This window comes from Oncorhynchus gorbuscha, linkage group LG20 (assembly GCF_021184085.1).
Source record: "Oncorhynchus gorbuscha isolate QuinsamMale2020 ecotype Even-year linkage group LG20, OgorEven_v1.0, whole genome shotgun sequence".
NCBI lineage: Eukaryota > Metazoa > Chordata > Actinopteri > Salmoniformes > Salmonidae > Oncorhynchus > Oncorhynchus gorbuscha.
In genome coordinates this window covers 30,255,650-30,326,798 of record NC_060192.1, presented here as the reverse complement: position 1 = coordinate 30,326,798, position 71,149 = coordinate 30,255,650, and the positions used below count along the sequence as shown (strand labels likewise).

At 42.9% G+C, this 71,149-nt stretch overlaps 5 protein-coding genes and 1 non-coding gene across 8 annotated transcripts in view; 2 read left to right on the top strand and 4 right to left on the bottom strand.

Moving 5' to 3' along the window:
- LOC124006720 (cationic amino acid transporter 3-like) overlaps positions 1-2,989 on the bottom strand; it is a 14,111-nt gene extending 11,122 nt beyond the window's left edge. The window contains exon 1 of the mRNA XM_046316834.1: positions 2,834-2,989. The gene's annotated coding sequence lies outside the window, so the exon portion shown is untranslated. The remainder of the gene's footprint in view (positions 1-2,833) is intronic.
- A 6,215-nt stretch (positions 2,990-9,204) lies between these two features.
- Positions 9,205-14,608, bottom strand: LOC124006724 (sorting nexin-12-like). 3 transcript variants are annotated; one of them, XM_046316838.1, is made up of 6 exons: positions 14,238-14,604; positions 13,811-13,906; positions 13,433-13,557; positions 13,070-13,160; positions 10,799-10,805; positions 9,205-10,560 (listed from the first exon to the last, which is right to left on the bottom strand). In XM_046316838.1, the coding sequence occupies exons 1-5, from the start codon at positions 14,400-14,402 to the stop codon at positions 10,800-10,802; spliced, it is 483 nt and encodes a 160-aa protein (XP_046172794.1). In that variant the 5' UTR covers positions 14,403-14,604; the 3' UTR covers positions 9,205-10,560; position 10,799. The 3 variants fall into 3 exon arrangements, with proteins under 3 accessions (XP_046172794.1, XP_046172796.1, XP_046172795.1); XM_046316840.1 differs by lacking the exon at positions 10,799-10,805 and having other exon boundaries at positions 14,238-14,608; XM_046316839.1 differs by lacking the exon at positions 9,205-10,560 and having other exon boundaries at positions 10,638-10,805; positions 14,238-14,607.
- Positions 14,609-17,890: 3,282 nt separating this feature from the next.
- Positions 17,891-22,745, bottom strand: LOC124006721 (cytokine receptor common subunit gamma-like). Its single transcript, XM_046316835.1, has 8 exons — positions 22,587-22,745; positions 21,557-21,650; positions 20,467-20,633; positions 20,171-20,307; positions 19,865-20,036; positions 19,667-19,766; positions 19,439-19,508; positions 17,891-19,314 (listed from the first exon to the last, which is right to left on the bottom strand). Exons 1-8 carry the CDS (start codon positions 22,654-22,656, stop codon positions 19,093-19,095), a joined length of 1,032 nt encoding a protein of 343 aa, XP_046172791.1. The 5' UTR covers positions 22,657-22,745; the 3' UTR covers positions 17,891-19,092.
- Positions 22,746-26,818: 4,073 nt separating this feature from the next.
- hif1al2 (hypoxia inducible factor 1 subunit alpha, like 2) lies at positions 26,819-44,797 on the top strand. Its single transcript, XM_046316832.1, has 12 exons — positions 26,819-27,103; positions 37,188-37,438; positions 37,536-37,675; positions 41,257-41,341; positions 41,429-41,526; positions 42,041-42,216; positions 42,328-42,434; positions 42,535-42,682; positions 42,907-43,064; positions 43,161-43,240; positions 43,365-43,624; positions 44,099-44,797. Exons 1-12 carry the CDS (start codon positions 27,003-27,005, stop codon positions 44,667-44,669), a joined length of 2,175 nt encoding a protein of 724 aa, XP_046172788.1. The 5' UTR covers positions 26,819-27,002; the 3' UTR covers positions 44,670-44,797.
- A 432-nt stretch (positions 44,798-45,229) lies between these two features.
- Positions 45,230-45,311, top strand: trnas-gcu. Its single transcript has one exon. It is a non-coding gene; the product is annotated as a tRNA-Ser (tRNA).
- Positions 45,312-52,301: 6,990 nt separating this feature from the next.
- Positions 52,302-55,394, bottom strand: LOC124006719 (endosialin-like). Its single transcript, XM_046316833.1, has one exon. It carries the CDS (start codon positions 55,200-55,202, stop codon positions 53,118-53,120), a length of 2,085 nt encoding a protein of 694 aa, XP_046172789.1. The 5' UTR covers positions 55,203-55,394; the 3' UTR covers positions 52,302-53,117.
- Positions 55,395-71,149: the final 15,755 nt, after the last annotated feature.

Sequence of the window (71,149 nt, the reverse complement as noted above, 5' to 3'; positions counted from 1 at the left end):
AGTGTCCTGCCATGGCCAACGAAGAGCCTGGATCTCAATCCCATTGAGCACGTCTGGGACCTGTTGGATCGGAGGATGAGGGCTAGGGCCATTCCCCCCAGAAATGTCCTGGAACTTGCAGGTGCCTTGGTGGAAGAGTGGGGTAACATCTCACAGCAAGAACTGGCAAATCTGGTACAGTCCATGAGGAGGAGATGCACTGCAGTACTTAATGCACCTGGTGGCCACACCAGATACTGACTTACTTTTGACCTCTCCTTTGTTCAGGGACACATTATTCAATTTATGTTTCTGTCACAGGTCTGTGGAACTTGTTCAGTTTATGTCTCAGTTGTTGAATCTTTTTATGTTCATACAAATATTTACACATGTTAAGTTTGCTGAAAATAAACACAGTTGATGGTGAGGACGTTTCTTCTTTTGGTGAGTTTATTACACTAACCTGTGAAAGTTGTCTATGATCGGTTTGCTAGTTAGCTACCTTAGCATGTGTTTGTAAATTCACTCTGGCTATCTACTCAGATTTCAGAGCACTCTCGTTTGAGTGTGCCAGAGCGCAGAATAACTGATGACTAACGCCCAACACCCGTTGAATATGGGTGGTGCCAGTAAACATTGGCAAAAAAAAATCATTAAATTGTTGCCAGCAACACAGTTAAATACACCAACACTCTGGATAACATGAAAACAGACTAACCAGCTCTGCTAGGTCAAGTAAAATGGTCAGTGAGGTGTTCTCTCATTGTTGTCTCGAAGTAACGTAAACTCACCCCATTCCGTACAAATGTGCACAACCACAACATTCAAACAAGGCTACAAAGAAAACTAATGGGATTGTAGCGACTTTGCCGACTTCAAAATCGAGGGTGTGAACTAGGTTTCTATTAAAGCGTTGATCGACATGGTAATGGCTCTATAGTATTGGAGAAAAGTTGAACAAAAACTGACCCTCCGTTACATCGTGACGCGTCATGTCGTAACGTACAGTACGCATAAAGCAACTATTTCTGTCTTACAATCTCTCTCCACCAGGTGTAGCACTTCTCTCATCGTTTAAAAACAAGAAATGGACAGTGGGGGCCTCCCGGGTGGTGCAGTGGTCAAGGGCACTGTACTGCAGCGCCAGCTGTGCCACCAGAGACTCTGGGTTCGCGCCCAGGATCTGTCGTAACCGGCCGCGACCGGGAGGTCCGTGGGGCGACGCACAATTGGCCTAGCGTCGTCCGGGTTAGGGAGGGCTTGGCCAGTAGGAATATCCTTGTCTCATCATGCACCAGCGACTCCTGTGGCGGGCCGGGCGCAGTGCGCGCTAACCAAGGTTGCCAGGTGCACAGTGTTTCCTCCAACACATTGGTGCGCCTGGCTTCCGGGTTGGATGTGCGCTATGTTAAGAAACAATGCGGCTTGGTTTGGTTGTGTATCGGAGGACGCATGACTTTCAACCTTAGTCTCTCCCGAGGCCATACGGGAGTTGTAGCGATGAGACAAGATAGTAGCTACTAACAATTGGATACCACGAAAATGGGGAGAAAAAGTGATCAAATTTTTTTAAAGGGAGAAAAAAGAAGAAATGGACAGTGACGGGGGTAAGGGGGGGATACCTAGTCATTTTTTTACGTCATCACTGCATGCGATCATTCTCAAAGTCGCTGTTTACTTCTAAGATCACTTTAGCGCCGCCCTAAAAACGCAATTCAAATTCTACACAAACCTTCAAATAGGTATGTAACGACACATTATATAAACTCTTTATAGTGTTTAATTTACATTTTAGAGGCGATAAGGTGCTAAGTTGGACAGATCGAGTGAAAAAAAAGCTATTTGCCCCACCCTCTCACTATCACGCATTAGTTTCGCTTCCCCACCCGCCATTTTCAAAAAGAGCCGACGGGGCTCCATTGCCTGCTTGAATTATGCAGAAACAGGCAGCGTTTAGGTCATGTAATTGATTCTGTTGGAAAGGGGAGAAATTGTGCTTTACAATGGTATTGACATTACAGTTGATCTGGAAGTATTGCGTTTTGGGGGGCGCTAAAATAAGGGCAATTGTACGGACCAAGGCGATGAACGAGTTTACGGTAATTTACGTTAGCTAACAAGCTGGCCAACCTTGGCTTGGGTGCTTGACTGTCGCTGTGGTCAGGACGCTCGGATCAACGCTACTCCCTGGCCAGAGCGGCCAATTGAACGCTCCGAGAGCGAAACGCTCTGAATTTACCAACGCCCAGAATGCACTCCAGAGCGAATTTACGAACGCATCCATATTTATGCTACACACATCCACACAGTTCGTTGATGTGTTGTTTCCTAGCTAGCTAGTTAAATATATAAATTACATGTTAGTTAGATAACGTTTGCTAGTTGACTCAAGACTGTTTGTTTGTTAGCTAGCACGAACTGGCTAAACAATGAATTGACACTTTTTTTCACACGGCAGACAGTTGCAGTAATGTAAATTTAAACTGCACGTATTTAATTAAATTGATCATTACAATACTAGCAATATGCTAGTTAGCTCTCGTCTAAAACAATCGCGTAGCTAGCAATGCTGGTAACGTTCGTTGTAAGATGTTAGGTTTGGTAAACATTATTTGTTTCACACAAATAAATACCACTGGTCATTCTAACACCGAAACAGTAACCTTAAATGTATTGTTTCAAAATTGAGTAACAGGAGTACATCTGACAGCACACGAGAAATAATTGCGTCAGAGTTATAATAAAAGACTACGGAGCCTCGTGCAGTTCATGCAAACACATGGACCGCGATATCAAAAGGTATAAAGCAGACCTACTTTTCAGTAAAATGTGTGATGTTTTCAAGCTACTTTACCGTTACTCTTCACTCTGAAGTGTTCGGAGGATCTAGCCACACCGCACGACAAAATACTGCTGACTTCCATAGGCTGATGAAACATCCCGATTTCCTCGGTGAAATTTCCTTGTGGACTTTTTGATTTTTAGAGGGCGGAGCCAGTGACGTGTAAATCATAGTATAAACAAGCTCTTCTTTATGGGGCAGTGCTATCAGGGATTCTTTGGACCTCCACACCCTTAAACCCCACCTTCACCATTTTACATTTCAACTTCAAAGGGGGGTATGGACGTCCCAAGGATTCTAGATAGCAGGGACCCTTCTTTGAGGGGTGGAGCAAACCATTCATGAATTCCAGGGCGTTTCTTAATGTTCTAATTTAAAGTGGCTTCCTCTGTGTGTGTGTGTGTGTGTGTGTGTGTGTGTGTGTGTGTGTGTGTGTGTGTGTGTGTGTGTGTGTGTGTGTGTGTGTGTGTGTGTGTGTGTGTGTGTGTGTGTGTGAGAGAGATTACACAGACCCACAAATCATTTGAAAATAAATCAAATTTTGATAAACTATCTTTTGGGTGAAATACCAGTGTGCAATCACAGCAGCAAAATGTGTGACCTGTTGCCACACGATAAGGGCAATCAGTGAAGAACAAACACCATTGTAAATACAACCTACATCTATGTTTATTTATTTTCCCTTTCGTACTTTAACAATTTGTACATCATTACAACACTGTATGTATACAAAACATGACACTTGAAATGTCTTTATTATTTTGGAACTTTTCTAAATGTAATGTTTACTGTTCGTTTTTAATTGTTTATTTCACTTTTGTTTATTGGCTATTTCACTTGCTTTGGTAATGTAAACATATGTTTCCCATGCCAATAAAACCCTTTCAATTGAATTGAGAGATGAGAAGTCATCATGTTCATGTCTCCTTCGCCCAGATACTGGTTCAGGCAGCAGCCTGCCTTCCCCAAAAACAGCTTACCCAAGTATGGAAAGAGAGGGTCATTCTCTTTTCAAGATCTTTCACTCCAGCCACTGACCTGGCACCAAGGACTTTCCACGATATCCTCTGTAGCTTTATCACCCAGATTAATAGAATAAAAAATGTTATTCCTCTCCGCCCCCAATGCTCTTGTGTGGAGTGTTAGAGGTGCAATGACCATGTTAAATGAGGAAATACTGATGGTGTCACCAAATATCTTTAGAACTAAACCAAATAGAAACAAATGAGTCATGTGGGCAGAACAAGCAAGGCGGTGGGCAGAGCCAAGCACAAGTTTATGAGATCCTATTGGCGAATTTGAGCATATATTTGCATATTTATGTTAGGGAATGCCTACTCTGTGAAGTGTGCGGTTGCAATAACTCAATTCGCCTTTGCACTCCTTAGAAACAATAAAAAATTTAAAACTTTAGCAAAAGGTAAAGTCTAATTATCTTAGTCCACTAATGGTCATAACAGATTCTAGTTTTGGGAACAGAAAACGGTATTGAGGTCAAATGTTTCATCGATGAGAAAATGTGCAGAATGTCAGCCAAAATGAATCTCGTTCCAGCTTCTCCCACTGCCGGACACATGGCTTCCATATTTGGTAGTGAGTGGAAACGCCAAGCGGATGCTTCACACTGATACATCCGGTGAAATATCTGTCTCATTGTTCTGTGGTGTCACTATATGTATGACATATGGCCTCCCAAGTCCTCATATCTCATTGGGCATGCAAACTCTCAATAACAGACCATAATAAGAATAAAACAGAAATTAAAATATGAGAGCGTCTGGTCAGCGGGGTGGTGGCACCGGGATCCTCATCTCTCCCAAGTGGTCATTCTCTCTTTCTCCCCTTACCCATCTGTCTATCGCCTCCTTTGAATTCCATGCTGTCACAGTTACTAGCCCTTTCAAGCTTAACATCCTTATCATTTATCGCCCTCCAGGTGCCCTCGGAGAGTTCATCAATGAGCTTGATGCCTTGATAAGCTCCTTTCCTGAGGACGGCTCACCTCTCACAGTTCTGGGCGACTTTAACCTCCCCACGTCTACCTTTGACTCTTTCCTCTCTACCTCCTTCCTTCCACTCCTCTCCTCTTTTGACCTCACCCTCTCACCTTCCCCCCCTACTCACAAGGCAGGCAATACGCTCGACCTCATCTTTACTAGATGCTGTTCTTCCACTAACCTCATTGCAACTCCCCTCCAAGTCTCCGACCACTGCCTTGTATCCTTTTCCCTCTCGCTCTCATCCAACACCTCCCACACTGCCCCTACTCGGATGGTATCGCGCCGTCCCAACCTTCGCTCTCTCTCCCCCGCTACTCTCTCCTCTTCCATCCTATCATCTCTTCCCTCCGCTCAAACCTTCTCCCACCTATCTCCTGATTCTGCCTCCTCAACCCTCCTCTCCTCCCTCTCTGCATCCCTTGACTCTCTATGTCCCCTATCCTCCAGGCCGGCTCGGTCCTCCCCTCCCGCTCCGTGGCTCGATGACTCATTGCGAGCTCACAGAACAGGGCTCCGGGCAGCCGAGCGGAAATGGAGGAAAACTCGCCTCCCTGCGGACCTGGCATCCTTTCACTCCCTCCTCTCTACATTTTCCTCCTCTGTCTCTGCTGCTAAAGCCACTTTCTACCACGCTAAATTCCAAGCATCTGCCTCTAACCCTAGGAAGCTCTTTGCCACCTTCTCCTCCCTCCTGAATCCTCCGCCCCCTCCCCCCTCCTCCCTCTCTGCAGATGACTTCGTCAACCATTTTGAAAAGAAGGTCGACGACATCCGATCCTCGTTTGCTAAGTCAAACGACACCGCTGGTTCTGCTCACACTGCCCTACCCTGTGCTCTGACCTCTTTCTCCCTCTCTCTCCAGATGAAATCTCGCGTCTTGTGACGGCCGGCCGCCCAACAACCTGCCCGCTTGACCCTATCCCCTCCTCTCTTCTCCAGACCATTTCCGGAGACCTTCTCCCTTACCTCACCTCGCTCATCAACTCATCCCTGACCGCTGGCTACGTCCCTTCCGTCTTCAAGAGAGCGAGAGTTGCACCCCTTCTGAAAAAACCTACACTCGATCCCTCCGATGTCAACAATTACAGACCAGTATCCCTTCTTTCTTTTCTCTCCAAAACTCTTGAACGTGCCGTCCTTGGCCAGCTCTCCCGCTATCTCTCTCTGAATGACCTTCTTGATCCAAATCAGTCAGGTTTCAAGACTAGTCATTCAACTGAGACTGCTCTCCTCTGTATCACGGAGGCGCTCCGCACTGCTAAAGCTAACTCTCTCTCCTCTGCTCTCATCCTTCTAGATCTATCGGCTGCCTTCGATACTGTGAACCATCAGATCCTCCTCTCCACCCTCTCTGAGTTGGGCATCTCCGGCGCGGCCCACGCTTGGATTGCGTCCTACCTGACAGGTCGCTCCTACCAGGTGGCGTGGCGAGAATCTGTCTCCTCACCACGCGCTCTCACCACTGGTGTCCCCCAGGGCTCTGTTCTTGGCCCTCTCCTATTCTCGCTATACACCAAGTCACTTGGCTCTGTCATAACCTCACATGGTCTCTCTTATCATTGCTATGCAGACGACACACAATTAATCTTCTCCTTTCCCCCTTCTGATGACCAGGTGGCGAATCGCATCTCTGCATGTCTGGCAGACATATCAGTGTGGATGACGGATCACCACCTCAAGCTGAACCTCGGCAAGACGGAGCTGCTCTTCCTCCCGGGGAAGGACTGCCCGTTCCATGATCTCGCCATCACGGTTGACAACTCCATTGTGTCCTCCTCCCAGAGCGCCAAGAACCTTGGCGTGATCCTGGACAACACCCTGTCGTTCTCAACCAACATCAAGGCGGTGGCCCGTTCCTGTAGGTTCATGCTCTACAACATCCGCAGAGTACGACCCTGCCTCACACAGGAAGCGGCGCAGGTCCTCATCCAGGCACTTGTCATCTCCCGTCTGGATTACTGCAACTCGCTGTTGGCTGGGCTCCCTGCCTGTGCCATTAAACCCCTTCAACTCATCCAGAACGCCGCAGCCCGTCTGGTGTTCAACCTTCCCAAGTTCTCTCACGTCACCCCGCTCCTCCGCTCTCTCCACTGGCTTCCAGTTGAAGCTCGCATCCGCTACAAGACCATGGTGCTTGCCTACGGAGCTGTGAGGGGAACGGCACCTCAGTACCTCCAGGCTCTGATCAGGCCCTACACCCAAACAAGGGCACTGCGTTCATCCACCTCTGGCCTGCTCGCCTCCCTACCACTGAGGAAGTACAGCTCCCGCTCAGCCCAGTCAAAACTGTTCGCTGCCCTGGCCCCCCAATGGTGGAACAAACTCCCTCACGACGCCAGGACAGCGGAGTCAATCACCACCTTCCGGAGACACCTGAAACCCCACCTCTTTAAGGAATACCTAGGATAGGATAAGTAATCCCTCTCACCCCACCCCCCCTAAGTTTTAGATGCACTATTGTTAAGTGACTGTCCCACTGGATGTCATAAGGTGAATGCACCAATTTGTAAGTCGCTCTGGATAAGAGCGTCTGCTAAATGACTTAAATGTAATGTAATGTAAATGTAATATCCCACAATGCTTCATTTGGTTAGTCTTTCTATTTGACTATTTTTAGTTTAACTTTGGTTAATACCCAACCTATTGTCCTTGCTCAGTGACGTCTGCCTCCCTCAAGGCCGGCATCGAGTTGCTCTTTCAATTAACTACCACTTCATCAAGCTAACAAAACTGTGTGTTTCCCTAAATAAAACAAGCATCGTCACCACTAGCCTTATGCTCTGGGATGGTATCGCCGTCTGCACCATTAACATAACACTGCTAATCTCACTACTGTCCCATGCAGTTCAACCATTCTGCCCCCTTTCATTGCACAGGACAAGGCCTGTAGATCAAATCAAATCAAATCAAATTTATTTATATAGCCCTTCGTACATCAGCTGATATCTCAAAGTGCTGTACAGAAACCCAGCCTAAAACCCCAAACAGCAAACAATGCAGGTGTAAAAGCACGGTGGCTAGGAAAAACTCCCTAGAAAGGCCAAAACCTAGGAAGAAACCTAGAGAGGAACCGGGCTATGTGGGGTGGCCAGTCCTCTTCTGGCTGTGCCGGGTAGAGATTATAACAGAACATGACCAAGATGTTCAAATGTTCATAAATGACCAGCATGGTCAAATAATAATAAGGCAGAACAGTTGAAACTGGAGCAGCAGCACAGTCAGATGGACTGGGGACAGCAAGGAGCCATCATGTCAGGTAGTCCTGGGGCACGGTCCTAGGGCTCAGGTCCTCCGAGAGAGAGAAAGAAAGAGAGAATTAGAGAGAGCATATGTGGGGTCAAAAGAGAGATCAAAAATCCTAGATCAAAAGAGAGGCCTGTTTTTTTGCCATCAGTAGATATTCTCAGTCTCGATTGACATCAAACATAAGCTCTGCAGTTTTGGTAATGGGTTCTCCAAAAACTCAACTCTTTTTTGTTTAGCACTATATTCTAAGAAATATCACATGGGGACGTGATCTAAAGCACGTTTAACTGAAAAAATATGCAGTGTTTGTACTCAAGCATTATTTTATAGCATGAACAGCCCATTGTGAATAATTTCATCCCCTGCTTTAGTAACTAACTTGACCACACCTGCACAATGTATGTGGGGTGGCTACAAAGGAGCAGAAAATCCCATTATTTTAGTACTACTTTCAATTAAATCTTAACATATGGTTATTTGGGACAATTGTGTTATTTGGGACAATTGTGTTGTATTACAGTCAACTTTAATTAGATTTTTGAGCCATGAACCATACAGGTCAGGTATTTTGGGGAGAAGTTAAATCCCCTTGACTACACTTTCCTTCCCCCTGTTAATCCCGCAGAGTATGCTACTAAGAAATTAAAGTTAAAGTTTAACAGAGCAAGTAACCCCATTCATCCATCCACCAAACTACAGCACTCAGTACTTTGGTTGTCCATGGAGTGTAATCTTATATAACCATGCTGACCTATTTTTGAAGTTATTAGTTATACCAAGAGTTTACATTTTAACACGGATTATGATTGCTGGAAAATGCTTATAAAGGGAAAATAGCTGGTTTATTAGAATATGACTTGCTCTCGACTAAGAACTATGTTTCCATAAACTAATCTCTTGGAGCAACAGGGACTATTCTACTTCCGGAATCAGCTGGACACATACGAGGCCACCTAAGAAATGACATTCTAGTTAAAAATCAAATTCAGGAAATAAACAGTATGGTCCTGTACAAGGAAATAAACAGTATGGTCCTGTACAAGGAAATAAACAGTATGGTCCTGTACAAGATGCAGGAAACACGTATCCCGACATGTAATTGAACAGACCATTTAAAAGAGACAACTGGACATAGCCTTACAGGTAGAGGGAATTTTATTTATGGTACAAACAAGGCAGCTCTTCTGAAAACGGAGATTAAATGTACATGATAATAATGAAGACAAAATACATACGACAAAAAAGGCATTCAAGAAATACTTTAGGTCAATAAACTTCATGCCAAAAGCTTCTTTATCAATAAAAATGTGTGGATTATTCATCAGCCCCTTGTTTTCACAGTGGTTTGATTACCTGACATTACATTCCCATAAACAGACTGAAGACGATGCAAAGACTGAGAATGAACAATTCAAGGCAAACCAAGTCAGAAAAAAAATCGGATAATAAAAAGTTAAATCATAATAGAAAAATCTAACTGCATGAGCATGTTGGAAAGCCACAAATTCTTATTTCAATGGAAAATGCAAAGAAACATGAAATGTCATGTTAGAGGAAAAGTATGGGAAGATCTCCCTTTAAATTTTTTTTTCCAATGATGCTACATTTTGCTTAACTTTGGAAGGTACCATTGTTTACTGACATCCATCAGAGATTTTAATCATACAATTGGAGAAACAACTTTGGTTACGGTGGGTACAAAGGGACGGAGATACCTTTAAGTTTTCAATCATAATGTAAGAAATCAGACTATTACAAAAGTGAAACGTCTCCAGAAGGAATGACAGAAATAGGTATTTTTTCATTATTGATGCGTGAAAAAAAATGGGTAACCCATTAACTGGAATGACAGAACCATGAACATATAATCCTTTAGGCTATGCTGGGCAGAGAGAGTATAACAATTTCCTCTCAAACAGCTATCATATATACTTTACACGTAGACACAGCCAGTCTTCTATGGATGAAGATCATTAGAGCGAGAGATTGTGATTTGTAGATTAAATCATTCAAGAAAATAATTTATTGAGGGAGGGACAAAGACAAGTGAAACAAATGTAGCTGGGAGGTTGGGCAGATTATGAGGCATAGCTGGAATTGATACATAGAGGTGGACTCAACTACAGTGTCAAATGCAATGCTTTTTTTTTAGGGGGAAAATTCAGTCAGATACAGATTTTTTAAAAGAAAATCTAATTTCAGTTTATTTGTAAATCTGCAACAATGTACTAACTTCCCTGTAACACACCCCATTTAGTGTACTTGGCTACACACACATTATAGGGCTGCGGAGGGCCGTGAACCGGTGTAGCTGGGGTATCTAGAAGAATATACATGTATATACAGTACAAGGCATTAGAGAGACAGAGGCAGCTGTCAGAGGTGGTTGCGGCTGCGACGGGGACAGGGCTCTGTATGCTTTATCGGGACGAGGTGATAAATCAGACGTGTTCTGGCCGGTGCTATGCACATCTCGCCTCTGGATCACTGGATCTGGATCCCAAACAATTGTGCCACATATGATCATATATCGTCTTTCCATTAGTGAAAGAGATGTTCCACACATTGTGTAAAGTCAGGTCAGATTTATTTTATTTTATACTAATTAAGCAGCACAGATATATTAGCCATGTGAACTGTCACTAACATCACAAGATTGTGGCCATGCATGCTATCATCTGACTTCCAAAAGATTTTAGTGTTTAAAAAGTAAATAAACAGTCAAACTTACTTCATACCTGTATAAAAAGAGAATAAATAGAATCAGTAAACACACCACTCAATTCACCATACACAGTAGTATTTACAACATATGAAATAAAACAAGTACCGTAATTTCCGGACTATAAGCAGCTACTTTATTCCCACACTTTGAACCTCGCGGTTTATACAATGACGCGGCTAATTTATGGATTTTTCCCGCTTTCACAAGATTCATGCCGCCAAAAAACTGAGCACCGTCACATAATGTGACGTAAATCGAGCGTGCTCAAACTTCCCATCATTCTGATTACGGGAGTCATTTTGTCACCCTCATCATGGCAAAGACACGGAGAAATGCATATGATGCAGCTTTCAAGTTGAAGGCGATCGATCTGGGTGTTGGAAAAGGAAATAGAGCTACTGCACGGGAGCTTGGCCTTAATGAGTCGATGATAAGACGTTGGAAACAGCAGTGTGAGGAACTGACTCAGTGCAAAAATACAACAAAAGCTTTCAGAGGGAAGAAAAGCAGATGGCCCAAACTAGAACATGAGCTTGAAGACTGGGTCAACACACAGAGAGCAGACGGCCGAGGTGTTTCAACTGAGGCTATTCAATTCCGACACCGAAGGAGATGACTTCAGTGGTTTCAGTGCACAGGAGGAAGATAGTGACCAATGACTTTCTTGGTAGGCTACTGTTTACTGCATTTAAAAAAAAAATTGTTACAAGCCGTGTTTCGTTTAAAAGCCTATTTATTTTTGTTACAAGCTGTGTTTCGTTAAAAAGCCTACAGGGAGGAGGTGAGGGCCCTCGGAGTGTGGTGTCAGGAAAATAACCTCACACTCAACGTCAACAAAACTAAGGAGATGATTGTGGACTTCAGGAAACAGCAGAGGGAACACCCCCCTATCCACATCGATGGAACAGTAGTGGAGAGGGTAGCTAGTTTTAAGTTCCTCGGCATACACATCACAGACAATCTGAATTGGTCCACTCACACTGACAGCGTCGTGAAGAAGGCGCAGCAGCGCCTATTCAACCTCAGGAGGCTGAAGAAATTCGGCTTGTCACCAAAAGCACTCACAAACTTCTACAGATGCACAATCGAGAGCATCCTGGCAGGCTGTATCACCGCCTGGTACGGCAACTGCTCCGCCCTCAACCGTAAGGCTCTCCAGAGGGTAGTGAGGACTGCACAACGCATCACCGGGGGCAAACTACCTGCCCTCCAGGACACCTACACCACCCGTTGTTACAGGTAGGCCATAAAGATCATCAAGGACATCAACCACCCGAACCACTGCCTGTTCACCCCGCTATCATCCAGAAGGCGAGGTCAGTACAGGTGCATCAAAGCTGGGACCGAGAGACTGAAAAACAGCTTCTATCTCAAGGCCATCAGACTGTTAAACAGCCACCACTAACACTGAGTGGCTGCTGCCAACACACTGTCATTGACACTGACCCAACTCCAGCCATTTTAATAATGGGAATTGATGGGAAATGATGTAAATATATCACTAGCCACTTTAAACAATGCTACCTTATATAATGTTACTTACCCTACATTATTCATCTCATATGCATATGTATATACTGTACTCTACATCATCGACTGCATCCTTATGTAACACATGTATCACTAGCCACTTTAACTATGCCACTTTGTTTACTTTGTCTACACACTCATCTCATATGTATATACTGTACTCGATACCATCTACTGTATGCTGCTCTGTACCATCACTCATTCATATATCCTTATGTACATGTTCCTTATCCCCTTACACTGTGTATAAGACAGTAGTTTTGGAATTGTTAGTTAGATTACTTGTTGGTTATCACTGCATTGTCGGAACTAGAAGCACAAGCATTTCGCTACACTCGCATTAACATCTGCTAACCATGTGTATGTGACAAATAAAATTTGATTTGATTTGATTTTTTTATTTTTGTTACAAGCCGTGTTTCGTTAAAAAGCCTATTTATTTTTGTTGCAAGCTGTGTTTTGTTTAAAGGCTGTGTAAAGTTAATTTGTTTCAATGTACAGGTAGGCACCTGCGGCTTATAGACATGTGCGGCTTATTTATGTATAAAATACATTTTTATTTATTTTATTCAGTGGGTGCGGCTTATATTCAGGTGCGCTTAATAGTCCAGAAATTACAGTACTGCACTACTTTGAATGGCAAAGAGCTCAGTGGAAAAATAACAAATGAGAGAAGGGGAACAGAGCTAGGGTAAAGAGCAGAAAGCAGTCATTTCCACAGCCCATTGTCAAACCCAACGGCCGTACCTTTCCGGGAATGTAGTTACGGTCAAGGCTCTCGTCCTGCAAAAACATGTGAAGACAGCGCTCGTTTTGAGCGAGAGGATGACCCGCAATTCTAGAAAAAAAGAGAAAGACATTAATTTATTTTTAAAAAGATATGCATTTAAACATCTTGCCGACTGTGCATTTAAAAAATGGTGTCTAAAAATATGACTTTTAGTTATCCACACCAGCAGAAGCCAATTCCAAATCTGTCACCACAACATTGTTTCAGCTTACTTCACATTATTACAAAAAGGTTGATCTTGGTTAGCTCAAAATGTATGTTTTCTCCTGGCATCGGTTGTCTCAAGATGATCCTCTAATGTTTAATAAGTTAAGACCCACCTGTTGATGAACTGCTCAAGACCCACACGTCGCTCTTCGATGAAAGCCTCTTCAAAAATGCCTTCATCCCCGCGGAAAGGTAGCTGTCTCTTCAGTGCCTTCCCAGGCAAGGGCGGTACTACAATCTGGAATAAATCAATAGCAATGTACTTAGTCCTTAGCCGTTAAAATAGCTGATTAATTTAACCATGACTAATTACATTATTATTTCTCTAACTAATGACATTAGTAATGTAATAAGCAACTTGTGTAGACGTCACCATTGAGAAAAACCCTACTGTAATGATATGTAGATACAGTATTTATTATAGTCCATCAATATAGGTCCTACCCAAAATACATTCGAACCCAAAACAAATAGATAAATCTGTCACTCACCTTGCTGTCTCGCTCCAACTCATTCTTCAACCACTCAAAGTCACTGTATCTTCTTCGCACAATGGAATCCTTTAACTTAAAAATCGGCAGGTTTGTCTGCATTTAATGAAAACAGAAACAAGAATATTCTCGTCAAGAGACAGCCACCAAGTATATAACTAACGTTAGCTAACCCTGTTGGCCTAAAAGGGCTAGAAAGTTAACGTTACCTCAAAGGGTATTTTAATAACTTCCCTAGCTGACAGTGCTAGGTTAGCTATCTAGTAGGCCCGTTCTTCTTAAGACCTCAGTGAGAAGGCCGGACTAAATCCTGGGCCTCGATTTTCATCCACCTAACGTCCGTAAGCTATAACTAATTAGCTAGCTGAAAATGTTTGTAGGTTTAGCTAGATATGTAACGACAGATATCTAGCTTCAGCAAACCTACCCGCATACGGACTTCGTAAGTTGTGAAACGGTTCCGCCCGACTCCAACAGTTTGTGGGTCATAAACGTCAATTTCAAGAAAATTGCTGGGGGGACCATAAGCATCCGTCAGGTCCTGAGGCTTTGAATTTAACCGGCGAGTATCAGCCACTGTGGGATCTGACATTTTCCTTATCCGACAAACCCAGTGAGTTCACGTCAGAACACTCAATAGTGAGAAATAATTATTAGATCTCCCTTTTCATTAATTTGATGTGGTATGCAAATGTAAATGAATCTACCCTGATTTAGAGGGCCACCCTGTGCCCTCTCTCGCTACACACACCCAGCCACACTGAGGGAGTTCGATTAAGTGCACCGGTGCTATGGCCCATGATGTAAAAGCGGTGTCGAGGTGCGCCCTCTCAAATGGAACAGTAATCTGCGCCAGTCGGTCATGTTTTATCAACAAGGCAACAATATGTATCGTTCAAAAACATACAATATCTCCTTTCCTTAAAATATATGCTCAAATGTTACAACTAGTTTTCATTGCGAAGGTAGATAAAGCATTTAAAAAGAGCAATACATTTTGCATGTGAAAACACCGATTCCTACAAATTACTCCACGACTTTCGGTGTCGGCCTAAACGGGTTCTAAAAACGAACGCAATCAACGCTAACCCGGGAATGTCCGGATAATTAATCGAATCCCCACACTGACTGAACGTGCCACGGTATCAAATGCTGTACGTCCATTCTGGAAATGTCATAAAATAGATTCAAACGCCTCAAACTTTAGACAAACATACTGTACATGTCATGCAGTGTTTTCAGTTGAAGTTTGTTATTTGTCAGATAAACTATCTCCTGGGGGGAGGGGGCTAAAGAAAGCAGGGATCAAATGTGATATTATTTTGAACACATGAGGCACAATTCAAACATAAATGTATTCAAATATAGGTGTAAAATAAGCTAACAGAGGAATTAGCCAATTATAACAATTGCTTATATAACTCTATTTTTCTAAACTGCATTGTTGGTTAAGGGCTTGTAAGTAAGCATTTCTTGGCTGATTCACGTGATGTGTTGTCTCTACCTTCTTGCCTTTGTGCTGTCGTCTGTGCCCAATAAGGTTTGTACCATGTTTTGTGCTGCTGCCATGTTGTCATGTGGTGTTGCTACCATGCTGTGTTGTCATGTGTTGCTGCCATGCTATGTTGTTGTCTTAGGTCTCTCTTTATGTAGTGTTGTGGTGTCTCTCTTGTTGTGATGTGTGTATTGCACTATATTTTTTATTTCGAATCCCCCATCCCCGCAGGAGGCCTTTTGCCTTTCGGTAGGCCATCATTGTAAATAAGAAATTGTTCTTAACTGACTTGCCTAGTTAAATAAAGGTTAAATAAAAAAAACTTACTTCATACCTGTATAAAAAGAGAATAAATAGAATCCGTAAACACACCACTCAATTCACCATACACAGTAGTATTTACAACATATGAAATAAAACAAGTACCGTGCTTTCAAGACAACTGGGAACTCGGAAAAAAAGAAGGTTGAATCATGACATCAGTGATTTTCAGGACGGAGCTCTAGAAAGAAGCCCAAGTTCCCGACTTGGAATTCCGAGTTGAAGGACTGTTCTTCCCAATCGGAACTCGTTTTTCTTTAGTTGGATGACTGTTTTCCCAATCGGAGCTAGTTTTTTCCAAGTTCCCAATTGACTTGAACTCACTGAAGTCTGAGATTTCCCAGTTCTGAGTTTCTAGTTGTCTTGAACGTGGCAGAACTCATGCTGGATTGACAGCATGTCCAATGTTGAATGTTTATCCTTTTAAGCTTGGAAAGAGACCCTTAAACTCAGACCACGCACCCATTCCACTTAATAGCAGGTTAGTGATTGCTTTGCAATGCTTGCAGTTAACCACTGATTCCTTTCAAACCACTCATTGTTGAATTTGTGATTTCTAACTTGTTGTGTAATGTTTTTGTCCAATGGCTTATGAGCACTGATACCGTTGATCTATAATTTCTATTCAACATTTTTCTTCATATGACAAGGATTGAAAAGGATTTGCCAGCTAAGATTTTGAAAGTATGATGTTGACATAATCAGTCCAATAAAAGCTACGGTAGATTTAACGTGATTTGACATCATTTATCTGTGGCCAATTATTATAATATTTTTTTTATTTAACCTTTATTTAACTAGGCAAGTCAGGCCAATGACCTTGACCCTTCTTGGATGGGCACCTCTAATGTAACACTATGGCAGCACCCAAGGGTCTAGAATTTTCTATCTCTACCCATAGATTTTATGGTGATGTAGTGTCATCATGACTGACAGAACACTAAACCAATCACGGCACAACTAGAGAACCTTAACAAACCCTACTGTCAGGATTTGGCCAGGGTTGTTCCGGTTTTTGGTCACTAGATGCCCCCATTGTGCCTGTTGACCTTTTGTTTTCCCTTGATCCCCATTATTATTTGCACCTGTGCCTCATTTCCCCTGATTGTATTTAAACCCTTTGTTTTCCTCAGTTCTTTGCTCTGTGTTTGTATGTTAGCACCCAGCCCTAGTACTCTGTGAACTCTTGTTGATCCCGGTAGACTCTCTTGTGGAATTCTGTTTTTTGTTCTTGTTTATTTTTGAGTTTTTTATGCTATACCTTCCACCTTGTGGATTTACCTTTTTGTCTTGGAGGATTAGCTTTGTTCTTGTGGAATTCCTTTTGAGGTTGTGAAGTTACATGTTTTCCTGAAGAACTTCACTTTTTACTTCATTAAATACACCGTCTCAAGTACTGCTGTGTCTGCCTCATCTTCTGGGTTCTGCCGACTATTCGTGGCTCAGTTGGTTAAGTGACTGTTTCTCACTCCGGAGACCCGGGTTCGTAACCGGGTCCTGACACCCTACGCTCCATATTTTCCGCTGGCTGCCCCACCACCACAGAAAGCCCTGAGTTAGGCTGAAACACCTGCATTTTGGAGCTGCCTTACATGCTGACCAGACCGCTCGTGCGCATGCATGCACATGTTGATTTTGTCCACCCACACCAGACAAAATCAGGACACACAGGTTGAAATATCAAACAAACTCTGAACCAAGTATATTCATTTGGGAACAGGTCAAAAAGCATTAAACATGTATGGCAATTTAGCTAGCTAGCTTGCTGTTGCTAGCTAATTTGTCCTGTGATATAAACATTGGGTTGTTATTTTACCTGAAATGCACAAGGTCCTATACTCCTACAATTAATCCTCAGATAAAAGGGTAAACAGAGTTCATTTCTAGTCATCTCTCCTCCTTCAGGGCTCTTCTTCTTCTTTGGACTTTATATTACGGTTAGCAAGCAACTTTAAAGTGCATTGGCACCACCAACTGGACTGGAATGTGGACCTCAGTTCATCTTTCAATCACCCATGTGGGTATATGCTCCTAAAAATCAATGAGGAGATGGGAGCGGCAGGACTTGCAGCGCATCAAGTGTCACAAATAGAACCAAGTTCTATTTTAGCGCCTGGCTACACAGACACTCGTTGACTCGCCCGAGCAGTGTGGGTTCAATGATTGAATAACATGTATCTGTAAAATTATTCCGCAAAGCTCGCGCACGCGACGCGAGCGGTGTGGTAAGCATGTTACTCAAGAAAGCAAAAAAAGAGACCATGTTTGTCTGCAGCTTTATTATCTCAATGAATATGTTTTTTTTATTTTTTTACATTGTTTGCAAACTGATATGACTTAAAACAGGTGGGGCACCTGCCCTGAATGACAGGTCGCCACTGGTAGGATTACAGGATATCATGCAACATTAGGAAGCAACGTTTATCATATTTATTTAAGAGGAAATAGGCCAATAGCAATTTTTATAGCAGTAACCCCCGCTTGGAAACAACATTTTAAAGAAAATACTATTACAATCAGATTTTAAAAAACAGATTAAAATATACCTTATGGAACAGCGGGGACTGTGAAGAAATATACACAAAGGTACAGACGCAGGCATAGGCACACTCACTCTCCACACATGTACATTGTAATATTGTTGTTTGGTGGTATTATACATTTTGTATTGTAGATATGCAGTGGTGTAATAATGTTGTATGATGTACTGTTTTATCTCCTGTACTATTTTATAATTTGTTTTATATGTAATGTAAGTGCCTTAATGTGTTTGGACCCCAGGAAGAGCAGTGGGTATCCCTAATACATTTAAATACAAGCTCCTTTAACATACCATTTTATTGAAGGTATAGGCTAATATTCCACATTTCAGATGCTCCCTCTATTCCAACGAGATACAGTGTGCAATAGTACAATTTAAATTTCACAAGGGATTGTTTATAATATTAAAACTGTCAGCTGAACACTCAATCAATTCCAACTATGTTTAACCCTGTGCTAAGATCATTTTTTTCATTAGCTTGTATATGCATAGATGTCTTTTTTTTAAATGACATTATTAGAACCATTTTAGACATGCACGCTCATAAGTAGCCTAGCTCATAATGCTACGCTATATTGTATGTGGTCAGTTTGTGTAATTAACAGTGTTTTTTCTCGCAATAGGAGGGTATGTCATTATTGCAATGTTCAGTGCATTTTACATTTTATTCTCTCTCAAAAATCGATGCATTTAAAAATCTTACAAATGGTTGAACATCAAACAAAAATGCTTGCATTTATTACAAATTGGGTGCCGTAATATTAAGGATGTTCATATGTTAAAATTCAACAACAAAAAATATGATAGAAACTCCCTTTAGCCCATGCATACACCCAACCCATCTAATACGTATTATCAATGAGGGGGAGCAAGCAAGTGCACATCAAGGGGAGAAGGGTAATTAGAATGCAGCCATTGTAAGTCTCATTCAATACCAGCTTGTTCATTTTCACTTGTGACAGGAAAAGTGGAAGCTGAGGAGGAGCACGTGGACAGGCAATCTGACTGGTCTGTTAGGATGGAGAAGTTGCTCTCAGATTCACTGACGCTGCCAGTTTGGGGAACCAGACTGTACTCACGAACAGGACAGGCAAGCTCAGTGAAGTTAGACTGGAAGCAAATGTCCTTGGAGATTTGACGCCAGGCCTTTAAAGGTAAAGGTTACATGTAATATGTGAGATATAAGATGGGATTTACACTGTATATAACAGTAATAGAGAAACAAAGATTATAATGAAGTGCAATGCATGGGACCAGGGATAAATATTACCTCTACATTCTCATCTAGGTTCTTTCCTGGATTAGGCACAATGGGAATGAGGATGAATCTCAGTCGTTCTCTACAAAGAGATAGGGTCAGTTCAGAATCAGAGTATCACTTTTTTTCAGAGGAAGAATAGAGGAGACTGATAAAAAATAAAAAAAGTAAACTATACCCCTTGATTTTAGTCTTTATTTGGGGCCTAAGTGTGGCGTTAACTTCTGTTGGCAAACCCACCTTTCCCTGTAGACCAGCATGCAGGCCAATATGAAGAGTGTCATGGTACCCACTAATGACAATACTGGCTTCCACACAGACATTGAGCTGCCAGATATTTCTAGGCCAAAGAGAAAGGTTGACATGACAAAGTCCTGACAGAAGTCTGAGCACTACTTTATAACCATAAAGCAAAGCAGAGATTTTGTATGTATTTACCTGTGATGTTATTTCCCTTCCTGGAATCCCATTGAATAGGCTGACTCCATTCACTCCAGAACTTGGACTCACCACACATGTCATTTACTCGTGCTCTCACTTGAAACTCATACCGACTGCTCTTTAACGGGAAAGCCACAGCATACTTCTGTTCCTTGCTTGGAGTAGATGTCTGAAGAAAGGAACAAAGAGAGTAGAGGAGAGAGAGAGTTTTTTTCAAAGATTTGTCCAGCATTTTGTTGAAAAATGACTAGTAGGCTAGTGTCCAAACAGTGGTCCAACTCCTGAGTCCTGATCCATGCCCACCTTCCACTTGTCGCCGTTTATTCTGTAGCGAACTTCACTCTCAATGCATAAGGTGTTCTTGCTGTTGTTCCAGTACAGATTCAGCTCTGGGTCTTTGTTCATCTCAACTGACAGGTTGACAGGAGGGTAAAGCTTCACTAGAAAAAGCGTTAAGGAGGGTCAAATGTTAACGACACATCAAATGAAGATTGAAATAGGAAAAACACAAGTTAAAAAGCCTAAAGAAGACTATTGCTCTTCATGTTACATGCTGTTCTGTATGTAAGGTTCTGATTTGATTGAGAAAAATAACCTACCCATGCTTTTCAGGTTATGGTCCTGCACATAACTGTTGTTCTGATGGACCAGCTTGGTTGTCAGTGTTCTAAACCTGTCAGACTTGTCATAGGACAGTCTACATCCCACAGCATAACTCTCCTCCTGGAGATATGTTGTGCACTCCTCCATATTACCTTTGATGAACCTAAACACATACCATGTGAAATTGATGGATGAGAATGAGTAACAAAGTACGGATATTCAAGATTTGACAGAGATACACCCCCCCGTTTGTATTCGGACAGTGAAGCGATTATAAATGTTTTGGGCTCTATACTCCAATATTTTGGATTTGAGATGTTTCCTATGAGGCAACAGTACAGAATGTCAATTTTTATTCACGGGTATTTTCAAACAATGTATCCATTTTACAGTTAGGAAATGAAAGCATTTTTATGTATCTAGTCCCCCCATTTGAGGAAGTCTTAAGTATTTGGGCAAATTAACTTATGTATTATAGTAGTCAAAAGTGACAAACTTGTTGGATGCATTTGCAGTTTGTTTTGAGTTATATTTAGCCTAATAGCAACTGAATGGTGAATGATGACTGGAGTCATTTTCTTTCTGTGATAAGATGTTTCTGAACACTTCTAAATTAATCCTGATAATGCCATGATTAAGAAAATAAATAATGAATAGTGATGAGTGAGAAGGTTATAAAAGATACAACAAAACATGCTAACCTCTCACCATTACCAATAACAGGGGAGGTTAGCATTGTTAGCGGGTATGATCTTTGTGCCTCTGCAACCTTCTCACTCATCATTTTTCAGGATTCATGATTATCCATAATCATTATAGTATCCACACTAATGTAGAAGTGTTCGGGAACATCTTCATTTCTTAATAACAATAAAAGTCACTCCAAAATGACATAATACATTATTCACCATTCAGTTCCTATTGGGCTAAATATAATCCGAAATACAACCAAAACAAAATGCAAATACATTCAAAGAGTTTGTAGAGTCACAAGGTTGATGTGGTCATTGAGTGCTAGGAATTTGGGACCAAATACTTGGCAAGCATTTTGGGCAAAGACCTCAACACCCATCACATTGCACTAACCTGCTGCTGAAAAAGGTGAAGTTGACCTCTGGGATCCTCTGTTCACTCCAGATGCAGTTGACATAATCCAGATTAATGATCAGGCAGTTTACATCTGAAAAAATGGAACAGAAGTTGAACATCTGTTTCTAATATGACATTATACCGAATCTTTTAAAGGGGAGCTGTGTTATGATATCTAGAGGAGTTGCATAATTACATTGGGCGTTTACAGTGTTTTAAGAGACAAATCAGATAATATATATTAAGGGTCTATACCTTCATGTATATCATGACTAGAGTACTTTTCCACCATCACCTTGAATTAAATGAATCATTTTATCAGTATGTGAATGTATGAGACAAGATGGATGGCCATGTTACAGGAAACCACAAAGTAGTTGACGTCAATCTCAGACTAGCAGGGGAATTTTGGTGTCGCATCAGCAATAGAAATGGCACATGAAACTTTACTTTTCAGATTATTTAGTGTTTCTACGAAGTTATGTAATAGTTTGATCAAATAAATTGCTATAATACCTGGTAGAAAGTGTAATTTGTTTATTATTTGATGAGTCCCAAAGAAAGGGTAATTAAATTGGCATTATGTAATTACATTACATACCAGGTATCGATTCAATAAATATAGTTCAACCAAAAACTTGAGTTTTTAAATGTAACGATTATATTTCCTGAACATAGAATACTATACGTCATAGTCTAAAACAGTTATTAATAACTGTAGAGAAAAATATATATATATATAATTTGCTGAAACACTTTTGTGAACATTGAAAAATAATTCAAGACAAATGTCAACTGAGCGGAAACCATCCATTAACATGAGCACACAATAAAATGATCAGAAGATAATCTATTTTATTAACACATATACATGTAAAAAATTATAATAAATCCTACAAAGATTCTCTAAGATTAAAAACAGTATCAAAAGTTAAGGGCACATTGGCCGGATGTGTTTTTGTAGCACCAGGTTTTAAACAGGTTGAATAAATTAACATTAAAATAAATGGCAACAGAACAATCTTACTGTGTGTGGAGGGAGCCTCATATCCTTGGAGAGAGACGAGGAGAAACAACCAGCTTCCAAACATCTTCATGTCAAAATAGATGACAGTGGGAATGAACGTAACTAGCTATACGCTAATGCATTTGTGTATGGCTGCTCAGTGACTTCCTCTTTTATCCCCTTTAGATTCACTTTTTTTAAAACAGCCATGGTAGGTGTTACATTTCCTGTTCCACTGGCCACATCTTTAAATCTATGAAAAATACAGAAAGACAAACTACAGAAAAGAACATTACAGGGGGATTGTACAGACCATTAATAATCTACAACTATAAAGTAAATTAACTATGCACGTTCATTAACAGTCAGTAGGTAAGCGATAAACACAGAAGCTTTGTGTGTTATGTGTTAATAACATTTAGACTACGTTACCCAGCAGGCTATGCGGGCACGGGAGTTGGTTAAAGAATGCCTTGCATGGCTAAACATGGAGTTGTCTAGCTGAAGTATATGTTCATTAAAAGTAGTTAAACCTACGCCCCGGTTTGTCATTATATAAGGAACAAACATAACACTTTTTACATAATTAGATTATAAATAACACTTAATCCAATGTTTGTTTACAATCAAAAGTTAGTAAAAACAAACATTTAGTATAGTATATCCTTTTGAATTTAAAGTAGGCCGTCTATAAATATGCGTTGTGGTGATACTGATTAACTTGAAGCAAATGAGAAGTTCCTGTGTAAAACATTTTTTTTACATTTAAAAAAAGTTCCAGTTAGTGTCAGTTCCACTACTTAAGCTTCAATCAAGTTGCCAGAATTCATCAGCTACATCATCTGTCTTTTTTCTACTTAAAAAGGGTACAGGCACCAGAAGGAAGTCTGTGGCAGGGCTTTGACACGGAAACATAGAGGTGTAGGATCTTAATGTTGTCACCCTGTTGTTGCAAGAACATTTCCTGCACTTCAGAAAATGGTAACTTGTTGTGTATTCAAGGTTTAAAAAGGGTTCTAAAGTTTGTAATTTCCACTTGAACATTTCAGACTTTATTTGCTCAAACAAAAATGTATCAAACCCTACACAAAAACATTTTTATAATCCACACAATAATTATAATTTCTTATTGCTGCAGGATTAAACTCTTCAAATTAAGATCCTACATCTGTAGACCACAATTTAATCAGACCATACTATCTTGAGCTAGTGTGATAAAATGTCATGCAGAGACAAGGCTGGTGAACTATAGTGTTGCTTTTATGAAGATTGACATACAGTATGTAATGTTCTTTGCAGCATTTTCCTGATAACGTTTCATCTTTTGTTGTATTTTCCCTGTATCACATTGCGCACTACAATGCCTCCATTCTTGATTCTGTTTTCACAATGTAATAAAAACTCCCAAGAGCATCCAAAAACAGGAAATTACCCAAAATCAACTATTGAACCACACCTTGACCACCCAGGTCTCTGATCTACTCTTAGAAAAAAAGGGTTCCAAAAGGGTTCTTCCAGTTCTCCATAGGAGAACCCTTTCGGTTACAGGTAGAACCCTTTTGGTTCCATGTAGAACCCTTTGTGGGAAGGATTTTACATGGTACCCAAAAGGGTTCTACCTGGAACCAAAAAGGGCTCTTTGAAGGTGTATCCTATGGGGACAGCCAAAAAACCCTTTTAGGTTCTAGATAGCACCTTTTTTTTCTAAGAATGCACCTGCATTTCTCCTCAGCTGGAATTTGATGCTCTCCTAACTCCCTTCCACATTCATCCCACTAACTGATACAGTAGACATCACATCAGTATGGAGAACAACATGCCTTCAGGGCCTTCAAATATACTCTTCTCTTATTATAAAAAAGTAAGTTATCCAACCTGTTTCTAATAAGTAAACACTGGTTTGCCTGCTCAAGAAGTGGTCGTTTTCTTCTCTCTCATTTATTTATTTTACCTTTATTTAACCAGGCAAGTCAGTTAAGAACCATTTCATATTTTATGATGACAGTAGGTATTTTTGTCATAGATGACTGCCTTTTCCATGGGTTACTTTCTGCCTAGGAACATTCCGTTGTGTTGCTTTCTGTTAGCTAATTGTTGGATGCTGATAAGAGAGAACCGTGACTGGTGGCCCTCAGACTGGTCCCTAGGTGACTTGTTATAGAAGCGAGGGTGGCACGATACCCATCCGTCATGCCGTTTCTGTGTTTATTCCGGGCTTGGGCGGTTATGGCGCCAGGCACTTTTGCAGTGTGGGGCATCACGTCCTCCCATCCTGCAAACACTGCATCAGCTCCAGATGCCAATAACTTTACAAGGCCAACCAGTGGATGACCCGAGCATGGTCTGTGACCAGTGCAACCTGTTGTAACAGAGCTTTAGCACCTGTTTTACCCCTCATCATTTATTCTGCTGCTCTCATTAGTTGAAGGCATATTGGTTCAAGTGGTTCTACCAGCTTGATTGGCTTCCCTTGTCCCCAGGCTATTTACATATTTCTTCCTCTTGTCTAAGACGCATGCCCTTGCGTTCAGTGTATGGAATCTCCTACATGTATCAAGGGTCCAGTCTCAATAAAAGAGATCCGGCTTTATGGGTTGTGCACCGCGTTGGACTGAAACTGAGGCATTCCAACCAAGCTGACCACAGGAAGACACTCTCTATTAATCACCACTACCAGTCATCTTTTTGGAATGGTAGAAAGCAGAGCTTCCCACTGCCTCTGCACACTGCCGCAGACTAACAGAGAAAGACGACAGAAATGCAGTAGTTCTCTGGATGCGTAATAGATAGATGGAGACATCTATATTTTATGTTCTATATTCTATGTTCTGTATATGACTCCTTCACTTGTCCCTGCAGATTTCTGGATAACCAGGGTCATAATGGACTCATCTGGACTTACTTTGTACTTCACGGTACATCCCAAGGATAATGAACAGTTTCAAGACGTGATGAAATAAGCAGAAGAAAGAACACAGGGAGATGGCTTTTTTTTTTAAATCGCTGCCTTTATCAAAAGCTGTTGTACGGGATGAGACTGAAGTGCTCCTCTTTGATCATGAAGCATCCAGTGTGAGAAGACTCCATCCAGTGTGAGAAGACTCCATCCAGTGTGAGAAGACTCCATCCAGTGTGAGAAGACTCCATCCATTGTGAGAAGACTCCATCCATTGTGAGAAGACTCCATCCATTGTGAGAAGACTCCATCCATTGTGAGAAGACTCCATTCAGTGGACAACGAAAGAAAAAGAAAGTGGAAAGCAGCTTGTGTATGTATTACATCTGTCAAACTGAGTATTGATTTAAACAACTTACAGAGATGATAGCCTAAATTAGCCACTTTTATGAAACCTTTTTGAGCCACTGTATCTACTAACAGGGCCGTAGTTTATCCCTTCGGAATAAATTCTGTTTTAACAAGTTGATTGGATATAAAGGAAAGACACTGACAGCCCTTGATATCTAGTGGTCAGTGTTAATTATATAACACGGTCTTTTTTATAGTATACTTAAGCAATAAGGCACGAGGAAGTGTGGTATATGGCCAATAACACGGCTAAGGACTGTTCTTACGCGCATCGGACCGCGGATTGCCCGGATACAGCCCTCAGCTGTGCTACATTGGCCATTAACCACAAACACCCGAGATGCCTTATTGCTGTTATAAACGGGTTACCAACATAATTAGAGCAGTAAAAATACATGTTTTGTCAAACCCGTGATATACGGTCTGATATACCACGGCTGTCAGCCAATCAGCATTCATGGCTCAAACCACCCAGTTTATAATGTTTACTTAGTATGTGTTTACTTCACTTGCACAACATTAGGCAGATAATGTGTATGTCTGTGCCCTTGTGTGTGTGGGGTGGGTGGAGGAAGTGTTTACAGCATAAGGCATGCAACTGGCGCCACAGTTTAGGATCAGGAATCATGCCAGATATCCTGCTAAATGTTTTTAAAACACAAAAATTAGGGTTGGTCAATGTCTGTGCCATCTGTACCCTAATCCATCACCTCATGGGTAAGACAACATTTAAAAGAAAATACCATGAAGCAAGTTAGTATGTAGTTTTAGATTTCACCTTTCACAAGAAAGGATAAACATCAACTTCACAATACAATCCACTAATGTATTGATAAATGCTACCGTGTTCATTTCTTCTACTGTAACACATTTGGTAAATGGTCATTGACTGATAGTTCTGTGCCCAAAGGAGATTGTTTGTAAACAAAGTGGATGAGAGACCCTCCCTGGTGGGAGGTGGCATTTACAAAAGAGGCGGAGTCTCAGGAGAAAGATGAATGACTTGCCACTGGACATTCAGGAACCTGTTCTAGTTCAACCTCCAAAAGTACAAGTGGGACGAAATGCTTGCGACCGCATGACTGGCATGTGTCTGTGATTACTAGCAAGTGTCCATTCAGAGATTTTGGATGTTTCCTCATTTAGGAAATTCTCTGGAAGATGCTTGTGATCAAAAGCTCCACAAAACAAAGAGACAAAAGGACAGAATTAATGGACAGAAGAGAAGCAGGTGAGTTACTTCTCTAATGAATTACTCTAATAAACAAAACAAACACACCACTTTACTTAGGTTTTTATTTTAGACATGGGAAAGTTAGGAGTGGATTTAGCACTAACTGATCACTAACTGACAAAACATTGTCTATTTGCATTAGAAATGTACAGGATTGTTTTGGTCATATACTGTCAGGTCCATAATTATTGGCACCCTTGATGGGGCTATTTTGCTTCTACTGTTCCTGTGGCCCTTGTTAAGGTCAATGACATCATGAACATTACCAAGTACCAGGACATTTTATACCACAACCTGGTTGCCTCTGTCAGGAGGCTGACTATTGGCAGCAAGTGGATCTTCCAGCAAGACAATAACCCCAAGCACACATCAAATTCACAAAGAAATGGTTCATTGACCACAAAATCAACCTTTTGCAATGGCCATCTCAGTCTCCAGACTTGATTACCTGTTAAACAAAACCTCTTTCTCTGAGCAGCTTTATTAGTATAAAATACTATTATTCCCCCTTTTTTTGTTTCATACAATATAGCTCAGTATTTGTATTATTTATTTATTTATTTTATACTTTACTTTTTCCCCCTCATCTTTATCAAGGGTGCCAATAATTATGGACCTGACTGTATATGATCAAAACAATTCTGTACATTTCTAAACACTTCAGGACATTTTGCAAGAGTTAGCTATACCAGATATGCTATAGCATAGTAGTTAGTTGCTGTATCTCTGGAAGCAGACAACCAAGACTGGTTGTGATAAGCTAGCATGACGTAGCTGTGATGTTGTTGCCTCCCATGGCTGAAAGTCGCCCTTTATCTCCTCAGGAGGTTCACACTCTTAGCTTCCCTCTGGCAGAGATACCAGTGATTTGGGCTGGATAACTACAGAATGTATGTCATGGAAACTGTAGTGTTATGTAAACATCCCCTCAGTTTTTCTCCCTAGCAGGGGTTGGAAACACAATTATTTTCCAATAATTTGGTTGTGAACAGAACCACTATTGTTTTTTGTTTTGTTCCACAGTTCCGACCAGCAAAATAAAGTTCTGAACCGGTTCGAACCCCAAAAATGTACCGTTTTATATTGTTCCTTTCTAAAAATCTACAGTTTTTACATTTAGCTAATTAAATGACTTCACCAATCAGTGTGGACAGAGCAGGCAAACTAGGTGTTTACATGCGTGATGGACAGACAAATGTAGCCTAACTATTGGATCAAGATGTGACTGAAATTTTGTGGGTAGGGAAGGAGCGTGAGAGGGTTGTTTGAGGAGGAGGCTTGAAGCGCTGGGCATCTTGTTATGCCATGCATTATCTGAATGACATCCACAGAACTTTTAATGTCCTTTGAGCTAGCTAGATAACTAACAAGCGTGAGCTAGCTAGCTCATACGTTTGTGTGAGTGTAGAGCTGCAACAGAATTAAAAACACGTCTTACCCTTTTCTAGTTAATAAATTCAAGGTAAAACGGGATAAATACGCCTATATTATCAAGAACTAGCAGTGTAGAAGTGAATCCATGATTCTCTAGCTAATTAAAAATATCCCTCCCTATCTTCTGAGGGGGGAAGAGCCTGCCCCCCCCCCCTCATCTGCAAGAACCCCAGTTATTGCTTCTCCCGTAAGGGCTCGGGAGCGACGAAGGTCGAAAGCCTTGCGTCCTCCGAAACACAACCCAACCAAGTCGCACTGCTTCTTAACACAGCGCGCATCCAACCCGGAAACCAGCCGCACCAATGCGTCGGAGGAAACACCGTGCACCTGGCTACCTTGGTTAGCGTGCACTGCGAGCAAAGGACCCGATATGACCCTGATATGGACCCTGATGTGTGCTAGCTAGTCCTAAGGAGGACTCCGGTACACAGCAGGTGGAAGGCACACCGTTTCACTAACTATCAAGCTAGCTAGTCTCGAGGTATTGCTTGCCTGAGGTAGAGTACCTTATGATAAGCTGTCGACCACACTATCTACCAAGAGAGTTGTCATCTGTATTATTTGTATTTACCACCACAAAGTGAAGCTGACACTAAGACCGCTCTCAACCAACTCTATAAAGCCATAAGCAAAGAAGAAAATGCTCAACCAGAAGCAGCGCTCTTAGTGGTCAGGGACTTTAATGCAGGCAAACTTAAATCAGTTTACCACATTTTTACCAGCATGTCCTCCTGATTCTTGCTTACAAGCATAAACTTAAGCAGGAGGTACCAGTGACTCGCTCACTACGGAAGTGTTCAGGTGACGCAGATGCTACACTACAGGAATGTTTTGCGGTAGCCGATGTAAACCAAACCTTCAAACGGGTCAACATTCACAATGCCGCTGGGCTAGACGGATTACTAGGACATATACTCAAAGCATGCGCGGACCAACTGACAAGACACTGACACTGACATTTTCAACCATTTTCAACCTCTCCCTGACCGAGTCTGAAATATCTGAAATGTTTGAGCAGACCACCACAGTCTGAAATGTTTCAAGCAGACCACCATAGGCCCTGTGCTCAAGGAAGCGAAGGTAACCTGCCTAAAATATTACTGCCCCGAGGCACTCATGTCGGTAGCCATGAAGTGCTTTGAAAGGCTGGTCATGGCTCACAAACAGCATTCTCGAGAACAACCTAGACCCACTCCAATTTGCATATCGCCCCAACAGATCCATAGATGATGCAATCTCAATCGCACTCCACTCCGCCCTTTCTCATCTGGACAAAAGGAACACCTATGTGAGAATGCTGTACATTGACTACAGCTCAGCGTTCAACACAATAGTGCCCATGAAGCTAACACACAATGTCACTTATTAGTTAGCTAGGTGAAGGACACTGTATACCGGTCGTCCCCGCCGTTTGGGCGACACTAGCTAGCTAGTACATGTGTGCTAGCTAGCTAATTAGCAAGCACACGGAATACCTAGGATAGGTTAAGTAATCCCTCTCACCCCACCCCCCTAAGTTTTAGATGCACTATTGTTAAGTGACTGTCCCACTGGATGTCATAAGGTGAATGCACCAATTTGTAAGTCGCTCTGGATAAGAGCGTCTGCTAAATGACTTAAATGTAAATGTAAATGTAACTAGCAAGTGTGTCCTTCGCTCCCACCTGTCAGGTACTGTTTCCCAACGGTTCTGTTAACGAAGGTGAGGGCAAGTCACTGTCTACCGGTGTCGCTCCCGCTAGCTAGCAAGGAGGACTCCGGTAGGCAAGGGTGTTCATTAGGAACCAATGGGATGCTTGAGGGGGGGGCATTCCTGGAAATGCAGCAATGCCTACATGCTGTAACGCCCCGAATTGTGAGCTGCAGTTGCACACTATTGCACTCACAGGCAAAGATTTTCATCTTGCAGGCAGACACTAATAACACCTAGTTCATGTTACCGATAAGCACTCTTATTTTGCACCGGAGGTTATGCATTTCAATGGGGATATCCACAACGGAGTGGAATCGCAACATCCCCTTATGGTTTAAGGCTCCATTGCAAGATGGACAGACGCCACATCAGTATTGCCAACTAATTTTCAGGGTAAGTTGCTAGAGGCAGGTTGATGTGTTGCTAAATGACGTTGTGATGTCATTGCGAGATAACGTAAAACTGCGTCATTACATAGAATATACAATAACGTTACTCAAATTGACTGGCCATCTCGGGAAAAAATATGATTTGACATTTGTTCAGGTACAGACTCCCACTATTTTCTGTACTTCTGGCTGTACAATTTTGATTGAGACATGTTGATTGATGTTGTAAGTTCTGTTCAAGATCAAACATTCTTGACCAACTATATTCATTGAGTTTGGCTCGTCAAACCCGTACTACAGCTGCTGCAGTCAGCCAACAATGATTCGCTGAAATTTCTGTAGGCCTTCTGCTGCCGTGCACAAGCTGAGCGCCTGCTGCTGACATCACTCACAATGCACTTTTGCAGCCAGGCACGTGTGTTGTGACTGAGTGTGTAACAGAGAAAATATTTTTTTGTGTCATTTAGAGGGGAAATGCGTGCATTTTAGCGTTTAAGTCACTTTTCAAAAGTTGCTAAAAGTTCCAAATACGTTTTTAAAAGTAGCTAAATTTGTTGCTAGGTGCTGTTTGAAAATACAAGCTTCCAGGGTAGTCTGAAAAGTTGCTAAATCTAGCAACAAAATTGCTAAGTGTGCATCCCTGCGCCACATACTTTTGATTTTATAAAAACTTTATCTTCAGTCCAGCCAAAGATGATGGATATACTGACACGGTACATGTCTTTCTGCCCTAGCAATGGGAGTCATTGTCCACAAAGCGGCACGGCGGGCTGTCTAGCTCCCGCATATCTTTTCTTTGGATTGATGGATACATCTCATTATTGTAATCTTTTTTTAAAATATGAATTGAGGGTTGTTGACGTCAACCGCCTGTATTCAATGGAGAGAGATGTATGCCACTAGCCTCATCCATGAATGTGCATAGCCATCTCAAGACAACTCCAATATAATTTCCCCCCCAAAGTTAACGTGACCTACTTATATTTGTACACTCTTAACAACTTAAGCATTACGAAACTTCTATTAGATCAAATAAACCTTATGTAGCAGATAAGCCATACATTTTTGTTGTTGTCCAAATTCAACACTCACTGACCGCCATACAAAAACTCCTTGCTTGGTGGGTGAAACAAAAACATTTTTGGGCCTCTCTCTTCTTTTTCCTCTCTGGTCCAGCCAGAGTCCATCGAAGAACAGGAAGTTACAAAACCACAGAAGAAGATAAAAATATGTTGTTTTCAGTGATGGCTTCATGGGATAGCTAGCAACTTGTAAACAATTACCCCTTCCTATAATAAGATGACCAGATGTCTGAAAATAAAACCGGGGACATTTCCAGTTCGACGGTCAATATATCATTAAATTATCCAATATGATTATCTGTGAAATAAAAAAGGGGGACAATTCCGGTTTCATGTATTTAGTCTAACAGGCACACTGTGATAGAGAAAACAACTATACTACAGAAACACTACAGACAAGACAGAACTGTCCGATCTGAACAGCCATTCAGTGGTCCTGCTAGTCTGGGTAGAATAAGAGCAGAAGAGAACATGAGCAAAATTGAAAAAATAGACAATAGTACATGTGAAATACTTAACAACATCATAAAGAAATAAGACAATGATGAGATTGGTAACTACATAATATACTTATAGCAATCCAATCTGTATATTTCTCAGAAGAATGTATCTTCGTCAGGATTGCTCTGTCTTTGGCCAGCTTCTCCACAAACTCCTGGAAGGGGAGGTTGAAGTTTGTCTTCACAATAAGCATAGGAACAGTGAACCTATTTCTTGCTGCTGTCCATATATCATTCATTCCGTTTCTTGGAAAGAGCCATTGTACCTCCTCTGTCTGCTCTTCTTACTCTCTTAACTTTTTCTTCTGCTCCAATCTTTCTCCTTTTTTCTTCACTCGTCTTCCTTCTATTTGCCTTTCCACCGCACTCTTATACACTCTCCTTGCTTCACTCTTTTCAGTCCCTTAATTTTTCCTTCTCCTTCCTCTCCAATCTTTAATAATAAATAGTACACTATTAGATAACCAAAGTACTTTAACATTCCCATTTTAATTTTTAATTTTTAATTTCACATGTATTTAACCAGGTAAGCTAGTTGAGAACAAATTCTCATTTGCAACTGCGACCTGGCCAAGATAAAGCATAGCAGTTCAACAACACAGAGTTACACATGGAATTTAAAAAACAGTCAATAATACAGTAGAAAAAAAAGTTTATATACAGTGAGTGCAAATAAGGTCAAATAAGTGAGTTAAGGCAATAAATAGGCCAAGGTGGCAAAGTAATTACAATATAGCAATTAAACACTGGAATGGTAGATGTGCAAAATATGGATGTGTGTAACGGATGTGAAACGGCTAGCTTAGTTAGCGGTGCGCGCTAAATAGTGTTTCAATCGGTGACGTCACTTGCTCTGAGACCTTGAAGTAGTAGTTCCCCTTGCTCTGCAAGGGCCACGGCTTTTGTGGAGTGATGGGTAACGATGCTTCGAGGGTGACTGTTGTTGATGTGTGCAGAGGGTCCCTGGTTCGCGCCCGGGTATGGGCGAGGGGACGGTCTAAAGTTATACTGTTACATGTGCAAGTAGAGATACTGTGGTGCAAAAGGAGCAAAATAAATAAATACAGTATGGGAATGAGGTAGATAGATGGGCTGTATACAGATTGTCTATGAACAGGTGCAGTGATCTGTGAGCTGCTCTGACAGCTGGTTCTTAAAGCTAGTGAGGGAGATGAGAATCTCCAGCTTCAGTGATTTTTGCAGTTCGTTCCAGTCAGACAGGTCTGGAGTGAACCATGGGCTATATCTATTCATGGTTCTACATTTTTTGAATGGGGCATGCCTATTTAAGATGGTGAGGAAGGCACTTTTAAAGAATAACCAGGCATTCTCTACTGTCAGGATGAGGTCAATGTCTTTCCCCGGCCAGGTTGATTGAAAGGCCTGCTCGCAGAAGTGTTTTAGGGAGCGTTTGATAGTGATGAGGGGTGGTCGTTTGCTCGCAGACCCATTACGGATGCAGGCAATGAGGCAGTGATCGCTGAAATCTTGGTTGAAAACAGCAGAGGTGTATTTGAAGGGTGAGTTAGTTAGGATGATATCTATGAGGGTGCCTGTGTTTATGGATTTGGGGTTATATCTGGTAGGTTCATTGATACATTGTGTGAGATTGAGGGCATCAAGCTTAGATTGTAGGATGGGGTGTTAAGCATGTCCCAGTTTAGGTCACCTAGCAGCACAAGCTCAGATGATAGATGGGGGGCAATCAAATCACATATGGTGTCGAGGGCACAGCTGGGAGCAGAGGGTGGTCTATAGCAAGCGGCAACGGTGAGAGACTTGTTCTGGAAAGGTTCATTTTTAGAAGTAGAAGCTCAAATTGTTTGGGTACAGACCTGGATAGTAAGACAGAACTCTGCAGGTTATCTTTGCAGCAAATTGCAACACTGCCCCCTTTGGCAGTTCTATCTCGTCAGAAAATGTTATAGTTAGGAATGGAAATGCCAAGGTTTTTGGTGGTCTTCCTAAACCAGGATTCAGACATGGCTAGGACATCCGGATTGGTGGAGTGTGCTAGGGTAGTGAATAAAACAAACTTAGGGAGGAGGCTTATAATATTAACATGATGAAACCAAGGCTTTTACGGTTGCAGAAGTCAACAAATGAGAGAGCCTGGAGGATGGGAGTGGAGGTAGACACTGCAGGGCCTGGATTAACCTCCACATCACCAGAGGGACAGAGGAGGAGTAGGATAAGGGTACGGCTAAAGGCTAAAAGAACTGTCTTTCTAGTACGTTCAGAACAGAGAGTAAAAGGAGAAGATTTCTGGGCACGGTAGAATATATTCAAGGCATAATGTACAGACAAAGGTATAGTAGGATGTGAATACAGTGGGGGTAAACCTGTGCATATAGTGATAATGAAAGAGATATTGTCTCTAGAAATAGCATTTAAACCAGGTGATGTCACTGCGTGTGTGGGGGTGGAACTAAATTGTTAGCCGAGGCGTGTTGAGCAGTGCTAGAGGCTCTACAGTGAAATAAAACAATAGTTACAAACCAGAACAGTAATCGACACGGCATGGTGACGTTAGGGAAAGGCATGCGTAGCCTGGTGATCATACAAGTCCAGTGTGTGGCTTCAAACAGCTAGCGGCACGGGGCTAGCAGGCTAACAGAAAGGCCTTAGAGGGATGACGCGACGGAGGGAAGTCTGTTATGCCCCCCTCGCGCAGTTACATCAGTGGACGGATCAGCAGGGCTCCATGTGGTAAACCAGGCCAATTGGCAAAATATGTATAGTTGCCGAAGATATATGTCCGAAGAGCCTCTTAAATCAGGAGTCCAATGTGCTTAAGATAGCTAGAAGGCCGCAGATTAGCGGCTGTGAGTTTAGGGGTCGTTAGCTGCTATAATTCCAGGTGGAATAAAAAAAAATATATATATATATCATAGGCAAAATGTTTATAATAAAAAAAATTGGTTCAGAGCTTTCAGTAGGAATCTGGAGATAGAGAAGAATAAGTCCGACTAGCTCTGGTTTGAGTTGTCCGGGATAAAGGTAGCTGATGACCGCTAGCAAAGGATAGCTGACTGCTAGTGCTGCTAGCTAGTGGCTTCGGAATGTATTCGATGGGCCTCGTAAGCCAACAGTCCGTTGTGCTCTAGACAGCTAGCATTCAGGGGACGTTAGCTGCGAAGGTCGGAAGGTGAGAAGGTTCAGAGCTTGCGATAGGTATCCGGGGATATGGAGAGAAGAAATAGGTCCGGTATGCTCTGGTTGAATCGTGTTGTCCAAACTGGCGAGAGCTTTCCGAGCTAAGGTTAGCTGATGACCGTTAGCTGGCTAGTTTATGTTGGAGAGATTCCAGTAAGAGGCAAAGAAAAATATGTTAGAGAAAAAGCAGGTCCACACCACATTGGGTGAGGCGGGTTGCAGGAGAGTATTTTGAAGTAAGGGTTTAGAAAAATATAAAAAGATATGCGAAGAAAAATATATATACATTGGACACGACAAGACGAAGGACAAATACAAAGACTGCTACCCATTGTTTGCTTCATTTTTGTATTTTATCTCAAAAACATTGTATGGAATAATAAATTGGCAGGCTCTGTAATCATATCTTTACCTTTCCTCCTCTCTCGTTCACTCTTCTTCCTATCCAGTCTTCCTCATTCATTTAATGTAATCATATTTTCAAAATAGCCTGTACACTGCATGTTTACATATGAAACTTTTTTTAAACCTAGCTACCATGACAGTAGCTGGCTAACCTAGCTAGATAACTTAGTCGACATAGCTAATGTTATCTAGCATAACCTATTTAAAACCTTATGGCGCAAATCATCTATCTATATAATAAATTGTGACATTTTAACATCACTAGCTAGTATCTCAAACGATTGGAACTTACCTGGCTTGAAAAGACGTTTGTGGTGGTGATGTTGTGGATGAACTTGTCACCTTGTTAGCTTCTGGCCGAGTTTTCCACAGCAGTTTTCTCTAAAACTAGCGGGAGCAAGTAGTTAGTAGAAGAAGAAGAGTGAATGAAGCTGCTATAGCGAGCAGCCCCCTCTGCTGGACGAGCACAACGCGATTGATAAGTCAACTGGTAGGCTCTGCTGCCCGGTCTTTCTTGCCACGTAAAATATAATTTCACTTTGCAGTCTGTTTTTAATGCACTGTTAAAAACGGGGACATTTCCTGGGACTGTCCCCGGAAAACGGGGACGTCTGGTCACCCTATCTATACGTACTATTTTAATAGTAATGTGTTGACAGCCAATGTGTATTATATGACCTTGCCTCCTGTTTAAGTTTATTGCAATGACGTTTGTTTTGTATTCTAATTATTAGGTGGAAATTGTTAGCTACGATAGTATCTTTAACCTAGCCTAGATTTTAGCCAGCTGCTCTGCAGTGCAAACTAGCTTGACTTGCTATAAAGGTCGAGAAACAAGTTGAGGAAAATGTAACTAAACAAAACATGTTTTATTATTACCAGAAACAATATATTTATCCTGTCTTGAATGAACAGATCATATTTTGCAATCTTCCAAAATAAAAGTGATCTCTGACAAGAGACAGACTCTCCTCCAGCTTGAATTAAAAACTCTACACTTTTCAGTTGAGGGCCAAGACTCCGTAAAGATGAAATATTAAATAAGTCACGTAAACGGGGCATAAGTTTCTGAGTGACAGAGTGAGGGCTTTGCATAGGAGCTTTGTTGCGTTTTGATGTGGGACTAGAAAAAGATGCCTGGAACATAAAAGAAAGCCATCAACCGGTTCCCATGCTTTTAAAAACAATGGTTAGGTTCCAGAACAGTATGGATCACTTTCATTCCAAGTTCTGTTTCTGTTCCTTGAAAAATGTATTTATTTTCCAGTTTTCTGTTCTGTTCCCTGAACCTGTTCCAACCCCTGCTCCTTAGGACCCTTCACTTCCTGTCTCTGTCTGTAGTTCTCTTTCTTCATTCCTCTCAACTGCATACTATTTTCAGAAATGTTCTCTCTTAATGGTATGACGCTGCTTGTACCACAGGGTGAGTACGGAGCGGCTGCGGGCCCAGTCCCGTGTTGCAGCTAAGAGTAGGAGGGAGAGAGAGAGACGTTTGTTTGAGGAGCTGGCAGCATGGCTACCTCTGCCCTCTGGTCTGACTGGCCACGTAGACAAGGCTTCTATCGTCAGACTCACACTGGACTACCTGCGTCTGAGAGCGCTGCTAGACCATCGAGACAATGTCACACCAGAGACCAGGGTCTGCTCTGACACAGTCCACTTCCCCATGCACGGTAACAACATACTGTTGGGCTTTTGGAATGTCAAGGCTTTTAGAGTGTTCAGGGGTTTAGAAATATAGTAGAAGGCATTGTCCTCTGTGTTATTTAGGCCGATACCCAATGGCTGGGATTTTCTCTGTGGAGACAGTGCTGGAGTCTGCTGTTGGGGGTTTCATGCTCTTGGTGTCTCAGAACGGCCAAGTTATCTTCACTACAGGGGACATAAGGACACACACTGGCATCAACCAGGTACAGTCATATTATACTGAACAAAAATATAAACACAACATGCAACAATTTCAATGATTTTACAGAGTTACAATTCATATACGGAAATCAGTCAATTGAAATAAAACCATTAGGCCCTAATTTCACATGACTGGGCAGGTGCGTAGAAATGGGTGGGTCTGGGAGGGTATAGGCCCAACCAATCAGAATGAGTTTTTCCCCACAAAAGGGCTTAATTACAGACAGAAGTACTGTGGCTTGCGAAACTTTTCACCCTCTTTGGCATTTTTCCTTATTTTGTTGCCTTACAACCTGGAATTAAAATAGATTTTTGGGGGATTTGTATCATTAGATTTACACAACATGCCTACCACTTTGAATATACAAAATATTTTTTTGTGAAACAAACAAGAAAGATAAAAAAACAGAACTTAAGCGTGTATAACTATTTACCCCCCAAAGTCAATACTTTGTAGAGCAACCTTTTGCAGCAATACAGCTGCAAGTCTCTTTGTTGCCTCTCTGATTAATGCCCTCCTTGCCTGGTCTGTAAGTTTTGGTGGGTGGCCCTCTCTTGGCAGGTTTGTTGTGGTGCCATATTCTTTACATTTAAAAAAAAAAATGGATTTAATGGTGCTCCGTGGGATGTTCAAAGATTCTTATATTTTTTTATAACCTAACTCTGATCTGTACTTCTCCACAACTTTGTCCCTGACCTGTTTGGCAAGCTCCTTGGTCTTCGTGGTGCCAATTGCTTGATGGTGCCCCTTGCTTATTGGTGTTGCAGACTCTGGGGCCGTTCAGAACAGGTGTATATATACTGAGATCATGTGACAGATTATGTGACACTTAGATTGCACACAGGAGGACTTTATCCTGTTGTAACTCCCCGTCCCGTGTCCGGGATCGTTGTCATCATCTGACACTAATTAGCATAACGCAATGGACATAAATATTACTAGAATATATTCCTATTCATGAAATCACAAGTGAAATATATTGAAACACAGCTTAGCCTTTTGTTAATCACCCTGTCATCTCAGATTTAGAAAATATGCTTTTCAGCCAAAGCAAGTCAAGCATTTGTGTAAGTTTATCAATAGCCTAGCAAAGCATTATGTCCAGCTAGCAGTAGGCAATTTGGTCACGAAAATCAGAATAGCAATCAAAATAAATAGTTAGACAAGTACATTTTTTAATTTCACTTCACCAATTTTGACCATTTTGTGTATGTCCATTACATGATATCCAAATAAAAATCCATTTAAATGCAACAAAATAGGAAAAATGGCAAGGGGGAAGAATACATTTGCAAGGCACTGTACTTCACAGTTTTATCAGCTGTCCGGGTGGCTGGTCTCAGATGATCCCGCAGGTTAAAAAAAGCTGGATGTGGAGCTGGCGTCGTTACATGTGGTCTGGGGTTGTGAGGCCGGTTGGATGTACTGCCAAATTCTCTAAAACGGCTTATGGTAGAGAAATGAACATTAAATTCTCTGGCAACAGCTCTGGTGGACATTCTTGCAGTCAGCATTCCAATTGCACGCTTCTTCAAAATTGAGACATCTGTGGCATTGTGTTGTGTGACAAAACTGCACATTTCAGAGTGGCCTTTTATTGTCCCCATCACAAGGTGCACCTGTGTAATGATCATGCTGTTTAATCAGCTTCTTGATATGCCACACACGTCAGGTGAATGAATTATCTTGTCAAAGGACAAATTCTCACTACCAGGGATGTAAAAACATTTGTGCACCAGATTTGAGAGAAATTCGTTTTTTTTTGTGCATATGGAACGTTTCTAGGATCTTTAATTTCAGTTTATGAAACATGGGACCAACACTTTACATGTTGCGTTTATATTTTTTGTTCAGTATATGTACATACAGTTGAAGTCGGAAGTTTACATACACTTAGGTTGGAGTCATTAAAACTAGTTTTTCAACTACTCCACAAATTTCTTGTTAACAAACTATAGTTTTGGCAAGTCAGTTAGGACATCTACTTTGTGCATGACACAAGTAATTTTTCCAACAATTGTATACAGACAGATGATTTCACTTATAATTCACTGCATCACAATTCCAGTGGGTCAGAAGTTTACATATACTAAGTTGACTGTGCCTTTTGAACAGCTTGGAAAATTCCAGAAAATTATGTAATGGCTTTAGAAGCTTCTGATAGGCTACTTGACATAATTTGAGTCAATTGGAGGTGTACCTGTGGTTGTATTTCAAGGCCTACCTTCAAACTCAGTGCCTCTTTGCTTGACATCATGGGAAAATCAAAAGAAATCAGCCAAGACCTTAGAAAAAAAATTGTAGACCTCCACAAGTCTGGTTCATTCTTGGGAGCAATTTCCAATCGCCATGGTTCATCTGTACAAACAATCGTACGCAAGTATAAACACCATGGGACCATGCAGCCGTCATACCGCTCAGGAAGGAGACGCGTTTTGTCTCCTAGAGATGAACATACTTTGGTGCGAAAAGTGCAAATCAATCCCAGAACAACAGCAAAGTACCTTGTGAATATGCTGGAGGAAACAGGTACAAAAGTATCTGTAAAACGAGTAAAACGAGGCCTATATCGACAAAACCTGATAGGCCGCTCAGCAAGGAAGAAGCCACTGCTCCGAAATCGTCATAAAAAAGCCAGCCTACGGTTTGCAACTGCACATGGGGACAAAGATCGTACTTTTTGGAGAAATGTCCTCTGGTCTGATGAAACAAAAATATGATTGTTTGGCCATAATGACCATCGTTATGTTTGGAGGCAAAAGGGGAAGCCTCGCAAGCCGAAGAATACCATCCCAACCGTGATGCATGGGGTGGCAGCATCATGTTGTTGGGGTAGTTTGCTGCAGGAGGGACTTGTGCACTTCACAAAATGGATGGCATCATGAGGGTGGACAATTATGTGGATATATTGAAGCAACATCTCAAGACATCAGTCAGGAAGTTAAAGCTTGGTTGCAAATGGGTCTTCCAAATGGACAATGACCCCAATCATACTTCCAAAGTTGTGGCAAAATGGCTTAAGGACAACAAAGTCAAGGTATTGGGGTGGCCATCACAAAGTCCTGACCTCAATCCTATAGAACATTTGTGGGCAGAACTGAAAAAGCATGTGTTGAGCAAGGAGGCCTACAAACCTGACCCCATTACACCAGCTCTGTCAGGGCCAAAATTCACCCAACTTATTGTGGGAAGCTTGTGGAAGGCTACCAAAAACATTTGACCCAAGTTAAACAATTTAAAGGCAATACTACTAAATACTAATTGAGTGTATGTAAACTTCTGACCCACTGGGAATGTGATGAAAGAAATAAAAGCTGAAATAAATGATTCTCTCTACTATTATTCTGACATTTCACAATCTTAAAATAAAGTTGTGATCCTAACTGACCTAAGACCATTTTTACTAGGATTAAATGTCATGAATTGTGAAAAACTGAGTTTAAATGTATTTGGCTACGGTGTATGTAAACTTCCGACTTCAACTGTATGTTGAGTGTTCATATTGTACTGGAACTGAAGGCAAAACAGATGGAAAACCCAAAATATTTTTCTAAACAACAAATGTTTTTATGTCACGTGTAGATGGATCTGATTGGTAGGAGTCTGTTTGACTTCATGCACCACTGTGACCAGAGGGAAGTTAGAGAGATCCTCTCAAAAATGATAGGTAAAGGTGGACTTCACATATTTTAAACAAGATATTAGTTAGCAAAGAGGCATATTGTTTATCTTCTGTATCGTGTCTTTCTATCAGCTACTGAGAGACAACAGCAGTGTGACTTCCTCCTCCGTGTGAAGAGCACTCTGACTTCTCAGGGTCGAACTGCCAACCAAAGACACACACGATGGAAGGTCAGTACTTCATACTAGTTTGAAGCAGTGTTAACATGTTGAAGGCCAGTACTTCATGCTAGTTTGAAGCAGAGTGTTAACATGTTGAAGTCCAGTACTTCATGCTAGTTTGAAGCAGTGTTAACATGTTGAAGGCCAGTACTTCATGCTAGTTTGAAGCAGTGTTAACATGTTGAAGGCCAGTACTTCATGCTAGTTTGAAGCAGTGTTAACATGTTGAAGGCCAGTACTTCATGCTAGTTTGAAGCAGTGTTAACATGTTGAAGGCCAGTACTTCATGCTAGTTTGAAGCAGTGTTAACATGTTGAAGGCCAGTACTTCATGCTAGTTTGAAGCAGAGTGTTAACATGTTGAAGGCCAGTACTTCATGCTAGTTTGAAGCAGTGTTAACATGTTGAAGGCCAGTACTTCATGCTAGTTTGAAGCAGAGTGTTAACATGTTGAGTTTTATTCTTCTCTGTTGTAGAAATACAAACTTCACTTTCTCTTTTCTCTCTGTCTCTCACACACACAGGTGGTTCACTGCGTTGGGATTAAGAAACAATCTCACCTTCCAGAGTCAGCCTGTCTTGTCCTAATGTGCCGACCCTTACCCATCTCACAATGCATCATCAGGGATGCCAGCTTGAATCACAAGACCTTCCTGAGCGGACATCACCCGGACATGAGGTTCACCTACTGCCATTCAGGGTACAGTCACTAACTCAACACTCATCTGGTGACGCTAATGAAACGAGACGAGTAATACAAGCATATTACATAATACTTTTCATACTGTTTTTCATGTGATTTTGTTTCTAGTGTCAAGGAGCTGACTGGATATACAGAAACAGAACTTCTGGGCCAGTCTGTGTATCAGTATTACCACACATCTGACTGCCAGCACATTCACAAAGCACACCAGAGCTGTGAGTTACCTCGAATCATGAGGTGTATATAAATATTGTTAATATTACTAGTATATTCTGGCCATGTTAAAATTATTTTGGGATCATGTGTCTGGGACAGTGCTCTCTAAGGGACAGGCTACCATGGGCAGGTACCGTCTGCTGCTGAAAGGTGGTGGGTATGTGTGGGCAGAGACGGATGCATCGGTGGTGTACAACAACCGGACTGGGCAGCCCCAGAGTGTCGTCTGCATCAACTACATTCTAAGGTGAGAAGTGATGTTGGGGTCGGGGTCCAATGAAAGCATCTAATGAAATGACAACTCTTACCAAGACTGTGTGGATAGGAAGTTGGTTAGACTAAATATCTGTTCAGCTGTTTACAAGTAAAATCCCTTGTTCCTTGTGCTACCAAGTTGTATGCACCGTATCTGGTGTAAAGATATCTTCTCTGTCCTTTTTCTGTTTGCCCTATCTCGTTGTCTCACCACAGTGAGGTGGAGCTACCAGAGATGGTGTTCTCACTGCAGCAAACAGAACCTCTACTGATTCCCTGTTACTCTGATCTTGTGGGGCCCATCCTGCAGAATGAGACCTATCCTGCAGCAGAGACAGCTGTTCATCTACGCAACACAAAAATACCAACTCCAGGTCTGTCCCTTTAGCTGACGATTATTTGCAACTAACCGAAGAGGTGGTAAGAGACTTGTGGCATTGAATTGTTACGTTCCTCCCAATCTGATCTAGAACACAACAACGAGATCCAAACCTATGAGGGATATTCAGAGCTCAACCGAGAGGATCAAATGAACATGAACTCACTCTCTGTAAGTAGGCCTATCTCTTTGCGCACGGGTAAAACCTGGGCTGAAATTGGTAGCATGGTGGACTTTTTCAATCCATGGTGGACTTTTTCAATCCCTTTTTTAATTGCATATTTCCTCCCTGCAGGAACTATGTGAGCTGGACCTGGACTCGTTGGCTCCATACATACCCATGGATGGAGAAGACTTCCTCCTCACTCCAGTTTTAGATGGGATCTTGGCCATGATAGAAGGTCCTGTTCTTCCACCTGGTTTGGAAGGCCATTGTTCCTTGGGGAAGTCCCCTAAATCTGCTGGTTCTTTCACCACACATCAAATGAAAACCTTGCAGATAGAGCCCCCCTGTGACTCAGGGGCGTCACATACAGTCAAAGAGTCAGAGTTCGGGTAAGCACCACTGTGTGTGGGCACAAGCTTCTAGTCTCAGTCAATAGGTATACTGTTAAAAGGTATAAGCAAGTCCTGGTATCGATATTAGCATTTTTGCCGCATTATGTTACAATCATCTATTAAGTGACTTTGTTGAGCTTCACAATCAATTTGAGATACTTTCAGACATGATGCGTGAAAAATGCTAATATCGATACCAGGACTTGGATGAGGTTTTTCCCACATGCTCAAACTCTGGAAACAATGCCAGGGAAACTAAACCAAATAATGGATTGCTGTCAAGGTGAAGACACCATTTTGTCATTTGGGTGAACTGTTCCTTTAACCGTTAATCAGTGGCATAATTGTTGCTGATTGTTTTCTTTGGATATAGGGAATCATATCCTCATATCATATCATATCATATCCTTGTCTCATTGTTGGCCATTTCAGATGTTTCTTGGTCCTATATAACATCTGCTCTTTCTCCAGGGACCATATGAAGTCAGTCTATAGAGGAGGCAGTGCTGTATTCAAGGAGGGCCCTGACCATGCCGGATTGGAGGGCCTTGTCCCGAACGAACAGTGGAGTGAGAAACACAAGTCCTGTAGACATCCACAGGCACTTATGGCTGCTGCTGCTTGGCTGCCTTACCGGACCGTGGAATATTTCCCCATTCACCCACAAGATGGATCCACTTGCTTGTGTGGATCACCATCAAGGCAAGTGTTGTGGAAATACACACAGCAGCCCAAAATCCCAAGCACAGGCCCTCAGCCACCTTCCAATCATATAGACGAGATGTCAACATGCCATGTTCCTTTCAGCCTGCCAGTACTGAGCAGGCTGGACTGTGAGGTCACACTGGGGCCAACCAGCTGCCTGCTTCAGGGGTCAGAGATCACCTCCTTCCTGGACCAGGCCCCCTCCAGATTCTTACACATGACAACATGGGGCATAAATCAGCTCTCCACCCAATATGCCCATCCTTGTTACGCACCCAGATCAGCTATTGAAGTCAGCTCTGGCACATCGACGTCATATGCTGAATGGATAACATGAACTTGATTATCCCACGAATTGTGCCAAACTCTCCTGAACTAGGCCTATATTGTGACTTTTACTGGCAATTTAACTAACAAATGTGGATGCATAGCCTAGTTATTAAATACAGCACTTAATTACAATGATCAATATTAAAACTGTTGTCTTTGTTTTGTTTACTGTACAGTGCCCATACAAGTTACAATCTATTTGAGTTTTTCTTATCCACTCGGATTCTGCAGGCAAAAACTGCCATATATATCTAGCTCTGTATTACAAAGATTCTCTGCTGTTTTTAAACCCCACTCCATTCGGTGAAGGAAGTTTATGATGAACCTTTTTTCACCATGGAGGGGCGTTTAGTCCGCGACGATCGCAACTGTCTGGGAAATGGGGACTGATCCCTCCTCATGTTGTATAAATCCAAAGCAATTAAACGTAGTTTTGGAATGGTATATTCACTACAGTAGTAAACTGGTGCAAATAAATCGAAAACCAAAGCATAATAGCAAATTATTAACGCGCATAAATGTATTTTTTACGGATAAATGTAGATATTTTCCGCAGATATTCCAACCGACGAGGTGGCCGAGTGGTTAAGGCGATGGACTGCTAATCCATTGTGCTCTGCACGCGTGGGTTCGAATCCCATCCTCGTCGACATTTGCATTTTTTTCTCCATTACTTTTGCAAGTGTTGCGATGATCTATTAGTCTTTACAAGAATAACGGCGAATTATGAATAATAATAGTATTTGTATTATAAAGCAGGACAAGTGAAGGCATTATACAGCCTGTTCATATAGTACTCTAAATCCTTGCCTACTATAACCATTCTAAATGTCCATTTAATGCAGATATCCGTATAATACGGTATTCATAGGAAGTGTTACCAAAATGAGGAAAAATAAGAATATGGATATGATAACCTATTACAGCACTATTATGTATAGGCTGAGTAAAAGTCCTGATGATTGTGTTTATGTATAATATTAAATGTTTAGAAGACACTCACATTATTTTGTTAGTGAAAGTGATACAGTTTTTAATCTGTATGTCACAGTAGAAAACATGGAAATAGTCCTATTTTACAAATGTAGGCCTAGACCCTAACTGCGTGGGGGCGCTATTACCCAATAAAAGGCAAAAGGAGGTAGATTTAACTATTTCTCTTGGTGTTGGGTATAGGAGAAATTGTAACGGACTATTTTTGTAGCCACTAAAACAAGCTGACCAGACCTCACGCGCACGTGCGTCCGTGTGTGCCATCGCGCGTATGTTGATTTTGGCCCCCCACACCAGACCAACTATATTAACTTGGGGACAGGTCGAAAAGCATTCAACATTTATGGCAATTTAGCTAGCTAGTTTATTTGTTGCTAGGTAATTTGTCCTGGAATATAAACATTGGGTTGTTATTTTACCTAAAATGCACAAGACAATTAATCCACAGATTAAAGGGTACACATTTGTTTTCTAGTAATCTCTCCTTCTTCAGGCTTCTTCTTTGGACTTCATATGGTGGTTGGCAACCAATTTAAGGTGCATTACCACTATAGACTGGTGTGTGGAACTTAGTTCATCTTTCAATCACCCACGTGGGTATATGCTCCTAAAAACCAACGAGGAGATGGGAGAGGTGGGACTTGCACCGCATTAAGCTCCACAAATAGAACCAAGATCTATTTTAGCGCCTGGCTACTCAGACGCTCGTTGAATTGCGAGAGCAGTGTGGGTGCAATGATTGAATAACATGTATGTGTACATTTGGTTCGTTGGACAAAGCCTATGGAGGAATGAATGGCGTTTTTGTAAGGTTTTTGGATAAACACTGAAAATAAGGTTGGCGGTAAACACAGACTTAGGAGATCTTATGATACATTTTGTTCCATGTGATCATTTTCATCAGCCAACGTCACTTTTTATGAATGTCGAAGCATATATGTTACAAAGAAAAGCACTTAAAGGCTTCATAATTCATAAAGGACATGTTAACTGACTGATATTATCTCATAGAACAACAAAATATAAGATCTCCTAAGCCTAGACCTTATATTTGGTGTTTATCCCTGAAACCCTATTCTTTCTGTCATGTTTGTCATTTATTATCATGTCTTGTCCCTGTGCTCCCCATGCTATTCGTTTCCCTCTGCTGGTCTTATTTGGTTCTTTCCCTCCTTCTATCCCTCTCTCTCCCCCTCCCTCTCTCACTCTCTCGCTCTCTCTTCTCTCTATCGTTCCGTTCCTGCTCCCAGCTGTTCCTATTCCCCTAATCATCATTTAGTCTTCCCACACCTGTTCCCGATCCTTTCCCCTGATTAGAGTCCCTATTTATTCCTTTGTGATCCGTTCCTGTCCCGTCGGTTCCTTGTTTTGTATTCACCATGCTGTGATTGTGTTTCGCCCTGTCCTGTCGTGTTTTTTGCCTTCATCAGATGCTGCGTGTGAGCAGGTGGCTCTATCAACTACGGCCTGCGCCTACCCGAAGCGACCTGCAGTCTGTGGCCGCTTCTCTAGTTATTCCCCTCTACAGACTAGAGGATTTTTGTTATTCCCTGTTTGGATTTAAATAAACTCTGTTTCTGTTAAGTCGCTTTTGGGTCCTCTTTCACCTGCATGACAGAAGGAACCGACCAAGGAATGGACCCAGCGACTTCAGACGCTCGTTACACTGCCGTCGAGATCCAAGGAGCCATGCTCGGCAGACACGAGCAGGAATTGTCTGCTGCTCGTCATGCCGTGGAGAACCTGGCTGCTCAGGTTTCCGACCTCTCTGGACAGTTCCAGAGTCTACGTCTCGTGCCACCTGTTACTTCCTGGCCTGCCGAGCCTCCAGAACCTAGGGTTAATAACCCACCTTGCTACTCCGGGCAGCCCACTGAGTGCCGCTCCTTTCTCACGCAGTGTGAGATTGTGTTCTCTCTCCAACCCAACACATACTCTAGAGAGAGAGCTCGGGTTGCTTACGTCATTTCACTCCTTACTGGCCGGGCTCGAGAATGGGGCACAGCTATCTGGGAGGCAAGGGCTGATTGCTCTAACAAATTCCAGAACTTTAATGAGGAGATGATTCGGGTTTTTGACCGTTCAGTTTTTGGTGGGGAGGCTTCTAGGGCCCTGGCTTCCTTATGCCAAGGTGAACGGTCCATAACGGATTATTCCATTGAGTTTCGCACTCTTGCTGCCTCTAGTGAGTGGAACGAGCCGGCGCTGCTCGCTCGTTTTCTGGAGGGACTCCACGCAGTGGTTAAGGATGAGATTCTCTCCCGGGAGGTTCCTTCAGATGTGGACTCTTTGATTGCTCTCGCCATCCGCATAGAACGACGGGTAGATCTTCGTCACCGGGCTCGTGGAAGAGAGCTCGCATCAACGGTGTTTCCCTGCTCCGCATCGCAACCATCTCCCTCCTCTGGCTTTGAGACTGAGCCCATGCAGCTGGGAGGGATTCGCATCTCGAATAAGGAGAGGGAACGGAGGATCACCAACCGCCTGTGCCTCTATTGCGGAGTTGCTGGACATTTTGTTAATTCATGTCCAGTAAGAGGCCAGAGCCCATCAGTAAGCGGAGGGCTACTGGTGAGCGCTACTACTCAGGTCCCTTCATCTAGATCTTGTACTACTATGTCGGTCCATCTACGCTGGACCGGTTCGGGTGCTACATGCAGTGCTTTGATTGACTCTGGGGCTGAGGGTTGTTTCATGGACGAAGCATGGGTTCGGAAACATAACATTCCTTTCAGACCGTTAGACAGGCCTACGCCCATGTTTGCCTTAGATGGTAGTCATCTTCCCAGTATCAAATTTGAGACACTACCTTTAACTCTCACAGTATCTGGTAACCACAGTGAGACTATTTCTTTTTTGATTTTCCGTTCACCGTTTACACCTGTTGTTTTGGGTCATCCCTGGCTAGTATGTCATAATCCTTCTATTAATTGGTCTAGTAATTCTATCCTATCCTGGAACGTTTCTTGTCATGTGAAGTGTTTAATGTCTGCCATCCCTCCCGTTTCTTCTGTCCCTACTTCTCAGGAGGAACCTGGCGATTTGACAGGAGTGCCGGAGGAATATCATGATCTGCGCACGGTCTTCAGTCGGTCCCGAGCCAACTCCCTTCCTCCTCACCGGTCGTATGATTGTAGTATTGATCTCCTTCCGGGGACCACTCCTCCTCGAGGTAGACTATACTCTCTGTCGGCTCCCGAACGTAAGGCTCTCGAGGATTATTTGTCTGTGTCTCTTGACGCCGGTACCATAGTGCCTTCTTCTTCTCCGGCCGGGGCGGGGTTCTTTTTGTTAAGAAGAAGGACGGTACTCTGCGCCCCTGCGTGGATTATCGAGGGCTGAATGACATAACGGTTAAGAATCGTTATCCGCTTCCCCTTATGTCATCAGCCTTCGAGATTCTGCAGGGAGCCAGGTGCTTTACTAAGTTGGACCTTCGTAACGCTTACCATCTCGTGCGCATCAGAGAGGGGGACGAGTGGAAAACGGCGTTTAACACTCCGTTAGGGCATTTTGAGTACCGGGTTCTGCCGTTCGGTCTCGCCAATGCGCCAGCTGTTTTTCAGGCATTAGTTAATGATGTTCTGAGAGACATGCTGAACATTTTTGTTTTTGTCTATCTTGACGATATCCTGATTTTTTCTCCGTCACTCGAGATTCATGTTCAGCACGTTCGACGTGTTCTACAGCGCCTTTTAGAGAATTGTCTCTACGTAAAGGCTGAGAAGTGCTCTTTTCATGTCTCCTCCGTTACTTTTCTCGGTTCCGTTATTTCCGCTGAAGGCATTCAGATGGATTCCGCTAAGGTCCAAGCTGTCAGTGATTGGCCCGTTCCAAGGTCACGTGTCGAGTTGCAGCGCTTTTAGGTTTCGCTAATTTCTATCGGCGTTTCATTCGTAATTTCGGTCAAGTTGCTGCCCCTCTCACAGCTCTTACTTCTGTCAAGACGTGTTTTAAGTGGTCCGGTTCCGCCCAGGGAGCTTTTGATCTTCTAAAGAACGTTTTACGTCCGCTCCTATCCTCGTTACTCCTGACGTCACTAGACAATTCATTGTCGAGGTTGACGCTTCAGAGGTAGGCTTTGGAGCCATTCTATCCCAGCGCTTCCAGTCTGACGATAAGGTTCATCCTTGCGCTTATTTTTCTCATCGCCTGTCGCCATCTGAGCGCAACTATGATGTGGGTAACCGTGAACTGCTCGCCATCCGCTTAGCCCTAGGCGAATGGCGACAGTGGTTGGAGGGGGCGACCGTTCCTTTTGTCGTTTGGACAGACCATAAGAACCTTGAGTACATCCGTTCTGCCAAACGACTTAATGCCCGTCAAGCTCGTTGGGCGTTGTTTTTCGCTCGTTTCGAGTTTGTGATTTCTTACCGTCCGGGTAGCAAGAACACCAAGCCTGATGCCTTATCCCGTCTGTTTAGTTCTTCTGTGGCTTCTACTGATCCCGAGGGGATTCTTCCTTATGGGCGTGTTGTCGGGTTAACAGTCTGGGGAATTGAAAGACAGGTTAAGCAAGCACTCACGCACACTGCGTCGCCCGCGCTTGTCCTAGTAACCTCCTTTTCGTTCCTGTTTCCACTCGTCTGGCTGTTCTTCAGTGGGCTCACTCTGCCAAGTTAGCGGGTCATCCCGGTGTTCGAGGCACTCTTGCGTCTATTCGCCAGCGCTTTTGGTGGCCGACTCAGGAGCGTGACACGCGCCGTTTCGTGGCTGCTTGTTCGGACTGCGCGCAGACTAAGTCGGGTAACTCTCCTCCTGCCGGTCGTCTCAGACCGCTCCCCATTCCTTCTCGACCATGGTCTCACATTGCCTTAGACTTCATTACCGGTCTGCCTTTGTCTGCGGGGAAGACTGTGATTCTGACGGTTGTCGATAGGTTCTCTAAGGCGGCACATTTCATTCCCCTCGCTAAACTTCCTTCCGCTAAGGAGACGGCACAAATCATTATTGAGAATGTATTCAGAATTCATGGCCTCCCGTTAGACGCCGTTTCAGACAGAGGCCCGCAATTCACGTCACAGTTTTGGAGGGAGTTCTGTCGTTTGATTGGTGCGTCCGTCAGTCTCTCTTCCGGGTTTCATCCCCAGTCTAACGGTCAAGCAGAGAGGGCCAATCAGACGATTGGTCGCATACTACGCAGCCTTTCTTTCAGAAACCCTGCGTCTTGGGCAGAACAGCTCCCCTGGGCAGAATACGCTCACAATTCGCTTCCTTCGTCTGCTACCGGGTTATCTCCGTTTCAGAGTAGTCTGGGTTACCAGCCTCCTCTGTTCTCATCCCAGCTTGCCGAGTCCAGCGTTCCCTCCGCTCAAGCGTTTGTCCAACGTTGTGAGCGCACCTGGAGGAGGGTGAGGTCTGCACTTTGCCGTTACAGGGCACAGACGGTGAGAGCCGCCAATAAACGCAGGATTAAGAGTCCAAGGTATTGTTGCGGCCAGAGAGTGTGGCTTTCCACTCGCAACCTTCCTCTTACGACAGCTTCTCGTAAGTTGACTCCGCGGTTCATTGGTCCGTTCCGTGTCTCCCAGGTCGTCAATCCTGTCGCTGTGCGACTGCTTCTTCCGCGACATCTTCGTCGCGTCCATCCTGTCTTCCATGTCTCCTGTGTTAAGCCCTTTCTTCGCACCCCGTTCGTCTTCCCTCCCCCCTCCCGTCCTTGTCGAGAGCGCACCTATTTACAAGGTACATAAGATCATGGACATGCGTTCTCGGGGACGGGGTCACCAATACCTAGTGGATTGGGAGGGTTACGGTCCTGAGGAGAGGAGTTGGGTTCCGTCTCGGGACGTGCTGGACCGTTCACTCATCGATGATTTCCTCCGTTGCCGCCAGGATTCCTCCTCGAGTGCGCCAGGAGGCGCTCGGTGAGTGGGGGGTACTGTCATGTTTGTCATTTATTATCATGTCTTGTCCCTGTGCTCCCCATGCTATTCGTTTCCCTCTGCTGGTCTTATTTGGTTCTTTCCCTCCTTCTATCCCTCTCTCTCCCCCTCCCTCTCTCACTCTCTCGCTCTCTCTTCTCTCTATCGTTCCGTTCCTGCTCCCAGCTGTTCCTATTCCCCTAATCATCATTTAGTCTTCCCACACCTGTTCCCGATCCTTTCCCCTGATTAGAGTCCCTATTTATTCCTTTGTGATCCGTTCCTGTCCCGTCGGTTCCTTGTTTTGTATTCACCATGCTGTGATTGTGTTTCGCCCTGTCCTGTCGTGTTTTTTGCCTTCATCAGATGCTGCGTGTGAGCAGGTGGCTCTATCAACTACGGCCTGCGCCTACCCGAAGCGACCTGCAGTCTGTGGCCGCTTCTCTAGTTATTCCCCTCTACAGACTAGAGGATTTTTGTTATTCCCTGTTTGGATTTAAATAAACTCTGTTTCTGTTAAGTCGCTTTTGGGTCCTCTTTCACCTGCATGACACTTTCCCCATTCCTTTTCCCCATAGATATGTCTGAACAAACCAGAGGGAACTCTGTTTTAGGACTACTCTGTTTTAGGACTACTCTGTTTTAGGACTACTCTGTTTTAGGACTACTCTGTTTTAGGACTACTCTGTTTTAGGACTACTCTGTTTTAGGACTACAAGCTGGCCCACTCTATTCATCATCGTTTTCACGGCATGAGGTGTGTCAGTCAAACAATACAGAAATGGTTTATTGATTTTTATTCAAATCCAATGCATACTCAGTGCAACGAATCTAGAAGGACATAATTCAATTTAGGCCTAACTAACAAAAGTGGGTACACATTACAAAAGGCAACACATTCAAATATTCTGCAATTGGAGCATTTTGCTTGCACATGTTTCTTCTCAATAAATGTTATGGGCTTGTTTCTCATCTAGGTTTCTTAAATTAATACTCTGAAGTTTATTCTGTTGATTATCAGTAACCTCAATAACAAGGTCTACAATACACTTTAGCACCTGCTAAATTAATAATTGTTTAAGACATTTTTCTGATGGTGGCGAAATAAGCACTAGCAGTGAAACATGAACCCCTTCCTCTCGATAAAGTCATCTCCCCTGTCTTCAGAAGCACTAGCAGTGAAACATGAACCCCTTCCTCTCGATAAAGTCATCTCCCCTGTCTTCAGAAGCACTAGCAGTGAAACATGAACCCCTTCCTCTCGATAAAGTCATCTCCCCTGTCTTCAGAAGCACTACTAGCAGTGAAATATGAACCCCTTCCTCTCGATAAAGTCATCTCCCCTTCAGAAGCATTTATCAGATCTTTACAACACCTAAAAAAAACAGCACTTCATTTATGTTGTCATAATTAATAAGCACTATTTGTAGATTAACTTCAGACAGAGACACTAGAATGTTCCGCAGGGGTTCAGTTTCACTGTGATAGCAGCAGAGGCCATCAGAAGGGTGGTCTGGATCCTGTTCTTTATTTAACCCTTTATTCATCCCCCCCCTATTCAGAACTGTTCATTAAAAAGTCAGTATGCCCTCTATTGGTCAAGCAGGAGATTTCGCCTTGTTCTTGTTCTCTGATTTGGAGGTGACGATCCAGCGGTAACAGTCAGTGATTCTCTTGTTTTGTTCTACAGCACAGCTAGTGCAGTACACAATGCCCAGAGCCAGCATCACCACAATGAAAACACACAGGGGCACCAGGAGTGCTACGAGAAGCCAGCTCTTGTCCTGCTTCCTTTTGCCCTTACTGTCAGGCCGCTCTGCCCCTAATGCGAATGCTGTTGTTTGGGCTGGAAGTGGGACTCTGAGTGTGATGGTGGGGGTGGTGGCGGCCTTAATCTCAGAGTTACTGTCTGGGGTTTCTACCACTCTCCCAGCCCCCCTGTCATTCTGGACTGCTGGGTGGTGGCTGTCACTAACGCTGGGCACCACTGAGGGATCACCTGCTTGGCTTTGAGTGACATCATCTTCCTGGGAGGATGAGCTGGGCAAGGGTGTGACAGTGTTCTGAGCGGGCTTTCTCCGTGTGAGAACATCCCAGTGTGAGTTATAGTCATTCGACGGCCTGTGTGGAACTGGCATAGAGGCTGTCTTCTCAGTAGGAAGCCTCTCAAGGCTGGTCTGCTCTGTCAGCCACTCCAAAGCTGTGGTGTCGGTAACCCACTCTGGGAATTCGGGGACCCAGGAGAAAGAGGTTTGGTAGGATGAGGTAGCTGTGGATGAATACTCATGTTCACCCTCTGGAATGGCCATACAGGAATACTGGTCTGACTGCAGCTCGTACCCTGCCTCACAATAGCACTCAAACCCACCCACATAGTTGAGACACTTCTGGTGGCAGCTTGTGGAGATCTGACAATCATCAATGTCCTGGCATAAGCCTGGATCATCGGGCAGCTCAGTGAAGCCTTGGCGGCAGTGGCAGGCATAGGAACCAGGGGTGTTCTCACATCTGTGTGCACAGCTGCTGGAATCTTTGCATTCATCGACATCCACACATTCTCCGTCTTCATCAGGCTCGTAGCCCTCATTGCAGCGACACTCAAATGTCCCAGGAGCATTTACACAGATATGAGGGCAGGGCGCCTGCATACACTCATCAACATCCAGGCAGTTGCGTCCACCAGGTGCTAACAGGTAACCATTTGGACATTTGCAGCGGAATCCTTTAGTATTCTCTTCACAGTCAAACTCACAGTTGGCCGTGCCACAGGAATGGTTCGGCTGGCAGGTCTGGCCGTCCTCTGCCAGTGTGAAGCCTTCAGAGCACTCACAGTAATAGTGTGTGTCAGCATTCTGACAGAAATGCTCACAGCCACCATTTTCCTCTTCACACCAGTCCTGGGGGCCATCAGAGCAGAGGGGGGCATCCTTTGACCAGCCCACACTACCATCCTCCCTCAGCATGCAAAGAACAGACTGTTCTCCTAAGCTGTCTTCATTATCTGGGCATGGCAAGGTGGCTACTGAACCAAAGGGGATGTGAGTGAGGATGGTGCTGAGCAGGTTGAAAGGGGTGGTATACAGTGCAGGTCCCCCTCCCTCACTCTTCAGAGAAGGGCACATCCCCCGGTAGTTGTAGTGACACATGAATCCATCTACAGCCAGTGAGCAGGAGCCATCCAGCCATTTGAAGTTGTCGTGCTGCTCCCGGGTGTCAGCAGCAGTGTTGACACTTATGACGACACAGCGGGGTGCGGCACAGGTACTAGGTGAGTCCGCTCTCAGCCAGTTTCTGTACTGGGTGTCCTGTTCACCTGTGATCCATTGGAATCCCCTGAGTGGGCGTGTGGCAGAGCACTGCCTGGGCTGGCGATGGAGCCCAATCCACAGTCTGACCCTGGCCCGAGGGCCGCGCTGCTCCACCGACGAAAGGAGCTCATGGACCATAGCCGCTTCCTCAGAACTCTTTAGGGTTGCCAGGGAACCACGTTTGTCCTTGCAGAACCTTGCAGATTCCCGAAAAGTCTTCCGTTGGAAATAGACGGCGTAGCAGCCATCTGCAGTGCAGAGGGCATCTTGTTCCTGCAGCTCTTGTCCCAGAGTCCAGGGAGGCCAGCAGGCACACAAGACTGCCAGAAGAGCACAGGAGCGCAAGGCACAGCTCATCTTCCCCATCTGTACCATTGTCTTTTCTCACCTAACTACACCTTTCTCTAAGTAATACTTTTTTTCTTCCTGCTTTTTTTTTCAATACTCCACAACTTTCCCCCAAACAAAACTATTCTCTTACATTTAGTCAGAGGCCTTTCTCCTGAGCTCCCTGCCGGTCTACCTCTGCCTTGGTAGCAGCATTCTAACTGATCTGCAGGAGAAAGAAAAGAGACGGGAGGGAGGGGAGAAAGAAAGAAGGAGGGTATGTAAAGGAAAAAGGATTGTGTGTTTTTGGAAGAGGGGCTGGGTAATGACTGACTGTGTGGAGGAGGGGGGGGGGGGTTGCTGTGCTGGACGATGGTTTTCTCTTGTGCCGTATGGTTTTCATAACTTTAAGGGAATGACTCGCAACCCTGCTACCAACCACCCCCCCACCACAACAAGTTCTTCAGCTCCAGCCACAATAATGGAAACTGATTCATTTTCCCAGTTTCTCAGGCGGATAAAGAGTGGAGACTGTCAAAACTTACAATTGTTTTTGTTCTAATGACCGATCTTTCCTACAGTCTAGGCGTTTCCATTCTCTTTCTGATGTATATTCAACCGTGAAAACAAACCATCTCAGGTACTGAATTCCATGTCCAGATTCTCGTAAAAAAATCGTCACTCTTTTTCAAACGTCTGTTGGCTGTTACGTTTAGAGAGTTTACACGTGGCTGGATTTATCCCCCCCCCCCCAACAAAAACAAAAAAACAAATATGATGAATAGATGTTCATTCTTGACACACTCATGATGCCTCGAAATGTGAAACATTGGTACAGTGTTGGATGATTGGGTCAAGATGTGTGACTACGCAGGTTTACATAATCTGTGGGAAATGGAAAGTATGCAGACAAATAGTTTGTGTGCAGAGCTTTTTAGGGTCAGGATGAAAAGGAGCAAGGGAGTTCACAGTGGCGTTACCAATACCACTGTACCAGTTTACAGGTTATCCAACAGTCACAGAGTTCAAGCAATAGCTGTTTTTCTTCTCTTTGTCTATTTTCCAACCGTTTCTAAATGAAGTCCACCTTTGGTTTCCAATACTGTGGGACTCACTACTGCATCACTGTCACAGCAAGTATTAGCCTGATATTTTTGACCATCCCTGGGGCAAAATACAGTATGTTTCAAACAGTCTGAAATCGTACTGGTCTTTTCCAAGTCAAACAATTCTGGTTCAGGACAATATCCTTCCAGATGGCTACCAGATCGTATTTTCCATAATGCTAGTAGGCTAGATACAGTACCGTGCCAAGGGCTTAGTATAATACACATAGAAGAATATGTCTTTCCTGCTGTTGACATCTGGGTGAATTTGTATTGTGGGTTATTTCAGGCACATGACCTTCTGAGACGCCACAGATGTCAAAACACTGTTTGAATATCTGTTTTTTTTGGTCATCATTTCATCTTCATTTTGGAATGACCAATGTGAAGGTCCGGTTAGCTCTTGTCTGTTGACGTAGTGATAGGAAACTGATCAATACCTTGTCTGCTCCTCCAATCACTGAGTGTTTAGGCCTACAATACAGTGTCTGCTCCTCCAATCACTGAGTGTTTAGGCCTACAATACAGTGTCTGCTCCTCCAATCACTGAGTGTTTAGGCCTACAATACAGTGTCTGCTCCTCCAATCACTGAGTGTTTAGGCCTACAATACAGTGTCTGCTCCTCCAATCACTGAGTGTTTAGGCCTACAATACAGTGTCTGCTCCTCCAATCACTGAGTGTTTAGGCCTACAATACAGTGTCTGCTCCTCCAATCACTGAGTGTTTAGGCCTACAATACAGTGTCTGCTCCTCCAATCACTGAGTGTTTAGGCCTACAATACAGTGTCTGCTCCTCCAATCACTGAGTGTTTAGGCCTACAATACAGTGTCTGCTCCTCCAATCACTGAGTGTTTAGGCCTACAATACAGTGTCTGCTCCTCCAATCACTGAGTGTTTAGGCCTACAATACAGTGTCTGCTCCTCCAATCACTGAGTGTTTAGGCCTACAATACAGTGTCTGCTCCTCCAATCACTGAGTGTTTAGGCCTACAATACAGTGTCTGCTCCTCCAATCACTGAGTGTTTAGGCCTACAATACAGTGTCTGCTCCTCCAATCACTGAGTGTTTAGGCCTACAATACAGTGTCTGCTCCTCCAATCACTGAGTGTTTAGGCCTACAATACAGTGTCTGCTCCTCCAATCACTGAGTGTTTAGGCCTACAATACAGTGTCTGCTCCTCCAATCACTGAATCAGTGTCTGCTCCTCCAATCACTGAGTGTTTAGGCCTACAATACAGTGTCTGCTCCTCCAATCACTGAGTGTTTAGGCCTACAATACAGTGTCTGCTCCTCCAATCACTGAGTGTTTAGGCCTACAATACAGTGTCTGCTCCTCCAATCACTGAGTGTTTAGGCCTACAATACAGTGTCTGCTCCTCCAATCACTGAGTGTTTAGGCCTACAATACAGTGTCTGCTCCTCCAATCACTGAGTGTTTAGGCCTACAATACAGTGTCTGCTCCTCCAATCACTGAGTGTTTAGGCCTACAATACAGTGTCTGCTCCTCCAATCACTGAGTGTTTAGGCCTATAATACAGTGTCTGCTCCTCCAATCACTGAGTGTTTAGGCCTACAATACAGTGTCTGCTCCTCCAATCACTGAGTGTTTAGGCCTATGCCTACACACTCATTGAGGTCATCTGGGGCATCAGCTCAGTGAGTTCCAGATGTCTATCAGATTGACCTGCTCTGCAGGATTGAGTTCCAGTGCAAACAAATAGGAAACTTGAGCCTTATGAGGTCACTTCCTGCTCCGGGTCAACTCTGCAGAGCTTATCGAGCATGCATTCCTTTTAATCTCTTTTTTTTGTTGTGTTTTTTTGTTGACAAGTTCTTTTCTTGATTGTTTTATAAATGAATACATCCATTCTGCAGCTTGAGCTGCCCAAACCTGGTGTTGATGAACACATGACCAAAAAAACAAATAACTTACTCATAATAAGTTAATGATAACTAAATGAATCATGTTTGTTAGCTTGACTATCACTGATTTGGCAACACTGAATCGTATATCTTTACATAGTTTGAAACTGTGAGTGCAGCTTTAATTGAAGTTATCCTAACACTGGCTGTCAGAGGAAGGCCTTAAATATTGTCAAAGACTCCAGTCACCCTAGTCATAGACTGTTCTCTCTGCTACCGCACGGCATGCGGTACAGGAGCGCCAAGTCTAGGTCCAAGAGGCTTATAAACAGCTTCTACCCCCAAGCCATAAGACTCATGAACACCTAATCAAATGGCTACCCAGACTATTTGCATTACCCCCCCACCCCCTCTTTTACGCCACTGCTACTCTCTGTTATTATCTATGCACAGTCACTTTAATAACTCTACCTACTTGTACATATTACCTCAATGACCTGGACTAATCGGTGCTCCTGCCCATTGACTCTGTACCGGTACCCCCTGTAAATAGCCTCGCTATGGTTGTTTTACTGCTGCTCTTTAATTATTTGTTACTTTTATTTGTTACTTTTTTGTTGTTGTATTTTTCTGAAAACTGCATTGGTAAAAATCAAATTTGATTGGATTATTCTGTTCTTTGGGATTTGTTTAGCTTGGCTGACATGGCGCACATAATTCACAAGGTCAGCAGCATGTATTCCTGTTATGTAATATCAGTGATCCAGAACCAGCTATGTTTGAACTGTTGAACACGGAGCCAAGTAACAGAAGTAACAGGACTCAAATGTGCTATGGTTTGTGTGAATAAAACCATAAAACCAACACGGTGGTTGATTTTTTACATTCATTCTGTATTTTGTAAACTTGTGTGAACAGTGTGTGAAGAGAACGTTTTGTTCTTTTTTAGTCACAAGAAAGACTTGTTTCTCCCCAAACTAAGGCTTGGATCAATCTATGAATTAGCTAGCCAACCAATAGGAATGGTAAAACAATAAAGCCACTGAGAGCAGACCTCTGCCCAAGTACACACCAGACTAGACTATTTATCTATACCCATCTGGGACACTGACCAAAAATGAAGGGGTGTTCAGCTCCACATCTTTCCTCCTGACCTTACCGTTGCTGTAGCAGCAGGGAGGACACCAGGACTTTATAAATCTGACCAGCTCTCAGACAGAGCCCAGAGACCCACGGGGACCTCTCTAGTGTAGCTCTCAGACAGAGCCCAGAGACCCACAGGGACCTCTCTAGTGTAGCTCTCAGACAGAGCCCAGAGACCCACGGGGACCTCTCTAGTGTAGCTCTCAGACAGAGCCCAGAGACCCACGGGGACCTCTCTAGTGTAGCTCTCAGACAGAGCCCAGAGACCCACGGGGACCTCTCTAGTGTAGCTCTCAGACAGAGCCCAGAGACCCACGGGGACCTCTCTAGTGTAGCTCTCAGACAGAGGGAAGAAAGATTGTCTGTGGCAGGAAGAGAGTCTTGTGGTAGGGATTGCTCTTTCTTCCTCTCTTTCTCACACCATTTCTCCCTCTCTTATTCTCTCTCTTTCTCCCACTCTTTCTCCCTCTTCTTTTCCTTCTCTTTCCCCCTCTCTTTCTCCCTCTATTTCTCCTTCTTTCTCCCTCTCTTTCTCCCTCTATTTCTCCTTCTTTCTCCCTCTCTTTCTCCCTCTATTTCTCCTTCTTTCTCCCTTTCTTTCTCCCTCTCTTTCTCCCTCTATTTCTCCTTCTTTCTCCCTCTCTTTTCCCTTTCTTTCTCCCTTTCTTTTCCCTCTCTTTCCCCCTCTTTTTCCCCCTCTATTTCTCCATCTTTCTCCCTCTCTTTCTCCATCTATTTCTCCTTCTTTCTCCCTCTCTTTCTCCCTTTATTTCTTCTTCTTTCTCCCTCTCTTTCTCCCTCTATTTCTCCTTCTTTCTCCCTCTATTTCTCCTTCTTTCTCCCGTTTGTTTCCCTCTCCTTCTCCCTCTCTTTCTCACTTTATTTCTCCCTGTCTTTCTCCATCTATTTCTCCCTCTATTTCTCCCTCTATTTCTCCTTCTTTCTCCCTCTCTTTTTCCCTTTCTTTCTCCCTTTTGTTTCCCTCTTCTCCTTCTCCCTCTCTTTCTCACTTTATTTCTCCCTGTCTTTCTCCCTCTCTTTCTCCATTTCTTACTCTGCCTGGCTTTCCAATTAGTCTGCATGAGAGTCTCAGACATGTTAGCCCCTCCTGCTTCCAAAGAGCCAAAATCCAGCCTTCGCCGTTTTCAGTGAGGAGTTCTGGAGTTGCATTATGGAATTGCAATAGATAGAACAGACATGGTTCTATATATTCCATTCTATATATTCCACTTATATGTGAATATGCTGAGACCTAGCATCCTATTGAAAATGTCCCAGGTGTAGTATAAACTGCCACGACCTCTCTTATACCCTCTCCTCCTCTTTCTGTCCTCACCATTAATGCATGCAGCATGTGTTGCTCTTATTGCTGCTTGTGTGGAAATCCTATGTTGCCTCTGTCTCTATGGACCTGGCAGCCAGTTTACACATACCTCAGACCTTGTCTGATATGCAGTGCAGTGCTAAGGCACAATAGATTAAAAGGTTGCCTTTTATTGTGATTGATGGCTTGCTTTTGTCCAACTATTCCTACTGTATGTATGAACCCTGGAGATATTAAAGTAGTACAGGTTCTCAGACTGGTTCCACCTGTTTTTAGTTACTCAGTAGACCTTCTCTGAGTCTCAGTATTCTCAGTTGATCTTGATAGTTTTTTTTGTTTTTAATCATGTCATTTTTGCCATCTTTTATTCATAATTTCATATTTGGATATTCTAATTTACAGGTGTCTTGTTCCTTGACTTTTCTGACAAAAGAGCAAAGTTCAGGCTCAAAATCAGCCATCTTGTATAGATGTAAACCGTATCACTGTTTGCTTGTGTTGGTCAGACCGCCCATGTCCTTCATGTTGGCTTCCAGGCACCATGCATCAGCCGCCCGAGGACTCCCATTAGACATACTGAAACAATTAACTACAGCCATGTGGTCAACTAATGGTAGGGAACAAATTCCCATTGATTTTGTTATGGGGTAAAGGAAAAAGAACATAATTATATCCACGTCTTATACTACACTGCCTCAAACCGTTTGCAATTCATAAGCAAATGTTTTCAGGCTACCTCTCTTTCAACAAATACATTGAGCTCCAAAAGTATTGGGACAGTGACAAAGTTGTTGTTTTGTCTCTATACTGACTATGAGGTTAAAGTGTCGACCTCATTCCAAATCCAAAATGCTGCAGTACAGAGCCAAAACAACATTAAAACACTTTTGGAGCTCACTGTAATTACACATTCAGATGCATTAAAGGTACAATGCAGCCATTTTTATCTCAATATCAAATAATTTCTAGGTAACAATTAAGTACATTACTGTGATTGCTTTAAATGAAAATGGTTTTAAAAAATCTACCAAATTAGCTTCTTACCAGAGAGCAATTTCTCAAACAATAATTTTTCTAGGACTGTAATATATGAATAATATATGCCATTTAGCGGACACTTTTATCCAAAGCGACTTACAGTCATGTGTGCATACATTCTACGTATGGGTGGTCCCAGGAATCGAACCCACTACCCTGGCGTTACAAGCGCCATGCTCTACCAACTGAGCTACAGAAGGACCACTGTCTGGGAGTGGTCTGAGTGGGGAGGGGAAAACTGAAAACTAGCTGTTATTGGCAGAGGTTTGGAACTCTCTTCCTTATTGGTCTATTAACTAATTTACTGCCTGGTGATGTCGCCTTGCAGGCAAAACTCCACCCCACCAAAGCAGGCTGAAATTTCAGTCGGTCTTTTCAAACAGCTCTTACACTAGGAAATTAAAATAACTTTTACAATTTCACAGTATTATTCCAACTTCACAGTCTGGAAATATATATATAAAACGTTTTTGACTGCAACGGGCCTTTACTAAAAAAGAGACCAAGCAGTTATTCAACTGTGAAATCTTGACCGTGAACAAAAGTTTCAGAGAGTTAATGTGTACATTGTGTAATTCCCTGTTTATTCCACCAGGTCCTAAAGGTCCCATCAGGGTGGGAGTGACAACATAATAGAGTCATAATGACCTCCGTAAAATAGGACCCTAATGTCCACACCATAGAATGACATATAAATGATAGGATCTCTATGGTCCACACAGCTAGCTGAGGCTGCTGATATAGTGAGTGCACAAATACATCTAGGCCCCTGAACTTCTGGTAGGACATATGAGTAGAGGGTACTGGCTATATCTGCCTATTTCTTTACCTGTTTTTTATTTATTTAACTTGGCAAGTCAGTTAAGAACAAATTCGTATTTACAATGACGGCCTATAAAAGATGACCATATTATAGTGTAATGAGACGTGTTTATGTTTTGAGCGCTGAGATGAAAGCCACCAGAAATGCAGACACTACCCCCAGTCTTAACTCTGTTCAGTCTCAATTCTTGCAAAACGAGAGGAAAATGAAGAACCTCCTCTACTTGCAGAGCTTGATACTTCCCAGATAGTTTGAGTGTTTTGTTTTTTTACCAGACTCTGAGTCCTGGCCAACACTGAAATCTCTATCCGACACAGTGTGGTATATCTGTTTCCATCATCAACATTTTTAGCTGTCAAGACTTGTCTTTGGTGGAAAATTAGGTCATGCTTTATGTTTGTGAGGGTTGCTGAGATTTATAAAGATTGTCCTACTTGAGCAGTATGCTGATTTGTTCTGTCTTTCAACTGTGAAGAGGTCATTTAAATGTCTGATTACAACAATTACAACAATATCACCACAACCTCTTTTCCACATGGGATTTTGTCAACGCATTTGAGATGGGCTCTTGCTGAAATGTTGATGTCGTCTTTATAGTTCTGTACATGCTCTACTCACAGTTGCACATGTTTTATTTCACAACACTGAAGTATGTGATGTAGTATTTCATGTTTTGTGTACTGGATAGATTTCAGAGGTTTATCATTTCAGTAAGCCTGTTAGCCCTATGCTGTACTAGGAATACAGATTTAGGAGACACCACACCCCGTCTCAGCTAACTCTGGCGATCCCTTCCATCTTCACTGAGTTAAGGAAATCTCCATTTTGTTTTTTTGCACTTTATTTATCGAATAATCTTCAAAGCCTCTAGGGAAATTCAGATGTCTGATTGTGGACCTTTTTACTGACAAATTTGTTTGTTTTCTATGATTGTGTTATGCTTTTCGTGTATAGTGATGTGTGTAGGGATGTGTATAGTGTATTTTATGTATATAGTGTATACTGAAGTGTATAGTATACAGTACTGTGCAAACGTTTTAGGCAGGTGTGAATAACTGCTGTAAAGTAAGAATGCTTTCAAAAATAGACATGTTAAAAGATTATATTTATCAATTAACTAAATGCGAAGTGAGTGAACAGAAGAAAAGTCTAAATCAAATCCAGATTTGGTGTGACCACCCTTTGCCTTCAAAACAGCATCAATTCTTCTAGGTACACTTGCACAAAGTCAGGGATTTTGTAGGTATATAGTCAGGTGTATGATTAAACAATTATACCAAACAGGTGCTAATGATCATCAATTCAATATGTAGGTTGAAACACAATCATTAACTGAAACAGAAACAGCTGTGGAGGAGGAATCAAACTGGGTGAGGAACAGTCAAACTCTGCTAACAAGGTCAGCCATAATATTACACATATTATGGCTGAACTCAAATGTGCTGGTTGATAAAATACCTTTATTTATGGGAAAGATGTTTGAAAGGGGTATTTTGTTCCTAAATTATATTGTGTAATGGTAGAGTTATGTCTTTCATGGAGTTATCAGAATTATACGGGAAGGTATGCTCAATCCAAGAGTTCAACCAATTGATTACAGCATTGCCCCAAAAATGGAGGAGGCAGGTGGCAGCGGGAGGAGGTAGGGAACCGGTCTGTCTGCCCAATATAAAGGATCAAAACTGGTAGAGGAATAAAAATAGCATAGATAGGAAAGTAAACCAGTTTCATTTGAGGACCAGGATGTTGACAACTGTGCCATACAGATTGCAAAATAGTTGGGAAGAGATTTGTGATGTACTGATTCCATGGTACAGGGTGTATTAGTTGATATATAACATGATGCAAGATTCAAGACTTGGTGCTTTTCAGCTAAAATTATTATATAGAATTCTTGCCACCAACAAATGTGAATATTTGAGACATAAAATCATCGAAGCTCTGCAGATTTTGTTGTGAGGATACAGAATCAAATGACCATGTATTTTGGTATTGCCCTCAGGTAGCCTGTTTCTGGTCTCAGGTTCAGGAATGGCTGAAAATGATCTAAAATTGACCCTAGAAAGAGTACTGTTGGGAGATCTGGTGAGACCGGGTTAGTCAATTACTGGTATACAATACTCTTAGTAGAAGTATTTACAGCCTGTGGATTCTATCTGATTAGATAGATTGAAATTGTATGTTAAACATCATAGTTGAAATATATATGTTGCGTAGAAATCCGAAGAGGGTGGCCAGCAGAGATAGATGGGATGGGCTGAGGGTGGCCAGCAGAGATAGATGGGATGGGCTGAGGGTGGCCAGCAGAGATAGATGGGATGGGCTGAGGGTGACCAGCAGAGATAGATGGGATGGGCTGAGGGTGGCCAGCAGAGATAGGTGGGATGGGCTGAGGGTGGCCAGCAGAGATAGATGGGATGGGCTGAGGGTGGCCAGCAGAGATAGATGGGATGGGCTGAGGGTGACCAGCAGAGATGGGTGGGATGGGCTGAGGGTGACCAGCAGAGATAGATGGGATGGGCTGAGGGTGACCAGCAGAGATAGATGGGATGGGCTGAGGGTGACCAGCAGAGATGGGTGGGATGGGCTGAGGGTGACCAGCAGAGATAGGTGGGATGGGCTGAGGGTGACCAGCAGAGATAGGTGGGATGGGCTGAGGGTGACCAGCAGAGATAGGTGGGATGGGCTGAGGGTGACCAGCAGAGATAGGTGGGATGGGCTGAGGGTGACCAGCAGAGATAGATGGGATGGGCTGAGGGTGACCAGCAGAGATAGATGGGATGGGCTGAGGGTGACCAGCAGAGATAGATGGGATGGGCTGAGGGTGACCAGCAGAGATAGATGGGATGGGCTGAGGGTGACCAGCAGAGATAGATGGGATGGGCTGAGGGTGGCCAGCAGAGATAGATGGGATGGGCTGAGGGTGGCCAGCAGAGATAGATGGGATGGGCTGAGGGTGACCAGCAGAGATAGGTGGGATGGGCTGAGGGTGACCAGCAGAGATAGATGGGATGGGCTGAGGGTGACCAGCAGAGATAGATGGGATGGGATGGGCTGAGGGTGACCAGCAGAGATAGGTGGGATGGGCTGAGGGTGACCAGCAGAGATAGATGGGATGGGCTGAGGGTGACCAGCAGAGATAGATGGGATGGGCTGAGGGTGACCAGCAGAGATAGATGGGATGGGCTGAGGGTGGCCAGCAGAGATAGATGGGATGGGCTGAGGGTGGCCAGCAGAGATAGATGGGATGGGCTGAGGGTGGCCAGCAGAGATAGATGGGATGGGCTGAGGGTGGCCAGCAGAGATAGATGGGATGGGCTGAGGGTGGCCAGCAGAGATAGATGGGATGGGCTGAGGGTGGCCAGCAGAGATAGATGGGATGGGCTGAGGGTGGCCAGCAGAGATAGATGGGATGGGCTGAGGGTGACCAGCAGAGATAGATGGGATGGGCTGAGGGTGACCAGCAGAGATAGATGGGATGGGCTGAGGTGACCAGCAGAGATAGATGGGATGGGCTGAGGGTGACCAGCAGAGATAGATGGGATGGGCTGAGGGTGACCAGCAGAGATAGATGGGATGGGCTGAGGATGACCAGCAGAGATAGATGGGATGGGCTGAGGGTGACCAGCAGAGATAGATGGGATGGGCTGAGGGTGACCAGCAGAGATAGATGGGATGGGCTGAGGGAAGCTGAGGGTTGGAATGTGGAATTGGAGACAAGTGGGAGTAGAGTTGCTGTGCAGGAGATAGAATGATGGTCAAATATAAAGTATAAAAAAGTCCAAATCAAAGGAAAAATAAAACATAATAAAAAGTACATTTGAATGACACTGAGGGGCAGTGTTTTTACAACCAATGCCGATTTGCCTGAGGCTGATGCCGTGCAGGCGTTTGTACACATGCATATACACACACTCTCATTCAAATACACACATACACGGACACACACATATGTAAATAGTGCTAGACATGCACTCAAACATATACAGTTGGCCTTGCTGTTATGATTTAATTGTCCTTGATGTCTTTATTTTAATTCGATTTTTTGCATTATTGTTTTCTTTTGTCTTTTCCTTTTTTCTCATGACTTCCCAATGTTGGTGCATTTGGGGGCATCGCGAACCCTGAACTGTTCATGTCCCCGTTTTGTATGGCCTTGAGGGAGATCGGTCAACTCAACTATGCAAGAAAACACAGGAATTGGGGTACATAAAAATAGCAGCAGGTGCTCTTGACTGATGAGTCAAAATCTGAAATATTTGACCGTAGCAGAAGGCAGTTTGTTCGCCGAAGGGTTGGAGAGCGGTACACGAATGAGTGTCTGCAGGCAACAGTGAAGCATGGTGGAGGTTCCTTGCAAGTTTGGGGCTGCATTTCTGCAAATGGAGTTGGGGATTTGGTGAGAATTAATGGGCTCCTCAATGCTGAGAAGTACAGGCAGATACTTATCCATCACGGAAAACAATCAGGGAGGCATCTGATTGGCCCCAAATGTATTCTGCAGGATGAAAACGACCCCACACATACAGCAAAAGTCATTAAGAACTATCTTCAGCCTGAAGAAGAACAAGGAGTCCTGGAAGTGATGGTTCGGCCCCAACAGATCCCTGATCTCAACATCATCGACTCTGTCTGCGAATACATGAAGAGAGAGAAGCACCTGAGGCAGCCTAAATCCACAGAAGATCTGTGGTTAGTTCTCCAAGATGTTTGGGCCAATCTACCTGCCGAGTTCCTTCAAAAACTGTGCGCAAGTGTGCATAGAAGAATTGATGCTGTTTCAAAGGCAACGGGTGGTCACACCAAATTTTGATTTGATGTAGATTTTTCTTCTGTTCACTCACTTTGCATTTTGTTAATTGATAAATATAAACTATTAACACGTCAATTTTTGAAAGCATTCTTACTTTATAGAATTTTTTCACACCTGCCTAAAACTTTTGCACGGTACTGTATATTGATGTGTATACTGTATATTGATGTGTACAGTGTATACTGATGTGTATAGTATATATTGATGTGTATAGTGTATAATGATATGTATAGTGATGTGTATAGGGATGTTTATAGTGTATACTGATGTGTATTGTGTATATTGATGTGTATAGTGATGTGTATATTGATAGGTATAGTGTATTTTGGTGTGTATAGTGATGTGTATAGTGCATATTGATGTGTATAGTGTAAATTGATGTGTATATTGTATATTGACCTGTATAATGTATATTGATATGTATAGTGTATATTGTTGTGTATATTGATGTGTATAGTGTTTAATGATGTGTATAATACAGTCGTGGCCAAAGGTTTTGAGAATGACACAAATATACATTTTCACAAAGTCTGCTGCCTCAGTTTGTATGATGGCAATTTGCATATACTCCAGAATGTTATGAAGAGTGACCAGATGAATTGCAATTCATTTCAAAGTCCCTCTTTGCCATGCAAATGACCTGAATCCCCCAAAAAACATTTCCACTGCATTTCAGCCCTGCCACAAAAGGACCAGCTGACACCATGTCAGTGATTCTCTCGTTAACACAGGTGTGAGTGTTGATGAGAACAAGGCTGGAGATCACTCTGTCATGCTGATTGAGTTCTATTAACAGACTGGAAGCTTCAAAAGGAGGGTGGTGCTTGGAATCATTGTTCTTCCTCTGTCAAATATGGGTTACCTGCAATGAAACACATGCCATCATCATTGCTTTGGCACAAAAAGGGCTTCCCAGGCAAGGATATTACTGCCAGTAAGATTGCACCTAAATCAACCATTTATCATTCACCAAGAACTTTCAAGGAGAGCGGTTCAATTGTAGTGAAGAAGGCTTCAGAGTGCCCAAGAAAGTCCAGCAAGCGCCAGGACCGTCTCCTAAAGTTGATTCAGCTGTGGGATCGGGGCACCACCAGTACAGAGCTTGCTCACGAATGTCAGCAGGCCGGTGTGAGCGCATCGGCACGCACAGTGAGGCGAAGACTTTTGGGGGATGGCCTGGTGTCAAGAAGGGCAGCAAAGAAGCCATTTCTCTCCAGGAAAAACATCAGGGGCAGACTGATATTCTGCAAAAGGAACAGGAACTGCTGAGGACTGGGGTAAAGTCATTTTCTCTGATGAATCCCCTTTCCGATTGTTTGGGGCATTCGGAAAAAAGCTTGTCCGGAGAAGACAAGGTGAGCACTATCATCAGTCCTGTGTCATGCCAACAGTAAAGCATCCTGAGACCATTCATGTGTGGGGTTGCTTCTCAGCCAAGGGAGTGGGCTCACTCACAATTTTGCCTAAGAACACAGCCATGAATAAAGAATGGTACCAACACATCCTCTGAGAGCAACTTCTCCCAACCATCCAGGAACAGTTTGGTGATGAACAATGCCTTTTCCAACATGATGGAGCACCTTGCCATGAGGCAAAAGTGATAACTAAGTGGCTCGGGGAACAAAACATCGATATTTTGGGTCCATGGCCAGGAAACTCCCCAGACCTTAATCCCATTGAGAACTTGTGGTCAATCCTCAAGAGGCGGGTGGACAAACAAAACCCCACAAATTCTGACAAACTCCAAGCATTGATCATGCAAGAATGGGCTGCCATCAGTCAGGATGTGGCCTAGAAGATAATTGACAGCATGCCAGGGCGGATTGCAGAGGTCTTGAAAAATAAGGGTCAACACTGCAAATATTGACTCTTCGCATCAACTTCATGTAACTGTCAATAAAAGCCTTTGACACTTATGAAATGCTTGTAATTATCCTTCAGTATTACATAGTAACATCTGACAAAAATATCTAATGACACTGAGGCAGCAGACTTTGTGAAAATTAATATTTGTGTCATTCTCAAATCTTTTGGCAACAACTGTATATATTGACGTGTATAGTGATGTGTATTGTGTAAATGATTGTGTATATTGATGTGTATAGTATATAGTGTATATTGATGGTATAGTGTATATTAATGTATATAGTGATGTGTGTAGTGTATATTCATGTGTATATTCATGTATATAGTGATGTGTGTAGTGTATATTCATGTGTATAGCGATATGTATAATGTATATTGATGTGTATAGTATATAGTTTATATTGATGGTATAGTGTATATTAATGTATATAGTGATGTGTGTAGTGTATATTAATGTGTATAGTGTGTATTGATGTGTATAGTGATGTGTATAATGTATATTGATGTGTATACAGGGCTCATCTGTGAAAAAGACCTTGGCCTCAGCATGACTCCCTGTCAAAATAAAGGTTAAATAACTAAACGTTCATGCCAAATGATTACATCCGTAAGCAGAAGTGGTAACGGCTTCTCTTACTGTGCTTTTCAAAGGGCTATCATTCCTCCTCGCTTTTATAGTGTTGAAGGGAATAATTGTGGTAGGATAATATTCTGAGTACAAAATGACTCATAGATCATTCATTTACCAGATGAGATATAGACTCAGCTTTTCCATATTTCACACATATCAGCGTGTCTGTCACTGCCTTTCTGAGGGCAGGAAGAAATGGCCGTATCAACGTGAAGGATTATCAAAGGAAGATGACTGGATCCTGGTAAATGCATTAACAATAGAAGGTGATCCCTGAAAAGGGAATGCCACATGAAAGCTTTACCGGAATCCAAGCCTCAGACTCTTGACGACTGCCTGTAGAAGTCCACAGCCTTTCTCTCTAAAGGACAGGGTGGAAGGTGCCCTTGAGACTGGTACTGAGTCACCCTGGGAGACGCAAAAGGACCAAGTTCTCTCTCTACTCTGCTTCTGTTTCTCCTGTTGAAATGGTTCATGCTTCTGTAGTTACGGTTTATTGTTGGTTGTGTAATAATATACAATGGTTGTGGGGCATTATGAAACCCTTTGGTCTATAGTTGATTTGAAGACTATATTCTGCCAGATGGATTGTGCTAGCTATGCATATTTCTTACCTAGTGATTCAACATTGTAGATTTGTTAATATGCTAGATGATAATTGTTTTAGTGTTGATGACAGGGGTTGACAGTTCCTTCTTGATTTGTTTAATATATGTATACCTCTAAACGTCTCTCTCTCCATTACACACAAATCATCCCATAGTCAATTATACTATTTTTGATCTCAGGAGTTTAATTCATATAATTAGGGAGGGGACATTTATTCAAATAGACTAAATGTTTTTTTGTTTTTTTTTTACAAAACACCGGAGCACACAGAAGTATGCCCATGATCACCCCACTGATCTCTGCTTGTGGTCCTGGACCCTCTGCCTGTGGCTCACTGTGATCTCTCTGAGGGCCCTTGGCCTGTGGGTCACTAGGATGTCTCTGAAGGCCCTTGGCCTGTGAACTGGCTATTAGTGGGGCTTTAGCTCGATGGTTGCCATATGGTAATAAACTCCAGGCAGTCTCCAGTTAATTCTCTGTGATGTGGTGCCTTTGTCCTCGTGCTGTTTCCACAGTGCCTCATGAGGACGCTGGAATGAAAGTTTCCTGGACCTCAAGCGTTCCTGAGCCAGGTTCTCTGAGCCAGGTTCTCTGAGCCAGGTTCTCTGAGCCAGGTTCTATCAAAAGAATGGAAATAATGTTTCCAAGCAACAACCATCTCAACCTTCTGAGTCCATTCAGAGAGCTTTATAGACACAAAACCGATGAATGTCGTTTGAATCCATGTCAATTGATGAGTGTCATTCTTATGTGAACCACTGTGTTGTGGAGAC

Bases quoted from the DNA above. Each gene is read 5' to 3' on its own strand.
- hif1al2 (XM_046316832.1), top strand. From the start codon at position 27,003: ATGTTTCCTCATTTAGGAAATTCTCTGGAAGATGCTTGTGATCAAAAG. The intron at 41,527-42,040 runs GTCAGTACTTCA...TCACACACACAG, and splicing joins AAAGACACACACGATGGAAG to GTGGTTCACTGCGTTGGGAT. The intron at 43,241-43,364 runs GTAAGTAGGCCT...TCCTCCCTGCAG, and splicing joins TGAACATGAACTCACTCTCT to GAACTATGTGAGCTGGACCT.
- LOC124006724 (XM_046316840.1), bottom strand. From the start codon at position 14,402: ATGTCAGATCCCACAGTGGCTGATACTCGCCGGTTAAATTCAAAGCCT. The intron at 13,907-14,237 runs GTAGGTTTGCTG...CATTAAATGCAG, and splicing joins CTTACGAAGTCCGTATGCGG to ACAAACCTGCCGATTTTTAA. The intron at 13,558-13,810 runs GTGAGTGACAGA...GATTTATTCCAG, and splicing joins AGTTGGAGCGAGACAGCAAG to ATTGTAGTACCGCCCTTGCC.
- LOC124006721 (XM_046316835.1), bottom strand. From the start codon at position 22,656: ATGAAGATGTTTGGAAGCTGGTTGTTTCTCCTCGTCTCTCTCCAAGGA. The intron at 20,634-21,556 runs GTTAGTGCAATG...GTATGTGTTTAG, and splicing joins TTCACCTTTTTCAGCAGCAG to GTTCATCAAAGGTAATATGG. The intron at 20,037-20,170 runs GTGGGCATGGAT...TCCTTTCTTCAG, and splicing joins TAAACGGCGACAAGTGGAAG to ACATCTACTCCAAGCAAGGA.
- LOC124006719 (XM_046316833.1), bottom strand. From the start codon at position 55,202: ATGGTACAGATGGGGAAGATGAGCTGTGCCTTGCGCTCCTGTGCTCTT.